The sequence below is a fragment of the Alexandromys fortis genome, unplaced genomic scaffold, assembly GCF_014885135.2.
Source record: "Alexandromys fortis isolate MF-2015 unplaced genomic scaffold, M_Fortis_MF-2015_v1.1 scaffold_129, whole genome shotgun sequence".
NCBI lineage: Eukaryota > Metazoa > Chordata > Mammalia > Rodentia > Cricetidae > Alexandromys > Alexandromys fortis.
Window position 1 is genome coordinate 4389060 of NW_026068022.1, and position 72089 is coordinate 4461148.

At 36.3% G+C, this 72089-nt stretch overlaps 4 protein-coding genes and 2 pseudogenes across 4 annotated transcripts; 2 read left to right on the forward strand and 4 right to left on the reverse strand.

Moving 5' to 3' along the window:
- Positions 1–4774: 4774 nt before the first annotated feature.
- On the reverse strand, positions 4775–5720 carry LOC126514404 (olfactory receptor 497-like). Its single transcript, XM_050163306.1, has one exon. It carries the CDS (start codon positions 5717–5719, stop codon positions 4775–4777), a length of 945 nt encoding a protein of 314 aa, XP_050019263.1. The 5' UTR covers position 5720.
- Positions 5721–18405: 12685 nt separating this feature from the next.
- Positions 18406–19354, reverse strand: LOC126514406 (olfactory receptor 490). Its single transcript, XM_050163309.1, has one exon. The coding sequence runs from the start codon at positions 19348–19350 to the stop codon at positions 18406–18408; it is 945 nt and encodes a 314-aa protein (XP_050019266.1). The 5' UTR covers positions 19351–19354.
- Positions 19355–41979: 22625 nt separating this feature from the next.
- On the forward strand, positions 41980–42921 carry LOC126514401 (olfactory receptor 491). The gene has a single exon (XM_050163303.1). It carries the CDS (start codon positions 41989–41991, stop codon positions 42919–42921), a length of 933 nt encoding a protein of 310 aa, XP_050019260.1. The 5' UTR covers positions 41980–41988.
- Positions 42922–46650: 3729 nt separating this feature from the next.
- Positions 46651–48597, forward strand: LOC126514471 (COP9 signalosome complex subunit 2-like; annotated as a pseudogene).
- Positions 48598–48676: 79 nt separating this feature from the next.
- LOC126514453 (olfactory receptor 483-like) lies at positions 48677–58634 on the reverse strand (annotated as a pseudogene).
- A 1445-nt stretch (positions 58635–60079) lies between these two features.
- On the reverse strand, positions 60080–61018 carry LOC126514402 (olfactory receptor 481). The gene has a single exon (XM_050163304.1). The coding sequence runs from the start codon at positions 61016–61018 to the stop codon at positions 60080–60082; it is 939 nt and encodes a 312-aa protein (XP_050019261.1).
- Between the last annotated feature and the right edge of the window lie 11071 nt (positions 61019–72089).

The window sequence follows — 72089 nt, forward strand, 5'->3', positions numbered from 1 at the left end:
TTTGTTAGACAATACTGTGCATACATTTCTACTCGTGTTCAAGGTATTGTACCCTTACAACTTATTTAACAATGTAATATAAAGTTCTAGTTCTGGAAAGTTATTATTACAAACTATTTAGGATGATAAAATGCAGGTTAGTAGTTAGTCACCTATTACAAGCAAATTTGTAGTCATGTTGTGTATGTTTTCAAAATCAAACAGAAATATATTTTAGATAGTCATGTGATCTTCAAATAGTTCAGAGATCTATATGGCAATTAAGATGTTTTAATAACATAGGATTCTTTTTATGACACTGAGATATGTCTGCTCCTGGCAGCACCAAGCAACTTCAGATAAGATGATGGGCACTGGGAAAAAAAACTACATATGGAGTTTACTCTCTTTGTAGCAAAAGTTAGCTACTGGGCAAGAGATTGCCCTTGCTGCTCACAGTATTCTGTTCAAATTAAACAAGTAGGACACAAAATAAAATGACTGCAAAACTTTCCAAGACAAGGTAGGGCAGTCCTTTAGAATATCCTACTTTATAGAAAAGTCTGTCAGATATTCTATGCCTGTAAGCAAAAGTTGGATGTGCTAAAATTGCAGAGGAGCCTTGAGTGGCTGCCTTGGCAGTCAGCTGTTTCTGTCATTTCTCATATTTTTTTAGAAGTCGCTTGCTTGCACTTCTTGCTTACTCGGTTAATGTGTTTTTCTCAGGTCTCTGATGGAGTTGAAGACTAGACAGTTATAGTTTTCCTTGTTACCTAATTGAGAAAAGCAACTTACAAAAGAGGTATAGAATATAGAAGGTTGAGAGACATAAAAGGATAGTTTGGGTTGGTAGTACAAGTCAGAATATAAAGTGAATTAGTATAACACTTTGTATTCACCAAGATAGGATAGGTAATGGAGTATTTTCTCTGATTTGTCAAATGCAAATGGACTGGACATTGTTAACGTAAATATTGTCTATATATAGTTGTATATAGTTATTGTACTTGTTGTATGCAGTTTTTCTATGTTAACTTAAACCTTCAGTTATAGTTAGACAAGATCTAAAAAATATATGATTTTTTTGTGTTTTGATGAATAAAGTTTTTGTGAATATAAGAGAGTAGAATCAGCCATTAGTTAATCAAGAAGCCAAGCAGTGTTGGCACACTTGTGGCTCATGCCTTTTGGGAGGTGGAAACAGGAAGTGTTAAGGTGAAGTGTAGACGAGATCTCAGCCAATTTTGGATAGAGGAAGGAGACAGGTAATAATCAACTGGCATCTCCTCCCAGATCTCTAATCTTTAAGGTCTTATTCTAATATTTGGCTGCTGATTTTTATTGATTGTGGTTATTAGATTATCACTTCAAATGCTAAAATTAAAGCTATAATATATATTCAGTGGATTTGGTGCAGACCCCATGAGGTTTCTGTGCTTGTTTCTCTCTCTAGGAATTCATACAATCTTTGCTCAGTTGATTTAAAGGAACACAAATATGATTATGGTATCAGACTATTGGAAAGGAGGACACAACGACTATTAGATATGGTTGAAGAGACAGTTTTATTGCATATATGAGGAGGACTATAGTCAAAGGCATCTGGAAGGGTCCAGACTGAAATGAGCCAGTAGACAGTATGGAACCACGAGAAGTGAGAGAGACAGAAAGATGGGGTAAGCATACAAGGGCAAGAGAAAAATGAGGGAAGAGTTGGGTGGAAGGAAACAGAGGAGAAGATCTTTGTGATCCATTGGCTGTCGCATCTGTTCAGAAATTCTGCTACAGGTATTCTGCTACAGAGTTGGAGATGAGATTCAGAGGGTGGTTTCTGGAGAATCAGAAGGAGAGGTGAATATCTGTAGTCAGCCTACATGATTCCCTTGCAGGAGGGGCCTTTGGGTTAGTAGGAAGTACCTGATAGACCTGGGCAATGACATAAAGAAACAAGCTTGGGAACGGAAATCGGGAGAGGAAAATTATGGAATGCATAGTAGATGGGTGCAAGTGCTCAGGAAAGGATGAGGGAGGTGATCTATTGCAGAACTAGGAGTCAGGCTAGTGTTAAAAATTCAAATTCTATGATAAAACCAAATTTAGACAATATTTATCTATGAATCCAATCCTTCAAGATATGATAAAAGGAATATTTCAATCTAAGGAAGTTAACTAAAATCATGAAAACATAGGGAATAAATAGTCTCAAACCAGTAAAACCAAGAAAGGGAAGTACACACACACACACACATCTGCTAGCACAACTACCACCAATACCTACTACAACAATAAATTAAAAGGTATAAAATAGTCACTGGACATTACTATCTCACAGTATTAAGTCCCCAATAAAAATACTCAGACTAATAGAATGGATGCAAAACTGGGAACAATTCTTCTGCAGCATATGAGAAACACGCAGACAACGTCAAGGATATATATTCTTTCTGGATAAAGTGTTGTAAAATTATATTTTACGACAACTTAAAAATCAAGCTGGTATAGGTGTTTCAATAGCTAACAAAACAGACTTTAATCCAAAGCTAATTAGAAGAGATAGGTAAGATACTACATAACTAACCAAAGAAAAAATTCACCAAGATGACATTTCAATTCTTAAAGTCTATGCCTAAAACACAAGGGAGCCCAAATTTGTAAAATAAACACTATCATGGCTGAGACCCACATTGACCCTCACTTATTGATAGTTAGAGTCCCAATATACCACTCTCACAAATTCCTGAACAAAAACATTAGCCTCCCTGTAAACACTGAATCTACATCTCTGAGGTCAGAATGTTTAACTGTTTCCTATATTTTAAATTCAACATTATCTTATATTTGCTAATTGAAAAATAAAAAGTTAATGAACAATAAGAAACATTAGATTACATATCTGTGAAGATTTCTAGATTTGGGGGGACATGTTTGAGAATAATTTAGGAAGAAGTCAGAGAAAAGGCATTAAAAACTAATTATTTATGGCACATATGTCAAAGATTGGCATACTTTACAGATAGATACAGGATAGCCAATGAGCTCATCTAGACATTGAGTACTTATTATATTGTAAAACTAAGTAGATCCTAACATATCCTAAAGATGTGTTACTATTAAAATAATTCTCATGAAATTGATATTTCAGTAGAGATCATGCTATAGATGAATCAACATTTTGAAACTTAGAATATGGTGAAAAAGAATAAATAGAATTTATTATGAGTGGTATTTATTATTATTACTATTATTATTATGAGTGGTAAAAGTATCTTTAGTGAGGGTGGGTGCTTTTAGCTTGGGAGGCTAGCAATGAAATTCCTATGGGGCAAATAAAATATTTTAACAGGAGGCTGAGAATAGCTTGTAAGTATGAAGAGTGGGTTAAAAACTGCCAAATAGAAAATAACAAGTACACTGATCCTGATAATCTACAAATGAAATGCAAGTCAGGGTAGTTCAAGGAGAAAAATATGGAAGATGAATGAGTATTTGAATTCTATTCTTAACTGAGAAGTTGTTTGAGGTATGGAGAACAGTAAGAAAGCTGCCAAACAGAATAGAAAATAGCTAGTATATTCATCATGATTACCTCAAAAAATAAAAAATAAAAAGAAAGAGTAATCCAAAGGAGGGACTCAAGGAAAATAGAAGTTTATCTGAATTCTATCATGAAATGAATAGAAGAAATTAAAATATTTTAATAGAAACAACCTAAGAAGACCATGCCTTTAAATATCATGTGTGTTGTACAGACAACTTGTTTTGTGAGCACTGTATAATACAATAACCACCAGCCTGGCATGAAATAACTGGTTATGCTGTTGTGAAACAAATGTCATGAGAACAACCAACCACTTTCTGAGTGGATATAGAGCTAGCTATAAAAAACAAAACCCACACCTAACATCACCATTTGGCCCAAAACCTATACTAGACAGGCCAAAGTCCCTAGCAAAGAACCTACCACCATTTTACTGCTAAATGGGCACAGTATTAAACCAATTTGCAATGATTTATTACAATGCTCATAATTTAGTTCTTCTCATAGTCCTCATGAGAGAAGCTTCGTTTTTGCAGAAGTTGGTAATCAGCACACCGCTTGTCAACATGCAGAGAATTAGATACTACAGAACTTTCAACTCTATACGGGATGTCTATATTATTCCTCCTTCTCTTCAAGCTTAGGAATTGAGAAAGAGTCGATAGAAAGATTGTAAAAGCCAGAACTAGTAGAAAACAAAGAAACCTTGTTTCAGACACAACACAATGGGGGTAGACATGAACTCATGGTAGCTGTGTCAGTGTGTATAAGATCAAAGCATACAAAATCCCAGCATGGAGATAGGAGGTGAGATGAAGCGCATCCACAACTGAGAAGTTATTGGCAGTTGGTATCTTCCAGGAGAATCGGAGTCAACTTTCTTTAAGGATTTGGTCTTTGATAGGATAACCATCTTTGGTGAATGTCTATACAGCAGAGAATGGGCAAAAGCATCCAGCATTATATGACAGAAAAATGGAGTTGGCTGTGTAGGAGAAGGAAATAAAGAACTGGAAGGAGCTGGCGGGAGAGGGTAAACATAATCTAATTGCATTGTATAAAATTCTCAAAGATACATTTAAAAACACACTCACAAAATTTAAATGTAATAAGATAAAATACAAATATATATTGGGAGGGAAAGGAGATGAGCAGGAAAAAAGAAATAAGAAGGCTAATAACCAAACCTGAAATGGTGGTCACATTCGTCTTGCATAATCACTATTATTATATTGTTTTGCAAAGCAACCAATCAATCTATGAAAATATTTTCTTACCAAGCTTTCTCTTTAGTGCATCCTTAAACTCATTATTCCTGAGACTGTAGATGAGTGGGTTCAACATGGGGATTACCACCATGTAGAACACAGACACCACCTTGTTCTGGTCTGTGGAGTAGCTGGACTTAGGCATCACATAGATGAAGGTGATAGTCCCATAGTAGAGTATGACTGCAGTAAGGTGAGAGGTGCAGGTGGAGAAGGCCTTCTGGCGGCCCTCAGTAGAATGCATCTTCAGGACAGTGATGAGGATACAGGAATAAGAGATGACTATGACAAACACTGTGATCACAGTAACTGACCCAGCTGAAAATGAGGTAACAACTGCAGAGACACTGACATCAGAACAGGAGAGTTCCATCAAAGGAGCATAATCACAGAAAAAGTGATTGATTCTATTTGGTCTGCAGAAGAGAGAAGAGAAAAAGTACACTATAGCAATGGAAGCATTAAGAAAACCCCCTGTATACGATCCCACAACCAGCTGGGTACAGACTTGTGTGGACATTTTGGATGAATAATGCAGTGGGTTGCTGACTGCCATGAAGCGATCATAAGCCATGGCAGCCAGAAGGAAGCATTCAACTGTCCCAAAGAAATCAGCTAAACTGAGCTGGATGCCACATCCAAGGAAGGAGATGGTACTAGGACTGACCAGGAAGTTGACAAGCATATTGGGTGTGACAGAAGATGAGAGGCCTATGTCAGTAGAAGCCAAGTGACTGAGAAAAAAGTACATGGGATGATGGAGCTGGGAAGAGACTCTGATGAGAAGGACGGTGCTGAGGTTCCCAGACACGGTCACCAGGTAGATGCACAGGATGATGGTGAAGAGGACGACTTTAAGGACTGGGTCATCTGTCAGGCCCAGTAAAATGAACTCTGTCACTGTAGTGTGGTTTCGTTCCTCCAGGAAAGCCATGGGACACTGTAGTTGCTGTCAGATCAACACTGTGATGGATTTATCGCAGGAAAAGAAATATATGAATAGGTCATTTTATTTCATTAACACATACATCGAGAGCATTATCAATTACTTCAAAAGTATTTAGGGAAGTGCTAGAAATATGCTACAAATAATATGTAATTATTTCTATTATACATAATAAAATATTCTTATGTCATTAAAGATAAAAATTTAAAATTATGAGACTTTGTTTGGTGAGATGATTTTTTAGACAAAATTTTTTACCACTAAGCCTGACACCTGACAGCCAAAGTTTGATTGCTGGAGCTCAAATGGTGGAAATGTGAATCAACTCCTGAATATTATCATTTGGTATTTATACATATGATATGTTTACTGCCCCACTCTGTTTACACAAATAAAAATAAATATATAATAATCATGAAAACAATATATTTATTATAAACGTACCATTTCTAATAAGGGTTAAATATAAAAGCATAGTATTACTTAATGAAGACTTAAATACTTGCCAGATATTAAAATTTTATGTTTTTCTATTTTCATGTCTATGACCCATTAATCATTTTTATCATTTCCATTTTGCACAAGGAAGTAGTTTTACATTAAAAACAAATATGAGAAATAACAAATCATGGGGTTGAAAACATGGTTCAATGATTAAGAGCATTTGCTGGATTTGCAGGGAATCCAAGTTTAATCTCCAATACTTGCAGTTTCTGATGCAGATTGTGGTTCCAGGTCTAGGGAACCAATGATCACTTCTTGTATTCTAAAGCACGAGTCATGCTCATGGTAGACATATATATGTACATACAGGCAACACTCACACACACAAAGTTAAAATGATAAATATTTAAAAAGATAATTAATTATGAACACAAGACAGGCTGGACTTAGTCTATTTCTTTTAATTACCACAATATAAATAAAGGGTGGCAATGCAGTTGAGGGCACATACAAATTAGCCACAGACTGCAGAATAGTATTTCAGCTCTCCAGTGGTTAATACATAGAGAGGTTATATGTTGGTGACATTGATCACAGTCTATCATTTCTGTAAGTAAGGTAATGTATTGATCAACTCTTTAAAAGATGATAATTTTTGTCAGATCTGAGAAGAAATAAATGAGAGATCACACTAAATTTACAAAGGGAACTTTCTGTTGTAAGCTCATTAAATATTTTAAATGATTCTAAATTGATCATCATATTTAAAGTAACTTGAAATATCAATTTCAATACATAAAATATGAACAATATTTAACAAATTATTACTTTTTCATTAAAACACACCAAATAGTTTTCTAGTGTCACAGTGGTTTTTAATTGGAGTGTGATAGGATGAATTCACATAATTCTCAACAGAGGGCACTGGTTATTAATATCAAACTAATAATATAAGAGGTTTATCAAGATTCATCCAGCATGAAGTAGATTGACTCTCATCCGTCATATTTGATATTTCCATCCTCATTTGTCCACAGAGATAACTGTAATGCTCGGATATTCAGTCCAGATGCAAAGCAGATCTTTGAACATGTCATTCACTGACAGTAAGCCACCAAAGCATTTAAAAGCTAGTGAAATTTTAGTCATTTGGCTGAATGTTATATTTGTACACCTTTGAAGACAATGTTTGTTTCTGGTCTTACTAATGGAGGGATGAAAAGGAATCATTGAAAACTGGGGAATATCTGGGAATAATAGAAGGAGGGGAAATTATGGTTGGGAAATAAAAATCCATTTTCAGTAAAAAAAGAAAGTTAGTATCATGACTAATCATTGCCTATAGTAATTTTCCTATAGAAATATAATATAATTTCATGAGTTCGTTTATGTCCCATCTCTTACATGATTACCTGTCTCCATCTGACTTGTTTCTTCACCATGGTTAATACATACAGTACATTTTCAAATAATAAAGTACCTCCATTTACCAAAATGTCAAAATCTTACCTCTTGAAATAAGAACTAATTTCAAAGTAGTAATTCCAAAGTTGTTATGATTTTATAGCTGGAAAGCTGTCTCGTCTCTTACTGTCGTTGTCTGTCTGAGGATAAGTCCCTCTGAGTCTCTGGATTCCAGTGGGAATTCAAATCATAAGGGATCCTTACCTCATTTCCAGTGAGTACTGAGCAGTTCATTTCACACAAACACAATTATCAAGAGGTTACCTGTAAATTTCAAGTGATCCCTTATTTCCCTCTTTGTTTAAGTATTGTATACTTTCATTTGGTAATCATGGGAGGTAATGATGACAAATTGTCTTAGGTAAATTACTCAAGTTGATATTTGATTCAATTTAGTTCAAGTTAGAAGATATTAAACCATGTATTAAAATGAGTTATTTTGGGTTCTTTCATGTGCACCAATTTTCATTTAGTATTTTAATGATTGATATACTGTATTAGGTACTTTGATGCATATAGGAAGGGATAAGATGCAAAGTTAAACAGTTTTTTGAGATACACATAATTTATATAGATAATAATATAAAATATCATTGTTACCTAGAAAATAGTGAGTAAAAAGATGTATGGATTTTTCCAGGTAAGAATTAACATTTCATAAGTCATACCCCAAACAAGTGACATTGGTTTCAGCCTTTCTGCTATAATGGTGGATAGAAGGCTCAGTGATCTGCCACCCAAAGACTCAACTCAACTGTCTTTTAAATCTTGCATTCACTAAGTCCTACACTGTACTCCTGTTATCAACTCGATAAGAATCTATTAATAATCTTAATTTCATTAAGTCATGCAATGACCTTGATATCACACTGATAATTGTTTTTGACCACTGAGCATTGTTAAATTTTTATTCAAAGTGTCTTCACTCATACAGACACATGAGAGGTAGAGATAGGATCATCACTGGAAGCTCTCTGGTCTGCTAGAGTATGGAGCAGTGAATCACAGAAGAGATGCTGCATCAATCACAGTAGAAGATCAGGACACATAGCTACATTGTCTTTTGACCTTTGTATGCATACTATGGCAAGCAGGCAATTTGGACTCCTAAGAATACACACAAATATTATGCATACACACTTCATACAAGAAGAATATATGTATATATTAGTCAATGCTTCCTTTACTAAACTGTATATTTAATACTTTATGTAATATATATATATATATATATATATATATATATATAATGGTCTCATGTAAACCAGATTGACTTTGAACTTGCTAGGAAGCTAAGGGAGATCTTGAACTTCTGATCCTCCTGTCTCCATCTCTTAAGTTCTTAATTTAGAAGCATTACACATGGTATTAGGGATCTAGCACAAAAGTGTACGCAAGTCAGACAAGGATTATAAAAGTTGGACTACTTCACAGGTAGTTTATTTTAATGATTTGAATACACACATACATACAGACACACACAATCTTCTATTTTAAAGATGAGAGTGAGCAGAGGTTGAGTTTACACTAATTTTATAAATGTACTCGTGAGTTACATCAGAATTAATTTAGGATTATGATTAATTACAGATCAGATGCTATAATTTATAGTCTGGAAAACTGTCACCAATGAGGAGGCTTCACAACTAGATATGGGAAAATAATTGATTGATTGATTGATTGATTCATTCATTCATTCCTTTTAAAAATATGTGTTGAATATTTCTTGTATTCTAGAAACCAAGTAATACTGAAGATACATTAAGGAAAATGGACCTCTTATGAAATTCAGACTTCAAAGGATAAGCAACTAGAGAATGAATATTGAACATGGCAAGTAGTGTGGAAAATATTCAAGAGATGTTTTAAAGAAACATCCTCGAGATGTCCTGTGCTCCAGAATGATCTTTCTTACTTCCATTGTTGAGAAGCTATCCCATTTCTGCATGGTAAAATGGATCAATCACCCCACCTAACACTGTGATTCCTCTCTCAGCCTGTTGGTTTAAGGACACTAAAAGCTCAAAGTGATACAGGAGTAATCTGAGATTCCAGTTTAATGGAATATTTGCTGTGGCTCCTGGCAGGAGTATTTCACCTGCTCTTGGAAGCAAAATTTCTAGGCCAACAGAATATAAGGTCACATGAATAGGAAGAAAAACTTTCCTAATGGGTCAGTATAGGTGACAGTGAGTAGAACTGTGAAACTATTTCTTTTTTTACACCTTGATTCCTAGACTTGTAGATCTCGTCTATGGAAGAAACCATACCATATATTTGATGCTGATTCAAAGAGTGTTTTGCCTTCTGAAGAACCCTGTCCTGACCCTCCAGGAAGCTGCCATATACCTGTCTTCAAAAGATTATTTTATCTTTCTATCAGGTCAGCTGCTTCAGGATAGTGGGGAACATGGTAAGACAGTGGATTTAAAGATCACAGACCTTGTATACTTTTTATCATACTACAAAAGCATTTGTTCAACTATGTTCATAGCAGCATTCTTTGTAATAGCCAGATCCTGGAAACAACCTAGATGCCCTTCAATGGACCAGGCAGTGTTTAAAAAAATACAGTTTCCATGTAATTATTTTGGGGCATAAGCTAGCCATGCGGGCAGCTGGGTGCTGGGAATGCAGCCTGCTGCTCCATTTTACAACAGTAGAAAACAATTATGGTGGATAAGGCATTATGTAAGCCTGTGAATGGTGGATTTGGCAGGAAGCATTAAGTTGCAGGAATGGTAAATCCATAACCCAAATAAAGATCTATGTCACCAAAGAGGAAGTGGTCCAAGGTAGGCTGTCACCAGGTCACTGGCTGGTCACCATGGGGAATGGAGATGGGGGGCACTCACTGTTATTTTCTGCTGCTGGCATATTAGACACTCAACAGCAAGTGTAACATTAGCCTTGTTGAATGGAATGTTGTCAAGCCCATGCATAACATCCATCTCTGCCATTATGTTAATTCTGTGTGTGGGCCCAGGAATGCTGGGGAAAGAGGCTGACTGTTCACAGAATGTGTCGTCCTATCTACTTGATTCTGAATCCTCCTCTGGTAAAGTCACCTTTTAATGAGCTTACACGGGACATAAATATCTTTACATTGTTGCTCATTTAGAGAGAACTACTCACATACTTCTCCACAGATGTCCTTTTTACCAATTTTCTAATCATTCTCTTTCAAGTCTATAACCATCCAGTCAATTCATTGCCTACAACCCATAAATTAGTCAACAATTGCACATCTATTCATTTCTCTTTTAAAATAAAATGTTCTTCCTAAGGTTCTGCCCACTGTAGAAATTTCCCTGTATTGGTGTCTTTCGTGGTTGTCACAGAAAGGGGTTGTAATGTTGCAGTTAGTTGTTTACCTCTGGGTGGTGTAATAATATGAGCGGCGGGGCTGCGTCCCCAGCACCCCAGCTCCTGGCCACTTGGCTAGCTTATGCCCCAAAATAACAACACACAAATTGTATTCTTTTAAACACTGCTTGGCCCATTAGCTTTAGCCCTTACAGGCTAATTCTCATATCCTGATCAACCCATCTCTAATAATCTGTGTAGCATCAGTCTTACCGGGAAAGATTCTAGCCTACGTCCATCCTGGGTCTGAGCTTCATGCGTCTGCCTCAGAGAGCAGAGCTATTGCATCTGCCCAGGAGAAGGGAGCATGGTGTCTCTGAGCTCACTTCCTCTTCCTCCCAGCATTCTTTTCTGTTTACTCCTCCCACCTATGTTTTAACCTATGAGGACCAGCCAAGCAGTTTCTTTATTTTTTTAACCAATGACCTTCCTCCATGAGGGTGGTACATGCATAATATACAGAACCATCAGTAAATAAGTCCCTAGTCTTCTTATTGACCTATCATATTCATCGAGAATATCCCATGAGGCTTTATGTGCATACCTGGCAGCAGATTGCACAACAACAAGAATAGAAACCATAGGGAGTTATGCAAATTTTTCACATAGCTTGCTTGCTTGTGCCTTCAGGGAATGCTTGGACCCAATTTTATACATATGCTACACACACACACACACACACGTGTGTGTGTGTGTAGCATATGTATATGTATGTTCCACATTGCTACTGTGTATACTGCATATATCCTACCTTATAACTTGGTGGGTTCGATTACATCCAGCACAGATTGGGAATCTCATGTTACCTGGTAAACTAATTGCCGCATTGTCAGCTGGTTTACACTAAGACCCAATATCAGGCCAGTAGCTGTGTTTCAACGAAAGAATAATTGTCTACAGATAATGACAAAGTCTTACTCCCAGGTCCCAAAGGTCTCTTCTGTGATTCTGTGATTCACATACATGGGCCTGCCAAATGTTCCAAACAGCATCTCTATCTGCCACTGATACATCAAGTACCATCTAGTCTGCTGAATCCTATGGTTAAAGAGGTAGAGTAGCCTTCACAGACATCTGAACCTGTTGAAAAGTTGTCTTCTGTTTCAGACCCCACACAAAGCTGCTCTCTGAGTCACTTGGTATATGCAGTAAAACATCCAAGTGAGAAATGTCCTCTCTCCAGAATCGAAATAGGCCCACTAAACACACCGATTCTTTTTTTTTGGCTGTGGGAGGTGCCAGGTGCAATAACTTATCCTTTACCTCAGAAGGATTATCTATGCATGCACCATACCACTAGACTCCTAAAAACTTCACTAAGGTAGAAGGCCCCTGAATTTTGGTTAGGTTTACTCCCCATTCTCTGATGATCATAAAGCATTACCAGTGAGTTTAAAGGGGTTGCTACCTCCCACTCTCTTGGTCCAATCAACATAATGTTGTCAATATAGTGCATCAATGTGATATTTTGCAGAAGAGACAGATCATCAATATCCCTTCTAAATTATAATGCAGAACTAGAGAGTTAATATATCCTTGAGATAAAATTGAAAGAGTATTAGCCATCTGAAGCAAATTGCTTTTGGTGGTCCTTATAGAGGTACAAAGAAAAAGGAATTTGCTAGCTCGCTAGCTGTATACCATGTACCAAGAGATGTGCTAATCTTCTCAAGTAGGACAACAGTTTGGTACTATGGCTGCAATTGGAGTCACTACCTGATTGGGTTTCAATATTCAGCTTTCATTCCCAACTATGCATCTGTCTTTTGCACTGGCTGGATAAAAGAGTTGGGAGATGTACTGGGAACCACAACTCCTACATCTTTCAATTCCTTGATACTGGCAGGCACTAATTTCTGCTATTTCTCCATGCATGTGATACTGGTTTTTATTCACTATTTTCATTGGCAGAAGTAACTTTAAATTTGGCCTTCCAACCATAATATCCCTCACTCTACATGTCAGGGAATGAATTTGAGAATTTGGCTAACTTCTAGGTATATTTTTATTTTTACAAATTATACATTCTGAGACTGGGAAAATGACCACAGGATGAGTTCAGGGACCCACCAACCTACCTTGAATAAGTATTCGAACAAAATTCTTTTAACGACCTGACCTCCAAAAACCCCTACTTTACTTGGAGGGCCACAATGTTTTTCTGGTTCAAAGTTCTCAGCTTTAATAAGGTTCTCTAGCACATCCCTATCCCACGTTACAGGATCCCATTATTTGCCAATTAATTCCCTTATTTTAACAGCTGACACTCTCCGAGACTGTGCTTTAAGTTCAACTGTAATTCAGCCAGTCTTATAATAAGTCTTATAATTAGTTTCATTTTACAAAACTGTGGTGTATGGCTGATGGAGAGAAGACTCTCTTCAAGGGCTTAGAAACCTTTAGAAGGTTTATGCACATCTGCAATCTGCAGCCAGTCAATTTTATTACTGAGCTTACTGCTGTCCTTCACTGTATTCTGAGATGCCAAAAGTCAGGTAAGTTTTAATTATGGAACATATTTTTTTGGCCTTTTCAACTTATCCAGAGATACTAGGAACAACAAACCATCATCATCATATTCCTTATTGTTACATGAACTCTCAAAAGTTTCCTACACACAGTCATCATTCTGATGCCACATACAATTGGTGAATCGGGAAAATCAAATGTGTTTCTTTCCTTAAGACTGTAAAATAGTTCGTAACGTGGACTTTTAGAACTCTCTGAACTCCCAGGAGAGGCTTTGATAACAGTAGGTGTTGTCAGGTTGGAAAAGCCTATTTCTAGGTACTTAAATAATTCATTCCTGATGTGTGAGGTCCTTCTGTATTTGTGTTGCTTTCATTGGTTGAATAAAGAAACTGCCTTGGCCTTTTGATAGGGCAGAAACTGAGGTAGGCGGGAAAGACAGTGTCCTTTGCCTTACAAAATCTTTTCAGCTTCTTGAGGTCCCATATATTAATTGTTGATCTTAGTGCTTGCCCTAATGGTCTTCTTTTCAGAAAGTCTCTTGTGTCAACTAGTTTATTGCTACTATCTGTTTTCCTCTTCTATCAAGTTCAATATATCTGGTTTTGTGTTGAGATTTTTGATTAACTTGGAATTTTATTTTATACAGGGTGATAGCTATGGATCTGTTTGCGTTCTTCTACATGCAGACATTTACCCTGACCAGCACCATTTCCTGATAATTCTGTCTTCTTTTCCAGTGTGTATTTCTGAATCTTTATTTTTTTAAATTCATGTGTCTATGGGTATATGAATTTATATATGGGTTTTCAAATAGATTCCATTGACCAATGTATATTTCTATGCCATTATGCTGTTCTTTTTACTTATATAGCTTTGTAGTCCAACTTGAACTAGAAAATAGTGATAGCTTCAGCAGTTCTTCTATTTAGAAATTGTTTTAGTTTTCCCAGTTGTTTTTTTTTTTTAATTTTTGTGGTTTCATATGAAACTGAGATTTGTCTTTTCAAGATCTGTGAAAGATTGTGTTATAAACTTATGGAAATTACATTGAATTTAAAGATTGTTTTTGGTAAGATGGCAAATTTTACTATGTTAAACTTTTAATCTATGAGCATGTGCGATGTTTTCATCTTCTGATATCTTCTATTTTTTCCTCCAAAAACTTGATGATTTATAAAACAAATCTTTAACTTCTTTGCTTAGAGCTATGCCAAGATATTGTATACTATTTGACACAATTTTGAAAAGTGTGGTTTTCCTAATTTTTATTCATACAATTTCACATTTGTATACAAGAATGACTACTGATCATGTTGGGTCATCTTTTTGTTGTGTTTTTAATCCAATTTTCAAGTATTTTATTGAGGATTTTTACAACTATGTTCATAATGGAAGTTTTGATGGGTATAGCAGTCTGGGCTGGTATCTGTAGTGTCTTAGAATCTACAGCACATCTGTCCAGATTTTTTGACTTTTAGAGTCTCTGTTGAGAAGTCGGGTGTAATGCTAATTGATCTACCTTCCTATGTTATTTGGTCTTCTTCACTCACAGCTTTTAATATTCTTTCTTTTTTCTCTATGCTTAGTGTTTTGATGCTGTGCAGCATCTTTTCTGGTCAAGTCTATTTGTTTTTTTCTATGATACCTGTAACTTTATAAGCCTTTGCTACTTTTAGTTAGGAAAGTTTTTGTCTATCATTTTATTTAAAATATTTTCTAGGCCTGTGAACTGGTTTTTTTCTACTTTGATTCCTATTTTTCTTAGATTTGTTGTTTTCACAGTGTTTCAAATTTCCTGATTGTTTAGTATTTGGAATTTTTAGATTTAACATTTTATTTGACCAAGCATAGGGCCTACATGGGTTTGTACCAGATCCTCTGTGTATCTGTTATGGCTATTAGCTTGGTGTTTTTGTGGGACTGCTAACAATGGGAGCAGTGTCTCCTTAACTCTTTTGCCTATTCTTGAACTCATTTCCCCCAGTGTATTGACCTTTTCAGCACTGATATGAGGGTTTTCATTTTGTCTTATTGTATTTTGTTCTGTCCTGTTTGGCTGTCATCTCCTGGAGGCATGCTCTTTTCTGAAAAAGATACAAGGGAATGGATCAGGGTAAAAGGAAAGGTGTTGAGGGAGCTAAGGAGAGTTGTGGGAAGGGAAATATGGTTGGGATTTATTATATAAGAGAAGAATCTATTTTCTAAAAAAATCAAAGAAATAAAGAATAATTGTGCTCTGAAATTCACATACACAGAAGAGTACAAAGAGGTAGAAAAGGAGGTAGAAAGAAGTGTCAGAAAAGACACACACACAGAGAGGAGAGAGACAGACAGAGACAGAGAGAGGGGGAAGGAGGGAAGGAGAGAGAGGAGGAAGAGAGAGAGAGAGAGAGAGAGAGAGAGAGAGAGAGAGAGAGAGAGAATATTAAAGACTAAAGTCAGAATAGAGTCTAGAGTCCTTCCTCTCCTGAAGTCATCAGACATAAAGGCCTTGAGCTGTTTGGACTATGACCAATCAGATTATGAATAATTATTTATTTTAATCAATGACCATTAATGCTAATCAAATCTTACAATAACATCACAGGCTCATGTATAACAATAATGTGGTCACGACATTTTAATCAGGTTCATGCATAATATTAATCCTTCCAACAGTGTGATTTATTGTAAAGTAAATGGGTCAACTTGAATATTAGTATCAGAGAAGATGTAGATAAATGGTAGATTCATGCTAATCAGAATTTGAAAAGCTTTTGTTCTACTGTAAGAGCACAGACAGAAGACAGAGATAAAAGATATAAAATTCTTTCATATTTTTGAATCATTTCACTGATTAGATGATGTGGTTTATTACTGGAAAGGAATGAGTTTGGAATAAAAGAGAATGCAGACAAATATAAATACAAGCTAATTATTAGTATGTAGAGATCAAATAACATTCTGTGTGAAGGTGTAGAAAACTTGTTCCCTACAAGATCCAGGTTCAATATTCACCATTAAAAAATGTTTATATATGCATCAAGGACCCCATGGGAATCTCAATGTGAAACACATACAAAACAAGTAGCTAATATTAGAGTCAGAGGACAGGAAACTAACCCAACTCTTATGGATATACAAATGCCCTTCCAATAGATAATCTTGCCAATAAAAGCTCTCCAAAATTTCTTTTTTCATTTCATAAAAATTTGTATATTTCTATTTCCTTTAGATTCATTGAATTAGTCTACTATAACCAGTATACATGCACAATACTGAATCCCTGCATTTTACTGGAAACAGAGACTTACTGAAAAGAAATGTCAGGAAACCAAGTATCCTTGTGGAGAAAATCTCTCAAAAACTGTCCTTTTATTCATCGTCAAAGAAAGAGCCTTAAGGAGGACAGTTAATAAGGGTATAGCTGTGATCCGACCTTTTCATTATACTGCAGTATCTCTTTACATGTCCTGTAAAATAGTCAGGGCCTCCTGAATGGTAAAATTTATTTTCTGTGGATTTCATAGATGTCTTCCTGAAATGAACAGTGTACAAATTGATAGTCACAGATGACTCAGGGTGTCTCCCATATGGAAAGAATACTGCATTTCATATAGTGGTGCTGTGTGTGTGAGAGGGTCTTGAGATCACAGAGAATGTGGACAAGTTTAAGGTTTTGAAATAATAGATGATTAATTCATAAAAACCATGTGTTTGTATATTAAGAAATATTCATAAGAGATAAGAAGAACATAATAATAAATGTAGATCTTGGACAAAACTGCCAAACACACTCTAAAAAAATACAACATCTTCAACAAATAATGCATGAAAAATGGGATGTTCACATGCATAAGAATGAAATTAGATGCATATCTATGACCAGTGTGAAATCACCTCCAAATGAACCAAAAACCTCAGTATGAACCATAAAATTCTGAAACTACTAAAAGTAAACATGGACAGTCCTCTACAAGACATCTGTACAGGAAAAGACTTTTGAGATAGAACTCCATTTGACATGAATTAATGACAACAATTGACAAATAGCACTCTATAAAACTGATCAGAAAATGCTGATCACATAAGATAATTTGCTTCATTCAACATGTGGTATATGTTAATTACCTGTACAAACAATCCAAGAATTATTTGTACTAATATTGGAACAAAAGTCTGAGAACAACATTGTAATCAAGTTGACACATTGCTAGCCATCTTATTGGCAGTATCTTTTGTGAAAGAGGTCAGCCTAAAGTAGAGATACTGGCAATGAGCAGTAGTATATCAAAGTTGGTCTCAAATCAAAAAGCTTTTTGACAAAGTAGAACCACAAAGGGAAGAAAAAAGATACTCTTATGCTCCTGCAGAAATGAACTGTTTCAATGATGGGGTTTCTAAGTGTAAGGAACTAAGTTGATAAATGATAAATAAATATGGTAGTATTAGCTTATAAGAATTCTCAGGGGTCCTGAGGCTTATAGACAGAACATATTGGTTCTACCAAGCTCTGGATTCCATGCTCATTATTAAAAACAAAATAATTCGCCAGGCAGTGGTGGTTCACGCCTTTAATCCCAGCACTCGGGAGGCAGAGGCAGGCAGATCTCTGTGAGTTCGAGGCCAGCCTGGTCTACAAGAGCTAGTTCCAGGACAGGAACCAAAAAGCTACAAAGAAACCCTGTCTAGAAAATCAAAAAATAACAATTCTATATACAAAAAATTTTTAGTTCTACATGAAATGTATTACATACAATTTATTATGAACATATGATTTAATTTGTGATTATGAATACTCACACTGTACATTTACTACCAAATATGAGTCTGGTAAATTTATATCATAGCATTTATTTCACCAATCAATACCCATTTTCCACTTAACACAATATCTATGGTGTGTCATTACTATAAGCTTATGACAGCATAATGGATTAAAGACATATCTAAGAAAGTATTTTCTTACTAAGCTGTCTCTTCAGAGCACCCTTAATCTCATTATTCTTAAGGCTATAGATGAGGGGATTCAACATGGGAACCACAACCATGTAGAATACAGACACTACTTTGTTCTGGTTCATTGAGTAGTTTGATTTAGGCATCACATAGATGAATGTAACAGTTCCATAGTAGAGAGTGACTGCAGTGAGGTGGGAGGTGCAGGTGGAGAAGGCCTTGTGGCGGCCCTCAGTGGAGCGCATCTTCAGGATGGTGATGAGGATGTAGATGTAGGAGATGGCTATGACAAACACTGTCACCATAGTAACTGAGCCAGCTGAAAATGAGATAACAACTACATAGACACTGACATCAGAACAGGAGAGTTCCACCAATGGAGCAAAATCACAGAAAAAGTCATTGACCCTATTTTGTTCACAAAATAGAAGAGAAAAGAAGGAAAAAATAAAGGAGGAAGAGTTAAGAAACCCCCCTATATACGATCCCAAAACTAACTGGATGCAGACTTTTGAGGACATTTTAGTTGAATAAAGCAGTGGGTTGCAGATTGCCATAAATCGATCATAAGCCATGGCAGCCAGAAGGAAGCATTCAGATGCACCGAAAAAAGCAGCTGAGCTGAGCTGGATGCCACATCCAACGTAGGGGATAGTATTTTGCTTTACCAGGAAGTTGACAAGCATATTAGGTGTGACAGAAGATGAGAGGCCTATGTCAACAGTAGCCAGGTGACTGAGAAAAAAGTACATGGGATGATGGAGCTGGGAGGAAACTATGATGAGAAGGATGGTGCTGAGGTTCCCAGACACGGTCACCAGGTAGATGCACAGGATGATGATGAAGAGGACGACTCTAAGGACTGGGTCATCTGTCAGGCCCAATAAAATGAACTCTGTCACCGCAGTATGGTTCCCATCCTCCGGGAAAGCCATGGGACAGGATAGCTGCTGCCAGAACAAGGCTGTGATGGAGACAGGACAGGAAGGGATTTATAAATATGTGAGTGCATTTTCATTAACACACAGATAAACGTTGTTACAAAAAATATATTGGTGGGAAGAATTTCGCCCATGAACCTATGAACATTTCTAAGCCTGGCAGACTCTGGAAGACAAACATAACTCTGCTCCAGGTCTGCTGCCCTGGGCATGAAAAATTTTACCCACAAACATCTGGGTGTTTCTAAGCCCGGCAGACTCTGGGTGATAAGCACAGTTTTCCCTTCCTTGTATTCTATGGATGTCAAGGGCAAGGGAAACATGCGCTCCCCTACCACTGCCCCCTGGGAAAGGTGGGAGAGCTGATGTCAGGGGTATGCAAATGGAAAAGCTGGCTTTGCACCTCACCTGACAAAAGCAGTGGTGTGATAACAGGAGAAACAGCCTCTCTCCTTGATGTTTGCTACATTAAGTGAGCTAGCCTGGGAAGTACTGGGAGCTCACCTGGATGGTGGTGATGGTAGCAGGCTAAACAATCCAGCTACCACTCAGGCCCAGAACCAGGACTACAAGGTACCCCACCCCAAAACCCATCTCATCTATGAACCTCCCAAGCATGTAAAGGGGCCAAATCTGCAAATCCAAACCTACAGAATCTCCATGAAACAAGGCAATAATAATATATCCAAGAGAAGTTCTAGTGAGAGGCCAGTCACAGGGGTGTCGTAGAAACCAAAGTCCTCAAGCCAGAACAATGACTCATTGTAATGAAAAGATGTATAAACTAAATGGGATAATGTGTGATTCATTGCCACACTACAGCTTCCATGCCAATATTTTTTTATTTGTTTTTTTGTTTGTTTGTTTTGCTTTGTTTGGGTTTTGGGATTTTAGTTTAAAGTTTGTTTTTGGAAGGAGGTTACAAGAGCAGAGGGTGGAAGTGAGGGAACAAGGAGATGTGTGGGATTGGGATGCATGATCTGAAATTCGCGAAGAATCAATAAAAAGTTAAAAAATATATCATTCAAAATATATAATTTGAGATTACATTGGAATCTCAGTGTTTATATATTCATATGTATAGAATCATAAATTTCTAAATGAAATTCTAGAAATGTCATTTAATGTATTTTTCATTTACATTGAATGTATATAATAAAATATACATGTGGATTTTAAAACTAAGGATGTTAGTATGAGGGAGGATTATGAAAATAGCAAATCAGTTATTATATACACAAGAAAAATTAAATTATACAAATGTACAATTTGTCATGAAGTTTTAAATAATTTATCAGGTTCAAATATCCTTTCCACTCTCCTCTGCTGCCCAAGACTGGCCTTATCCTATAGCCACACTGATGAATATCTTGCATATCACTATAGAATCTTCATCCAGCAATGGATGGAGATAGAGACAGAGACCCACACTGAAGCACTGGACTGAGCTCCCAAGGTCCAATTAAGGAGCAGAAGGACGGAGAACATGAGCAAGGATTTCAGGACTGCGAGGGGTGCGTCCACCCACTGAGACAGTGGGACTGATCTAATGGGAGCTCACCAAGGCCAGGTGGACTGGAACTGATGGAGCATGTGATCAAACCGGACTCTCTGAGTGTGGCTGACAATGAGGGCTAACTGAGAAGCCAAGGACAATGACACTGGGTTTTGATTCTACTGCATGGACTGGCTTTGTGGGAGCCTAGTCAGTTTGGATGCTCACCTTCCTAGACCTGGATAGAGGGGGGAGGACCTTGGACTTCCCACAGGGTAGGGAACTCTGACTTCTCTTAGGACTGGAGAGGGAGGGAGAGGGAGAAGGGGGGAGTGGGAGGGAAATGGGAGGAGGTGGAAATTTTTAATAAATAACCCAAATATCCTTTCCAAATTACTTGTATGATATAATACAGTATATCGTGTTCTATTTCCGTTGAATAATATTAGGATTCATTCACTCAGTTTTATAGTTGATATAATGTGTGAATTGATAATGTTATGCAAAAAAAAAGAAAATGTTATGCAGCTTACTGTTACATAAGAAGTACCATAACTAAGGCTTTGAAAACTAATTATTCACCGGAATTACACTTTAACAATTAGTTGATTCAGTTAAAATTTGTGTGATTACGCTTGACTGGTTTTTCAACTACAGCTTATAAGTATAGCACATACATTTGCAAAGAACAAAGCACTCTCTAATGGTAGAGCGAAGTCAGTACACTCACCTTTTGAAATAAGAATTCATCTTAAATTAGAAAGTCAAGATAATTATAACATGGTTTTATAGCCTCATAGCTATCTCCCAAAAACATTGTTTACCATTGAGAGTAAGTCTCTAAAGAATCTAAGAATTCAGATATGAATTACATCCCCAGAGACCATTACCATAGGTGAAAACAAGCCATTCGTTACACATGAACACAAGTTTCCAATATTCAATCTTATTTTTTATTTTTATATGGGAATTGATGCACATTCATTTTATAATAACCAATTGTATCTGGTAAATGTTGTTTCTAAGTTATTTTTATTTAATTTTACAGGATATTGAGATAAATATTTTTAAAAAATGACAACATTGTTGCTGGGGGAAGGCTGTTTGTTCGTTTCTGGCTGCTAGTTCCAAAATAATCACTCAGAAACTATATTATTTTTAATACTGTTTGGCCAATAGCTTAAATGCATTTCTGGCTTACTCTTATATCCTAAACTAACCCATCTCCATTAATCTGTGCATCACTATGAGGTTGTGGCCTACCAGCAAAGTTGCAACGAGCTGCAGCAGGCATCTATCCAATGCTGTGGCAACATGGCATCTCACTGACTCACTTCTAGAGAGAAAGAGAGAGAGAGAGAGAGAGAGAGAGAGAGAGAGAGAGAGAGAGAGAGAGAGAGAATACTTGAAAAGGTCTAGTGACACCATTGTCTTTCCGAGGGCAGGGCCACAGCTTTGACTTCCATCTGCTTCACTTTTGTCAGCTAGGCTGTAATAGCAAAAAGGCTGTAGGCATTGTGTTCCCAAGCACAGTACAAACAAGGCAGGAAGGCACGAAGTTAGTCGAATAAATGAACAAGCTAACTTGTAAGTTAGATCTCTAATACGTACAAGGCTGCTTCATGTCTTCCTCCTCAATCTGTTTTTAATGAACTATTTAACACATTATGCTGAAATAATTGTGTACTGACAGAAAATTTGAAAAACAACATAAGGAAGTCCCTTATACCTATTACCCAGTTACCTGCAATAGTGATATCACCAGCTCTTGCATGTATTTACTTGTTTGTGCCTTTGTACAATCAACACAGATCTATCTGTCCATCACCACAAAAAATCTCTCTGGTGATACCCTGTAGACTCACCCTCATCACTGTTTCTCTCAACCCAACACTTGGCAATTCCCCTTCTCTATACATTGTTGTTTTGTAAGAGGATTCATATAGTTTCCCATTGTTTGAGACTGGCTTTTCCCATTTGTTACAGTACTTTTATAGTCCTTCTAAGTTGTTTTGTCTTCTTATTGCTGGGTGCAGCTATACCATGGTGATAATCTCTACCCACTGAAAGACATCTCAATTGTTTGTAATATTTCCCTGTTATTTTATTTTCATTTTTATTACTTTATAAATAATACCAATCAAAATTCCCACTTCCTCCCCTCTTTCCACAAGACAGACAGACAGACAGATCGATCATTCAGCCTGGCTATGTTCTGTTAAGCCATTGGCTGAGAGCAGCTTCTTTATTCATTTGCCAATAAAAGCAATGCATATACAGAAGGACTTCACACACCATTTCCCCTTTTCTGTTTAAATAAAAAGGAAGCTTTCAACTTTAACATATTAAAATTACATATAACAAAACAGGTATCAAGCAAGAATTGTAGTTACAATATTTATATCTACTTTATCTTTTATCATAACTAAGGAAAACTATAACTATCTGTTCATCAAAGACCCCAGAAAAATATAATGTTACCTAAGTAAACAACAATGCATTGTAAGTAACTTCCAAAACTCTAGAATTGACAGAAACATCTCACTGCCTGGACAGTCACCCAAAGTTCTGTATCACTGGAGCATCTGTGTTCAGCCTACAGGGCCATAATATCCAGCAGACTTGTCCATGAAGCAGGAAATTTCAAAGACAGTTCTACCTATATAGGCAGTTTGTCAGTCACTTTCTTCTATGTCCTGGCAGAATGTCTGGCAGGCTTTCATGAAGCAGGAACCTCAAAGGATCATCTCACTTTTAATCAAGTTCAGCAGTCATTTCTGTGGGTTCTGTATGTCCACTTCTTACAGCATAACATTACTGGCAAGGGCAGTTTCTTGCCCAAATGGCTAATCAATGTCATAAGGATACTCTTAAATGCTCATATTCTTCTTTAAGTAAATTGATATTGTCAGGAGCATATGTGTCTCCCTGTCATGAAAAGTCCTAAGCTCTTAAACATTTTAAATGCCATATTCTGTAATCTTTGAAAGGTTTGAAGAATACCTATCCATCTGAAATATATCTCGGTACATCCAGAAAATCTAACTAACATGACTACAAGCTTGACTATTAGAGATAACTATCTATTGACCTCTATTTCTTAATCATACATTATATTTTTAAATGAACTGCACAAACACAATACCTTCATCAAGAGAAGAAATATACATATAACAAAACTGACCATAAATTTGTATCAATAAATCAAGTTCTGTATCAATGCAAATCTCTATAGCATAACCCCCTTTAAATGTAATCAACAGTTATAAACAACATTTGGGAATTTGGGATAGCTCACTCCAAACTACTTCCTACTGTTTATTGGGATAAGTAATTTTGGGGGGTGGTTGGGCCAACCTTTCAAGAGTCTTGGTCCATCAAACCACATTAGTCTGTAAAAATGCCACATGTTCTCATTTTCATGGACTCTTGATGGCATGATATCTTTAAAACATATGTGTTGGTTTAGCTTATCAGCCTGTACAATGAAATATCTCTCTGTACTCTTAGCTTCTTCACAGTCAAATAATTTAAAGAAAACCAATAATATACATATTCTAGACTTTCTGTGTATAATCCATCTATGTGGCTTATTTTTCTCTCTATTACTTTTTCTACAAGTTTAATATTTATTATCTTTACTTCTTTAATCTATGACTGTCTGTACTCTTTTATATTATATTTACTGTCCCCTTATTTCTTCTCTCTCCCAAGCCTATGTACACTTTTTAAACTCACTGTGTCTCATTTAGAGGTTGTTTATGTCTGAATTGTGTATCTAAAATCCTTTTCTGTTCAGGAACGCTTCTTAAAATACTAAACACTTCTTTAAAAGCTAAGTGTGGCATGACTAGGACTAAGGCTGCTTTGCTGTCTGCAAGCCTCACACACTGCCCCAGTTCCAACATATTGGAACTATGGCTCCAATATGGTCTATGTTCAACAGGTCTATGTTGAGCCATTAAGTGGTTTGTATTATGCTTCTCACAAACCCCATTTAAATGCTTGGCCTCCTGAACAAAGCAGTGTTTGTGCTGGCAGCATGGCCGAGGAAGCTGCTGTTTTGAAACCATGTGGTTTTCTTTTCTGCTACTGCTGAATCAGAAAGACCTCTCTAAAAGGAGCTGCAGCATTCCACAAGCAACATGCTGGCTACCAAGAAGCCATGGTTACCTCTTTTCTTCTGTGTCTAAAATTACTTTTGAGCTTTCTCAGGTTTTATATGGATATAGTCAACCACATTGAGCACCAATTTGTTATTGGAGGAAGGCTTTTCATTTGTTCCTGGCTGCTCAGCCCCGAAATAATCAGTTAGAAACTATATTATTTGTAATACTGTTTGGTCAAGTTTAAACGTATTTATAACTTAGTTTTATATCCTAAACTAACCCATTTCCATTAATCTGTGCGTCACCATGAGGCCATGGCCTACTGGCAAAGTTCGATGGGCTTCACGAGGCATCTACATAGCATCTCACTGACTGACTTCTCTCCAAANTTCAGCCTGGCTATGTTCTGTTAAGCCATTGGCTGGAGCATCTTCTTTATTCATTAACCAATAAAAGCAACACATATACAGAAGGACTTCCCATACCACAACATTTTCTTCTTTTGTTCAAAATCTTTTTATCTGTGTAGTGGTTTCTAGTGAGTAATATAATACACTTCCTTAAGTACCTTGAGGAATAGGGGTGTGAAGAGATGTAAAGGCTATTTTCAAATAACAACTTTATAAACACACATAAACACCACAGTTAAAGTGTGGTGGAAGATAATAGACAGTATTCTTCAGTCTGAAAAGTCAGTCTGACTTTAATTAATCCTAATTTTATGGAGTCATTCACTTTATCTTTAATGCCCTTGATGTAAGTAACTAACCACTGAGCAATGACCAACTTTCAAACCACCTTCACCCAAGCTCTGCTGTATACTGTCTGATTCACTAAGTACAGCAATTTTTAAAAGTCTAAACAATCCTTACAGGGATCATTAGAAAATATCTGACAGCATTTTAACATATCCTATTCCAGAGAGTCATAGGGTTCTTATCTGTGCTGCTCCTCAGCTAGTACTGCCACTGAAAACACAGTCTAAAACCAAAGGAAAGTGCACTTAAAAGAGAAATGTCTTTTGTAAGTGCTGGATGGCACTTTCTGGCTATGACACTATTTAATTTCATTTTTCATTCCCTGTTACTGTATACATTTCAGCTATCCCTTAACTTTTCAGGAAAAGTGATATTACTGTGTATGTTGATTAAATCCTAGTGGTTTTGTTTCTGTTGTACTCTGTCTTTTGCTTCTCTGTTTACTAACCTAGGATTGTTTTAAGCAGGTCAATAATTTTCTCTGTATTTGACAGGGATAATTAAGACTTGTCTATTCATTGACTTAATTGGTCCTAACATACCACTAGTTCTTGACCTTATTCCATCCAAGTTCCAGGACTAAACTTTCCTATCCTACTATTACAGCATCTGTACAAGGCTTGTTTGTCTTGCCTATTCTGAGACTCTATCAGGGTCTATTGATCAGATCTCTCTCAAGGAAACACTTAAATTTCTGATTCTATCCCTAACATACCCCATCTCATATTAAATTTCCTTAAAAAATGTAACTTTTTTCTGAATTTTCAAATTATCTCATTGAAAAAAAATAATATATTTCTTACTATTTGTGGGTTAAGGAGGGTTTCTCTTCTACTTTTATGTGAGTACCAGGGAATAAACTCAAATAATCAGACTTTTGTAATAAGGATTTTAACCTGCTGGTCCATTTCAAATACACACACACACACACAATTTTAGACTTGCTTCCCTAATTTGTCACAATTTTTGGAGATGCTTACAGAAATTTTATTATGTAATCTATAATTTACTAGTGAAGACACAATTAAGAAAAAATGGAAAGGGTGTAATAGAAGACATTAAGAAAATCACTGATGTATGCTTGATGGAGTTCACAAAGATATACAATAATGACAACTGACATTTGGAAGGCAATCCACCAGAGACTGACACTTCTGATGGAGGTTAAATTCACATAGGCTCAGCCCATGAAATGTACAGCCTTTTAAATAGTTGGCTGTCTCTAAATGCAAATTCTCCTGTGTGGTAACATACTTCCTTTCTAACTCAGCTTTGGAGCCCTTAGCAGTGTGTTTCTCATATATCAGGCACAATATTCCTGTATTCTGTTAGTAGGTTGACTTATTCCTGCGCTATATTTTCTGGCATATAAACAAGCTCTCATAGTCCAATCTTTGTCCCATTTTATGTCGAGAAACTTTAAAGTCTGTTCTCTATCTATAACTTGACATACAGGGCAAATTGGCCAGACAGAATGCCCTTGTGGAGCGATCACAGAAGGAACTTCCCCAGAGAAGAATTGCAGGTATCTGGCCTTGTTAGATATAAGTCCTTCAAAGATTTATGACAATTAGGTAGTGTTTCAAATGTGTGTCCTTCTTATATCATAGTCCTTCAAGAGATCAATATCAGCTATGTTTCCTACTGACACCTCCCTGCTCTGATTCAAAAATAGCAATTATCACTTTGTACCAGTTTTTAGACTAACTGTTTTTGTTTAAGTCCTGAGATTTAGGTGATAAAATAATACATAGAAACAGTCACTTATTCACAGAAGCTGACTGGCTGTGAGCATCTGGAGTACATTTCCCATTTGGATGCAGAATTTTTTTCATTCTCAACTGTGAGTGACAGTAGTTATAATCCTGGGCATGAGCACATATGTTTAAAAGACAATTTGACAATTATATCATCTGTACTTAACATAAAAATAGAAGTTGCTTTTCCTGTGGGGTCTATGCTCACAACAGCTGTGGTCTTTCAACTTGGCTTACAGTAACCAGATGCCAGAAAGCAGTTAATTACATACATGTTTCTCATGCCACTATTGAACCAGTTTGCACATATTGCCTAGCATATTGGTAATATAAGATGGTATATTACCATTAGCACATAGGGACCATAACAAACCAGTACTGTAAATGACAATTTTGCCCAGCACTCTTTATGGCATTTTCCGGCAGTATGAAATTCTACCAGAAAGGAGGTTATCATCCAGCTCAGTCGTCACAGCCTAATTTCTCTATGTTATTCTGCCAGGGAAGTGGTGTCTACTTCCATCCAGCTCTCACATGCAACTCAATGCAGTAGCAATATCCTTTAACATTTATAGTAGTTTGTGGGTTCTTCACTGGCCATAATTTTTAGGGAGATCACCCAATTTTTTTACTGAGATTTTCACTAACATTTTGTCTTTTGAGAGTGCCCTTTTCCATTCATATATGGTGTGTTTATATAAACTCTTTAACTCATCTTTACTTTTTTTTTAAATATAATTTTTTTATTGAAAAAAAAAAAGATTTCCGCCTCCNGAACTTTAAAACTGTCAGTATGTCAAGCAAAAAGGTTGTCAGTGATTCAAACACCTCTACATGTTTCTGGCAGAGGGAAATTAGGTAGGATACAGATGCACTGACATCATCACTGCCCTCTCTTTTCCTTAAATTCACTGCAGTTCTTTCATGTGAGAATTGGAGAATTTACACCCAATGTAGAGGGATGAAGGAAAGTTAAGGTGAAAAACATATACACATGAAATTAGCTGTCTAGTTGGGGAACAGGTTGAATAAAGGCTACAGAATTTAGACTATCATCTGGACTGCCTGCTAAGGAATTTTCAGCAAATGAGGCATAAGAGCCTTGGAATTTGGTCCAACTCTCATACATACTTCACTATACAGACCCTAGGAGTAAACTTGAGCATCTTTCAGGTAACCTATCTAGGTAAACATCTGGCTCAGGTCAGAGAGTAAGCAATTCCAGATTAACAATAGCAACAGCAACAACAACAGCAAAGGGGGCATATCAGCCATCACTCTTTGAAGAATTCAGACAGTTGTTATCGCCAGGATGGCCATGGAGAAGCACAGCGGCCCCAAGGCAGCCAGCCCTACCCCTATGAACCTCTTCAGACACACTGAGTAAAGGAAGTTAGACCTTTCCCAAGCCCTCTAATCAGGCTATTAAGACCTTTTCCTGGAGGAGAACTATCTAGGATACACATCAGATTACAGATCCAGATTTTAACCCACAAACCTATGAACACCTCATTTTCGATAAAGGAGCTAAAAGTATACAATGGAAGAAAGAAAGCATCTTCAACAAATGGTGCTGGCACAACTGGATGTCAACCTGTAGAAGAATGAAAATAGACCCATCTTTACTTTTTGTACAGATGAAATTGAATACCTGTTAAGAAACTCAATGCTTAACCTGCAGACATGTGGGCAGGGGGCACCACCAATGTCACCCACTGGACTCAGTTCCCACAAGACCCACTCTTTCACCTACCCCCAACTACCACAGAATTCTCATCGCAGCCTTTTCCCTTAACATCAGCAAACCTGACAGGCACAAGTGCCATCCACACCAGTTATAAGAACAGGTGATTGATTGGTCTCCCAGCTGAACTGTACCAATCTCTAGGCCCTAAACACCAGGGTGTATCCCATGCCCCTCCCCTCTCATTCCAGGCCCAGTAAGGCAGTAGGGTCTTATCCCCAGACCTGGTGGAACTCCAATGCTCTGGTGAAGGCTGTAGCAGTTGGCAAGCAGGTGAGAGACCTGCAGGCAGGCTGCACCACCACCACTGCCACCCACTGGATTCTGCTCCTACAAGACCCACTCTGTCGCCCACCACACCTTACTCCAACATCCTCCCTGTGGACAGCCCTCTTTGGCAACATTATCATATCCTAGAGGCACAAGCACCACCTAGACCAATTAGAAGTAGAGTAGCTCCTATAGGCACAAGCACCACACACACCAGTTAGAACAGAGAAGTAAATGCAGTGTTAGAATACATTCAACATCATAAAGGGCAATATGGTAACACCAGAACCCTGTGGTCTTACAACAGAAATACCCAACCATCCCAACTCAGATGAAGCAGAAGAAAATAACATTAAAAATAGTTTTATGAAGATGATAGCAGCTCTTAAAGATAAAATGAGATTTTCCCTTAAAGAAATCAAGGAAAAGGCAAAAATGGATGAAATCAATAAATCCCATAAAAAGTCAACAAATCCAAGAAAATACAATCAAACAGGTGAAGGGAAAAATTTAAGACTTGAAAATTGAAATAGAGGCAATAATGAAAACACAAACTAAGCGAATTTAGGAAATGAAAGATCTAGGTAAGCAAACAGAAACTATAGATTCAAGCATCTTCATCAGAATACAAAGAGATGGAAAAGAGTATATCCAACATTGCAGATGTGATAGACAAAATAAATCCATCTCTCAAAGAAAATGTTAAATCCAAAAATTCTTGACATAAAACATCCAGGAAATTTGGGACAACATGAAAAGAACGAACTTAAAAATAATAGGGATAGAAGGAGAAAAAATCCAGCTCAAAGGCACAGAATATATTGTCAACAAAATCATAGAAGAAAACTTTCCCAACCTAAAGAACATTCCTATGAAGTACAAGAAACTTATAGATGCCAAATAGACTGGACCAAAAAAAAAGCCACTAAGCATACAGAAGAAACGGCAAAAGGCCAATTAATATACATGTAGAGGCCGAAAAATGCAGGCCCATATTCCACATTGTCTGGCAGTCAAAGAATCTGAGCAACTTACAGGTACAATTTGCACCTTACACACAGGGGATGGTCGCCTGGTACTCTTGAAGTAAAGCACAGACACAGAGATCAATAATTAATAAATGGTACCTCCTAAAACTGAAGAGCTTCTTTACACCAAAGGACATTATAAATAATATAAAACAGCAACCCACAGAATGGGTAAAGATCTTCACCCACCCCAACATCTGACAGTGGGCTGATCATCAACATTTATAAAGAACTTTTAAAAAGTAGATATCAAAATACCAAATAATTGAATTTAAGAAAATTGATTGGGGTATAGATCTAATCAGAGAATTTTCAACAGAAGAATCTCTAATGGCTGAAATATAGTTACAGAATTATTTGCCTTTATGATCTTGACTCCTCCTTTCTCATATGATCCCTTTTCCCTCTCTTAAAATGAACTCCAGGAATACATCCCAGTGCTTGTGTATGGGTCACTGCATCTGTTTCCATTAATTACTGGATGTAGGTTCATAGTTGTCTTTCTGGGTCTGGGTTACCTCATCCAAGATGTTTTATTTTCTATTTCATCCATTTGACTATAAATTTCAAGTGTCATTTTTTACTACTGAGTAATACTCAATTGCGTAAAAGTACTATTATTTCATTATCCGTTCTTTGGTTGAGGAACATCTAGGTTGTTTCCAGGTTCTAACTATTAAAAATAATAATTCTATGAATGTAGTTGAGCAAATATCCTTGTGGTATTATTGTATATCATTTAGGTATATGCTCAAGAGTAGTATAGTTGGGTCTTGAGGTTTATTGATTCCCAATTTTCTGATAATCCACCATACTGATTTCCAAAGTGGTTATACAAGTTTTTACTCTCCGAGGACTCTGGAATGTTAGACAACTTGCATGGGACTGAACTAGGCCCTCTGAATGTGGGTGACAGTTATGTGGCTTGATCTGTTGTGGAGACCTTATTTCCCTTAGGAGTGAATGGGGTGGAAAGGGGGAAAGTTGGTGTATTGGAGAAGGGGATGGAGGAAAACTGAGTTTGATATGTAAAATAAAAGAGTTAGCCAAAAAAAAAGCTAGAACTAATGGACCAAGTAGTGTTTAAATGATACCATTTCTGTGTGATTATTTTAGGTCTGATCTGTCAAGCAGCCACAATGTCCAAGTGGCCTTCTTACAACAATGGCACTCCAACATGGGTAATTACATCTACATAAAAACCTGAGAAAGCTTAAAAAGGAATCTTAGACACAAAAGAAGAGAGTTAAACATGATTTAGTAGCAGCATTTTCTTGGATGGACTCTGTTTGCTAAAGGAAGCAAAGGAATGGCTCCTTTAAGAAATGTTTTCCTAATTCAGTGGTAGCAGAAAAAAAGCTGTGCTATTTTGAAACTGCAGTTTTCTGGGCCTTGCTGCAAACATGAACACTTACTCTTTCAAGAAATCTGGTTATGGAGCATTTAAATGGGGTTTATAAACAGCCTCCTACAACTTTCTTAATGGCAACATAGACTGGTTGTGTGCCTAAAAACAGGGCTGTGAGCATGGCACCCAGAGGCAGAAAACAGCTCTGCCATGCTGTACTGAGTGGGGCAAGCAGGCATTGCCATATTTCCCCTAAAAACGGCACTGCTTAAGTTCATAAGAAGGGCTTAGCATTTTAAGAATCAGTGCTGGTCAGAAAATAATTATAGACACACAATAAATAAAAATTCAGTTGGAAAAGACCTCTAAATGAGTCATATTGTTGGATAAATGTGCATACGTTTTGGAGAAAGAAGAAAAAAGTATATAGAGTTACAAAAAAAGTAAATTTTTTAAAACAAAATTATAAAACTAAGTATTTAAAAAGACAGAGTACAGACAGTCATAGATTAAAGGAGTAAAGAAAATAAATACTAAAAAGTAATAGAGTAAAAACAAGCCAAGATGAAATACACACAGAGAGTCTGGATTATGTATATTATTATGTTTTCTTTGAATTTTTTGACTACAGAGAGATATTTAATTCTGGGGACTGCTAAATTAAACCAACATATATAGTTTAAAGATATCTTGAATTCAAAATATGAGTCTAAAAAGAGGTTGCTTTGGAAAAGAGGTTCTTCTGTGGTTTCCACAGAGGATGAGAAACTGTAGTTTGCTTCCAGATTAATAGGGTTTGATGGACCAAGAGCCCCTGAAAGGTTGCCTTGAACACCACTCGAAAATTATTTCTCCCAGTAATCAGCAGATTATTTCCTTTTAATTTTAATAGAAAAGGGGAGGTGATGTGTGATTCCTCTCTGTATGATATAAATATCATTTGTTAATAACGGAACTGCTTTGGGCCTATAGCAGAGCTATAGGTGAACAGAGCTAGGCAGGAAAAACTAAGCTGAATGCTGGGAGAGAGAAGGCAGAGTCATGGAGAAGCCATGTAGCCACACCAGAGATGAATGCCAGACTTTAACCAGAAAGCCACAGCCATGTAGTAATAAACAGATTAATAGAGATGGGTTAGTTTAGGATATGTGTTAGTCTTAGTCAAAAATATGCTTAGGCTATTGGTTAAACAGTATTGCAAATAATATGGTTTCTGTGTGATTATTTTGGGGTTAAGCATCCGGGACCAACTAAGAAGATCCCCTGCAACACACTTACCATTACTCAAGCAAAATATAATCAAATGTATTGGGCCACTGTACTTGTTGACTCTTGTTAATTTGATATAAACCTAGACAGATCTGGGAAGTAAGAGTCTTAGTTTAAAAAAAATGCCTGTATGGGCCTGGCCTGGTGTTAAGTCTATGATGTATTGTTTTGATTAGTGTTTGATGTGGGAGGGTCCAGCTTAATGTACATCCTGCCATCATTGAGAAGGTTTTCCTTGGTTATTTAAAAAATCAGACTGAGCAAATCACATAAAGAAAGCTACTTGATCCCTAGCTGATGGATCTGTTTAGAAAGGTTGTAATTTGGGGGATGGAGAGATGGCTCAGTGGTTAAGAGCATTGCCTGCTCTTCCAAAGGACCTGAGTTCAATTCCCAGCAACCACATGGTGGCTCACAACCATCTGTAATGAGGTCTGGTGTCCTTTTCTAACCTGCAGGCATATATGCAAACAGAGTATTGTATCCATAATAAATAAACATTTTTTAAAAAAGGAAAGGTTGTAATTCTTTAGGATGTGAAGTCTTGCAGTAAGAAATATGCCATCTAGGGAAGTATTCAAGATACATTTTGTTCCCACTTCATTTTAAGGGTCTTTCTTGGTGTGGATGAAATGAGATCAGTCAGTTTTCTGTCCCTTCCTCATGCCTACCCTGTTTCACATTCCTTCCCTGTCAAAATAGATTGCCTCTTTGGAATTTGAAAATCCCTTTCTGAAGAAGAAGAAGAAGAAGAAGAAGAAGAAGAAGAAGAAGAAGAAGAAGAAGAAGGAGGAGGAGGAGGAGGAGGAGGAGGAGGAGGGGTAATGACAAATAATATATGAAAGAATCAATGGCAAACTTCACCATACAGTGGAAAAAGCAAGCAAGGCTGTGTTTTAACACATTCTTCATGAAAGTTTTGGTAGTGTTGCACTGGCAATAAGGGCAGGATATGCTTACATAAAATCTCTGTGTCCCTCTGATGTAGTGCATCATGAAATATATCATATATATGCATATATATATATTTTAGGGTCCCTTCAGGGGTTGTTTGGAGTCATAGAAATCAGTGTGTTGGTGATTATATGACATTATACAGAATGTTGTGTGATATTTCTACTCCTGATGCAATGTATCATGAAAGAAAATTTTTATTAAATTTATTTTAAATTTATAAAGGTATCAGAATGGATAAATGCACTTGCTATCCAGTTTGATAACATGTTTTTAGTGCCTGAGATCACATGGTAGAGGGAAAGACTAACGCCCCCAAGTTTTCCTTGGAATTCTACCTCTGTGCTGTGATGGATCCTGAAGATAATAAAGAAATGAATGTAATAAAAGAATTAGTTTTATTAAAAAGCAATGTTCAAAATAACAGAGTTTATATATCTATTTATAAATATTAGAGAAAATATGAGTTTTATCCATAGTCAATTTATGTCAGAATATTTAATTAACTCTTAAATTTACCATGTATAATATAGATCATGTGAGACCATTTTTGAACCATCTTTTCTGTTCCATTGATGTACATACATGTCCTTTCACCAATGCCATACTGTCAACATTAATTTAATATTTTGGTATGTCTTAAATTTATAAGAAGCAAATTATTTGATTTTTCTCTTTTATTCATTTTTATCACTAATTCTAATTATTTTGTGCATGATAGCAAAATCACCTTGTTGATTTACACAAAGAGTGAGTGTTTAGTTAGAACCTGAGTGTCCTAAAATAGAGCAATTTTATAAATTGACACAGATAATATTGGCACGTAATGTTCAGAAACATGATATATCTCTTTGTACTTAACAAATGTTATTTAATTTGTCTTCAAAATTTTGGTAAGTAATTTTATACATGTACATACATTTCTCCTTAAATAGGTTTTGCACCTTTTTCTGTGTTAACAATTACAGGTACATAAATTATTTACATATATGTTGTATTTTTATCATAATAATATAACATTTTATAATTTTATTGCTACTTACTACATGTAAAGCAGCACAAAAATAGGGAATTTGACTTATTTTCCACATATATTCATTATTCTTTATTATTTTTCATGAATCCTGGAACATACCTTTACTGTTTTGTGAAAACAGCAAGAGTAAGTCTTGTGATCTTTACCCAAACATTGATAGACATAAGTCACCATTTTGCCACTAGACATGATGCTGCTTCTTTTTATAAGATTTAAATTTTATTACATTTTATCACTTCTTATGGATTACTTGAATTTTTGAATCTACTCTAATTTTTCTATTGATATTTTAGGCATAAATTTTCACATTACTTTTTAAAATGATTGTTCTTGGTATTACAATATTCATTCATAGATTGTCATACTTATCTCCATTAGTAATGTAGTAGATTACCCAAAATATGAAGATTCATAAGTTTACTGTCCAAAGACTACATTAATATTTTATTAATCTGTATCTTATACATAGTAATATACAGGGATCATTAGGAAACTTAATATGTTTTATTTAGTGAGATTTATGGATTCCAAAGTGTAGTGAATATGTATATTTATTTTTATTAAATTTCCTTTATGCATTCTTGCAAGTAAGATATTCCCATCATTCCCTTAAAGTCTAATTTTCTGATTACATAACTCAAGTCACTGATGGAGCAAGATCAAACAAATTATACTAGTACATGTTGGAATCTCAGAAAGTACTTTCTATCTGGTCATTAAGAGACAAATGAGTATGCACAGAATTCTAGCTTCTCTTATTTTAGGCTGCTTCCCTGTGCTTGCATATGAGGTGAGCATATCTGTATTTACTAGGGGACTTTTGTCTTCAGATAATGAGGTCAAAATTAATGTGGAAAGTTCAGTGGACAGCACTGGAAGTGGGAAAATCAGAGTTCTTTCATGTTTAAAAAAATGAAAATAATGAAAGCATTTAGATTGTAAAGTTGTTTTTAAGGTTCAGTATGTATAAAATGCTTTGCATAATTATCATCATAAAGGGAGGTATGATGGGATACCACTTCCAACTACTGTAGTGGTTTTAAACACACTCCTTCAAAAATGACGATGAAAGAGCTTCTTATTCAGGATTAGCAAGAGAAAGTGAATAAAACTTGGCTTTGAGTTGAAGAGTTGAGGATCTGCCAATATTTATCTACACTTAGGTCACTACTTGTAAATGGAAACTACTCATTCATTTATCAACTGCTTAGACCCAAATAATTACACAGAAAATATATTAATATTTTAATATATTACAACACTATTCATCCAATGACTCTGGTATATTTCTAGGTAAATCTTACATCTCAAATTAACCAATTTTTATTGATCTCTGTATCAACATGAGGTTATGGCCTACCGGTAAGGTACGGTTCCTGCAGGCATCTTTTTCTTTCAGCAGCTATATGTTATATGACATTTCTTTGAGTCTGCCTATTCTCTCTCTCTCTCTCTCTCTCTCTCTCTCTCTCTCTCTCTCTCTCTCTCACTATATATATATATATATATNGGAGTCTTGTTTCATCAAATCACATCAGCCTGGAAGGAATCCACAGGTTCCCATCCTCTGTGGAAACAAAACTAGAACCTCTTTTCCAAAGTAACATATCCTTAGACTCAAATTTTAAAGTCAAGAAACCTTTAAAATATATGTGTTGGTTTAGCTTGGCAGCCCTACAAAATCCAATATCTCTCTGCAGTCAAAAAAATCAAAGAAAACACAATAATATACATAATACAAACTCTCTGTGTATATTCTATCTTTATGTTGCTTAATTTTTTACTCCTTTAATCTATGACTGTCTGTAATCTGTCTCTTTAAAGACTTTGTTTTGCTTTTTAAAATCGTTTACTTCTTTTAATAGCTGTCTAAACACTTTTTCCTCTCTTTCCAAAGTCTACAGACATTTATGCAATACTGTGACACATTCAGAGGCCTTTTTCATTTGAATCTGTCTTTATTGCATATATGTAATCATTTTCTAACCAGAAGCAATTATTTTATTTAGAAAATGCTAAGCAGGAATAGCTAAGACCAACCCTGCAGTCTTGGCAGCTTGCTCTGACCAGTCCAAGATGGTAGAGGTATGTTCACTGTCTCCGCTAGCCATTCTCATTGCCTAAGCTCCAGGGACCCAGGGAGTAAATATTCCCATTAAGCAACTTGTAGCACTCTGCTCACAAACCCCATTTAAGTGCAGGGTCCACTGAAAGAATCAGAATTTATTCTGCCAGCATGAACTATGAAGTCATTTCTTAAAGAAGCCATGAAATTTCTTTGCCACTAACACTGAGTCATGAAGACTTCTCTTAAAGGAGCCATGCCTCTGCTTGCTGCCAGGAAACAGAGCCTATCTGAAAAAATGTGGTTACCAAGAAGCTGTGCTTAACTTTGTGCTTTTGTATCTAGAATTCTTTCCCAAGCTTTCTCAGTTTTTATGTGGATGTAGAGTCCCCACGTTGGTATGCCATTTGTAGGCAGAGACTGCTCATTTGTTTTCTAAGTGCTCAGACCCAAATAATCACACAGAAACTATATTAATTATAAAAAATGTTTGGCCAATGACTCAGGTACATTTGTACTAACTCATATCTTGAATTAACCCATTTTTATTAATCTGTGTATCATCATGAGATTGTGGTCTACTGATAAGTTAAGTTTCCAGTGGGCATCTTTCTCCTTTAGCAGCTGCATGGTTTCTCTTTGACTCTGCCTGCTCTCTCTCTATCTCTGTCTCTTCTCAGATTTCCCACCTTTCTTTACTCTTCTAAGTCATTGTCCAAAACAGCTTCTTTATTAACTAATGGTAATAAAACATGTGCACAGCATACAGAGGGGAATCACACATCAACTGCTCAAGAGGTGACACTCTCACACTGTTCCATTCTAGGAGGCATTCAAACCTCTTGTAATCTTAGTTTTTATTTAATTTTCAAGATAGTCATGTTCTTCCTTCTGATATGATAATGGTAATAATCTTTTTTAAAGTTTCATTATTTAAAACTCAACTTTCATGCAATTTGGATACATAATGGCATATGTTAAAGATGGCAATATAAAATCCTTATCATTAAATACATATAGAAGAGTTGGAACTAGAGTCAAGGTAAATGTGGAGCTTATTTTTGTTACAAAATTTGTTATATTTTGCTGTGGTAAATATTAAACAAGTCCTAGAAAGAGGCCTTACCTGGTTCCATAAGTTATTTATGTACAACAAGCCCATGGACTTTTATCTCAAAGGGACAAATAGCAGTAGCCCCAGAGACTTTGCCATGTTGACATTAACCTTCTCTTCTCCCCCACCACCACACAGGCTCCTGCCATCATCCTCACCACACGTGTATAAGTATGTTCCTTCATCAAGTGTTGCAGTCATGGTTCCTAGGGTAACTTTTCAACTATAAGGATAGATGGGATGTGTCTACTTCAAAGACCTTTCTTTGAAATTCAGCATCAACAGTTCTGTTTCTAAAAGGTAAGTATGAGACGCACGAACCTTATTAGTTAAAGAAGAATTTGAAAGTAACAGAACTAATTCACTGGTTTTAGTTCTTGATTCCCCCGGAAAGCTTGTTCATGCAAGAGTCACTGTGCAATGATTGGCCTGGCTCACCTGGATCATTCGTTCAAGGTACCCAAGGTAATGTGAATGGTCTGTGAAAAAACCCTGGCTACATTTGAGCACCAAAGACTATGAAAAGGGAATTGAAGGAAAAGAGTAGACGTTTAGTTGGATTTGGTTCACACTTCTGTACTCTATTTATCTACACAGGTGGCTAATGAGTCCAAGGAAAGAATACAGGGTCACAGTTGCTGACCTGATTCAAACAGCAAGTTTGCCAATGAGAGCTCTATACTTTCAGTTTCAAATGGGAAGAGAAAGAGGTCAAAACCTAGCAGGGGTTCATGCATATGAATGATTTAGTTAGGAACAAAGGAAATATCAGACTTTGTTCTTCCTACTTTTCTTTAGATTTGTAGTAAAAATCTTCTTAAGTATTGAATTAAATAATACATCTCATTAACATAATAAATAGTTAAAAGTCCATCAATATTTTATATCTATTTAAATTTAAAAATTGCTTAATCATGGCATATAATCAAATACCTCTGGAAATTGTATAGATAGTATTTTTTTTAATTTTATAAAACAATTCTTTTAATTTTACAACAAAATTACACTGTGTGGACAAACATTAAAGGGTTTTATATGGAAAAATGAATGATTTGTACCATTAAAATAATGATGCAAAATTGATAATATTTAAAACAGCTTTATAAATGATAACATATCAAGGAATGTAGGGTACTTGTTATTAAAATAATTTGAAGATGTCTGAGGAAGGATTATCAGTTAAGAGATGGATTACATTCTTAAATGGACAGCAGCTTTGACTCACTGCATTTTACAGTTCCCCAGTTCAAGACCTCAGTCCATTTATCAGAGGAACAACATTATTACTAGCTATGAAGAAAACATTTGAAAACATTTAAGGAATTAATACATTCTCATGCTACTTAATAACCATGTTTGATTATTTCTGGTAAATGATTTTAATTTTTTTTTTTTTTTTGTTTTTCAAGACAAGGTTTCTATAGCTTTGGAGCCTATCCTGGAACTAGATCTTGTACACCAGGCTGGCCTCAAACTCACAGAGATCTGCCAGCTTCTGCCTCCTGTGTGTTGGGAGTAAAGGCATCTGACACCACTGCCCAGCTTGTTTTAAAATTCTTAAGATCTGCAACAATTCTATTAGAATGAAGTCATATCTTTATTACTGCTGTAACTAAGAGCCTTGGGTAGAAACTGGGCATCATAGTAACGCAATTGTGTTGGGTTTTTAAATACTTCTCTCATACATTACATCCGCACCAGTTTATCTTCCTACCACTCCTCACTGTCTCCCCCACTTCTCTGAAATCCACTCCTTTTCCATTTCCCTTTAAAAATAACAGGTCTCTCTCACACACACAATTTTTGAAGGAAACAGAACTGTGAGAAAACATATATAGCAACGTGGCAGTAGGTGCATTTCAAGATGTAACTGAGGAAGGATTATGGCATTCTCAGTTTGATGTGTTTGGTGCAGTATTTCTGCTGTGAAGATGATTCAGAAGATGGGAAGCATTTTATTAGTAATATTAACTTGAGTGTAATAATCTAAAGGGAAATACTATTATATATGACCCCAAATTAAAATAACTCAATGAATTGTGATGTGTTTTGAAAATTAAGGATTCAATATTGCATCCAACCTCCTCACCTGACCAAATCCTGCACATCAATCTCTAGGAATTATTGTGGTAATTCTTCCTGACATTCCCCATAGAATAAACTTTTCGTTAGCTGAAAGAAAACACAAGATGATAGAATTTATAATCAATAGATTTACTGAAATGTATAAGTATGTAGTAGGACTAACTACCATGGGGTGTGAATAAATTAAGATTCTTTCACCGAAAACTTCCTAATTAAAATACTTTTATTAAAAGTTTAAAGATTTATATTTTATGTGCAAGAGTATTTTTTTCTGCACATGTGTATGTACATCACATGAGGTCAGACGAAGACCTTGGAGCTCCTGGAAGAGGAGTTACAGATGTGGATTCTGGGAATGGAACCCAGGTCTTCTAAAAGAGCAGTAAAGCACTTTTAACCCATAAGCCACATATTTGACTGAAATTGTTTAGAATTATTTTTTATTCTATGAATTTCCCATTAATATTATAACATTTTAATTTTCATAGTATAGCTGTTTTAGCAGGTTATTTTCTTTTCTGAATAAATTTATTTATTGTTGTCTATGCTGTTTTAGGACTGCTCCAAAACAGTAGAATTTTGTTTTTGTTACAATGAAGTGACTAAACAGAGAAGGCATGTAACTCTAATAAAAATGCATCAAAATACACATACAAAACAATTAATAAGTGATACTTAGGAAATTGGTTTAACATTTTCATTACTTCATGTCAGAAAAATAAACAACTTTGAAAACCCATACTTCTTTTGAATTATTGTCTTAAGAAAAGTAAGAGAAAATAATATTAATATTTAAACTGAGGCTTCTTTTATATAATAGTGTTCCTAGTTCTGAGAGAAAGGGCTGAGAACAAGTGAAGATACAAAAGGAATAGATAACCTTTTATCAAATTGTCACCATTAAATTGAATTGAATAATAATCACAAAATTAATATCCATGTAGTGTTTCATCAGACCATTCTCAAAACTTGTTTGCAATTACTTATGAGGTCACAGAATTTTTATATGAAAATATATTGTTAAAATACTACTATCAAATTGTTTACTCATAATGTGTTAATGTCATTTTGATTTACATCTGGAAGGAACAGACCTTGGAAAGAAATGTGGCAAATTCCTAATTTTTGATACAGGACAGAATGTCTGCAAAATTTCAGATACAGCTGGCTGGGTAGATGCAGTATCATTCCCTAAATACATATTACAGGAGGAATGGTTGTAAAATGGGGTGGATGAGATGAAAGGTAGTGAGGTGTGTCTAGGATTTCAATGTGTCATGGAGCATGATGAGAATTCCAGTATGTCATGGAAAATGGATTTGGACCATGGGAAACAGTTCTGCCTGTAATAGAAGGCTGGCAAAGCCCCTTCGAGAGATATCATATGACATGTCAGAGAGTGAGGCAAATCTTCCTCATTTTATGCAAAGAAATAAAACCCTCAATTATGATTAAAAAAAAAAAACCTTAGTAAGTGAACGTTGGAATACAGAAGACCTGGTTGAGTCTAGGGAATAGTCATATGCAACCTGGACTTCACAGAAAGAGCATATTAAACAAATGAACATTTTATTTTTCTCAGGGACAATTCACAAAGAAAATGAATCCTGGAAACTACACAAAAGTGACAGAATTCATCCTTTTGGGGTTAACAGATGATCCTATACTGTGTGTCGTCTTCTTTGTGCTTTTTCTTGTAATCTACATTGTCACTTTAGTAGGAAATATCAGCATAATTAATTTAGTAAGAAATTGTCCTCAACTCCATACCCCAATGTACCTGTTCCTTAGCCATCTGGCTTTTGTTGACATTGGCTACTCCACATCAGTTACACCTATAATGCTCATAGGATTTATTGTGCATGGAACAGCCCTTCCTGTACACGGCTGTGAAGCCCAACTCTGTTCTGTTGTGACTTTTGGGACAGCTGAGTGTTTCCTGCTGGCTGCCATGGCCTATGATCGATATGTAGCTATCTGCTCACCCCTACTCTACTCTACACATATGTCTCCCCAGATCTGCTTTCTCTTAGTTGGGGCTTCCTATGTGGGTGGCTGTGTGAATGCTTGGACATTTACAGGTTGCTTGCTAAGTATATCTTTCTGTGGAGCAAATCAGATAGATCACTTCTTCTGTGACTTCTCCCCTTTGTTGAAACTGTCCTGTTCAGACGTCTCCATTATTGGAATAATTCCCTCCATCTCTGCTGGATCCATCATTGTAGTGACAGTGTTTGTCATAGCCGTCTCCTACATCTACATTCTCATCACCATCCTGAAGATGCGCTCCACTGAGGGCCGCCACAAGGCCTTCTCCACCTGCACATCCCACCTCACTGCAGTCACTCTCTACTATGGGACCATTACCTTCATTTATGTGATGCCTAAGTCTAGTTACTCAACTAAGCAAAACAGGGTGGTGTCTCTGTTCTACACAGTGGTGATCCCCATGTTGAATCCCCTCATCTACAGTTTGAGGAACAGAGATGTAAAGGAGGCCCTGAGGAAGGCGACTGTAAGAATATATTCATAGAATCTGTTCATTGAAGAGACATAAATATTGCATTTATAGATGTCACTCTCAGCATCCCTCACAGGGTATTTAAATTAACATCTTGTTTTTCTTTTCTAAATCTCACTTTTAATCTTTGTTCGTTTAGAGGCTATCTTAAAGTCTTTAAAATTTTTTTGTATTAAGTATGGAATTCTTGCAGATGTCAATAAATTTTTCTTTTCAAAATTCATGTACCAAACAACAGTTTGCCTTTGTTATGTGACATATTGCTCTAAATTTATTCTACATACAAAAACAATAACCTAGTGAATTGACATCATTAGTTTTATTTTACAAATAACTTATCTAAGGAGGTAGTTAGATTATCACACTCAAGTACACAAGTACCATTGAGAACCTGCTTCTAAAATCTCTACTTCTACAATCAATTTTTGCGATAAGTCTGCTGACCTGGGATTAAAATCTTCCCCTAATTCACAGATGAGATATCAGGGAGAAACTGGTCTGTAAGAGATCAAATAGTTTATCCAAATCAATGTTTATTCAAGGCTGTTCTATCTTTCATCAACTTTCTTTATACGCTCTTTCCACATTCAGTATAGTGACCTGGACACTGAAAATGACGTGAGGGACTGGCATCAGTCTTTTGGAGAAACCATGATCAGAGATATTCTATGATATACCAACACTGGGTATAATGTAAATCTTGGAAAACTCAACTTATTCACATTATATTCATTTTTATGTTTAGATAATTGGATCTTGAAGTTTAATCAAACGTCTTTCCAAAATCATATTTTCTTGGGCCTAGAACTGTAAAGTAGAACTTTTGGGCAAAAGAAGGACATTTGTCCCAGACCATACTGCACACTTTTCCTTGTGGAAAGGACCATATTTTGTAGATGTATGATGTTTATTAGGAAAGAGTGAGACAAATTTAATATAATACGGTACTTCAAATTAAATGCTGTAACAACTGATTATGACACCAGAAAGGATGATTTGGACTCCAATTATTATTCCTCAGTGTGATAAGGTAAAAGATATTAGGGCTTGGAGATACTTTGAAGTATCCAGTCAGATGGAAATTTTTCATACTTCACTACTGAGTGAAACTCTACAGTACATTTCAATGAAAGATTCTAAGCAAGACTGAAAGGAAACAAGGTAAATTAAATGCAGAAAAATATGAGGTACTTCATAGGAATTTCATGTTTCATTTTTCATAGTTTAATGTCTTATTTAAAATTCGGAAACATTGAAAATAAAATTAGGCCATGAAAATGGATCACTGAGCAGAAGTGCTTACCACCACGTTTGATGAGCTGAATTCATACACATAGATAAACACAAAGTTAAAGTGAAAAAAACAAACAAACATAAAGAAAATAGAAAATATAGGGAAAAAATTGACACACATTGATGCTCTAATACCACATTTGCTCCATCAGGCAACGTACAAAAGTCTGTATTTCCCTTTTGGGTAGTTGGCCTGAAATTCCACTTCTTAGCTATGGAGGAGAGTGCTATAGTCAAATAGAGATGTGTGACCTGGGAATGATAGGGCTCTTCGGGCTGATGAGGGAGGGGGACTTGATGGGGGAGGGGAAGAAAATGGGAGGGGTGGCAGGAAGGAGGCAGAAATCTTATAAATAAATAAATAAATAAATAAATAAATAAATAAATAGGGCATTGGAGGTGTAAGAAACCACATCAGAAATAGTAGATTGGCCAGAAGTCATGGGAATGGTCAACCAATGACTGATCCAGCTTGAGACACATACCATGAGATGAAGTCTACCCCTGGCATTGCTTAAAGGCTGCAACCTAGAGATTGGACAGCCCAGAGACCGAGGATAGAACTAAACAAGACTGATAAAAAAGTCAATGACCTTAGTATTTAGACCTTAGAACTTTAGTTATATAAATCCAAAATTCCTGAGCATAAAGGTTAACCTCCCCATTAACACTGAATTATTTTTCTCTGAGGTCAAGATGTTCAACTAAATTTTACAATCAGTTTTCTGAATTTTACATTAGTACTAGCTGCAATTGGATAATTAAGAAATTATGTTAATGACCAAAAATAATAATTAATTTATATATCTGTGGAGTTTTCTTGCTCTCTCTCAACATGGTTGAGGTTAGGTTACAAAGAAGTCAGGAAAAGGGCTCCAAAAACCTGTGGTCTTTACCTTCATGACCCCAAATTCTTTCTGGCATATTGTGTCAGAGATTGGAATTGCTTTACCGGTAGACACAGGATAATCATTGAAGCATCCATTCTATCTAGATGTTGAAAGTTTATTATATTATAAAAGCAAATATACACTAAAAACATGCTACCAAATAAAATAATTGCAATGAAGTCGGCATTTTAGTAGACAGTAAAGTAGAAAAGGCATCAACATTTTAAAATTTAGAATGTGGTAGAGAAGCATAAATAAAATTGTTATCAGTGGCAATGTTAGGTGTGGTGGGATGGATGATATTAGCTTGTGTTAACTAGCAATGAAAGTCCCATTGGGCAAGTGATATTTGAGCAGGAAATAGAGAAGGTATTGTAGGTATAGAAAATGGGGGAAAAAGATTCCAGATGCAAAATAACAAGTTCACAGCTCCTGATAATCTAAAGAAATAAAAAGCATGTCAGGGTAATCCAAGAAGAGACTCATGGAAGATAGAAGAGATTCTGGATTCTATTCTAAAGTGTATGGAATAAATTAAAATTTAAAAATAGGTATAACATAATATGACCATAATTTTAAATATCATATGTGTAGTATAGGATATTTGTCTTGTGAACCTTACAAGCTAACCAAAGTGGCAAGACATGCCAGCTGGTACTATAGCGGCACAGATGTCATGGGAGTCACCAACTACTTACTGACTGTAACTAAGACTAGCTCCATGAGATGAAACCCATACTTATCACTACTATTAAAACAAATCCTGTTGAGGACAGGTAATAGGCCCTGTGGAAGAGCCTACCACTGTTATCCTGCTGACTTCAAATAGTATTAAACTCCATTGGAATGATTTAACATTATACATTAGTACATTATATATTAGTACATCTCCCAATCCTTATCAGCATAGGTTCTTTTTGCAGAAGATGGTGATTAACACACAACTTGTCAATGTGTAGAGAATTGGAGACGGAAATTCTCAGCTCTAAATGGAACACCTAATTCATATCTCCATCTTTCCAATCTCAAGAATCATTGAGAGAGAGTGGGTAAAAAAAAGACTACAAGGGCCAGAGTTGGTAGATGCCTACAAAAAAAGGCATAGTTTTGAGAACACAAGCAGAATGGCTATAGATGTACACTCATGGTAGCTGTGTCAGTGTGTATAAGCTCAAAAGAGACAAAATATCAGCATGGGGAATAGATGTGTCTATAAAGTCCATTCCTAATTGAGGAGTTATTAGGAACTAATATCTTCTAGATAAAGAATAGTCAGTGGCCCCTGGTAGGCCAGCCATGTTCCGTGGATTCCAATACGACTAAGTGTATACAGGCAGCACAAGTATTATTTGACAAAAAATATATGGGGTTGGATGTATAGGAGAGGGAAATATTGAATTGAGAGTAGTTGGGGAGAGGGTAAACAGTATCAAAATATATTGTAGAAGATTCACAAAGATATATTTTAAAATACAAATAAAATAAAAGTTTTTTTTTAATTAGGGGAAAGAGAAGGTGGGGGAGAAAGGAGTAACAAGAAGGTTAACAACCGTCCCCCTCCCCCCTCCAGCCAAGATGTCTGACATGGAGGATGATTTCATGTGTGATGATGAGGAGGACTACGACCTGGAGTACTCCGAAGATAGTAACTCTGAGCCCAATGTGGATTTGGAAAATCAGTACTATAATTCCAAAGCATTGAAAGAAGATGATCCAAAAGCAGCACTGAGCAGCTTTCAAAAGGTTTTGGAGCTCGAAGGTGAGAAGGGAGAATGGGGGTTCAAAGCACTGAAATAGGTGATCAAGATTAACTTCAAGTTGACAAACTTTCCAGAAATGATGAACAGATATAAGCAACTCTTGACCTATATCCGGAGTGCAGTCACCAGGAACTATTCTGAAAAGTCCATTAATTCTATCCTTGATTATATCTCCACTTCTAAACAGATGGATTTACTGCAGGAATTTTATGAAACAACACTGGAAGCTTTGAAAGATGCTAAGAATGATAGACTGTGGTTTAAGACAAACACGAAGCTTGGGAAAATTATATTTAGAGCGAGAAGAATATGGAAAGCTTCAGAAAATTTTATGCCAGTTACATCAGTCTGACAAGATGACCTGATGGAGAAGATGACCTGAAAAAAGGTACCCAGTTATTAGAAATCTAAGCTCTGGAGATTCAAATGTACACGGCGCAGAAGAACAACAAAAAGCTCAAAGCCCTGTATGAGCAATCACTTCACATCAAGTCTGCTATCCCGCACCCACTGATCATGGGTGTCAACAGAGAATGCGGTGGTAAAATGCACTTGAGAGAAGGTGAATTTGAAAAGGCACACACTGATTTTTTTTGAAGCTTTCAAGAATTATGATGAATCAGGAAGCCCCAGACGAACCACTTGTTTAAAATATTTGGTCTTAGCGAATATGCTAATGAAATCAGGAATAAATCCATTTGACTCACAGGAGGCCAAACCGTATAAAAGTGATCCAGAAATTCTAGCAATGACAAATTTAGTAAGTGCCTATCAGAATAATGACATCACTGAATTTGAAAAGATTCTGAAAACAAATCACAGCAACATCATGGATGACCCATTCATAAGAGGACACATTGAAGAGCTTTTACGAACCATCAGAACACAAGTGCTCATAAAGTTAATTAAGCCTTACACAAGAATACATATTCCTTTTATTTCTAAGGAGTTAAACATAGACATCGCTGATGTGGGAAGCCTGCTAGTGCAGTGCATACTGGATAACACTATTCATGGCCGAATTGATCAAGTCAACCAGCTCCTTGAACTGGATCATCAGAAGAGGGGTGGTGCCCGATATACTGCACTAGATAAATGGACCAACCAACTAAATTCTCTCAACCAGGCTGTGGTCAGTAAACTGGCTTAACGGAGAGCAAGCTTTGCAGGAGTGCTTAAGGCATCAGTGCAGAGATGTGATCCTTAAGGACTGGAAAGGCAGAACTCCTGTGGGTTGGTGTGTCCTGAAAGTGGTTGGAGTTATGGCAGAAGTGCTTTTTTGATCAACTGGTTTGTGTTTTGCTGCTGCATTTATCCGAAGAAAAACAGCTTTAATCTCCAGAAGAAAACCAAAACACCATGGGATTTATGCTGTGTTGACATCTTGCCCTAAACATACAACACCGTAGTAATCTGTCATGGGCAACATGACCAGAACGAAGATTTTTGTCATGATTTTAAACACACTGACACGCTACTGTTGGTTAAATTTAAACATGTTGTTCCTGCAGAAATTCTCTCACAAATAACCTGCAATAACTTGAAATTCATACCCTTTTGAACACTTCCTTTTCTCATGTATAAATGAAAACGTTTGCTGCATTTTGCAAAATGTCAGTTCTCCAAAAACGTGTCCGTCTAGTTCTGTCCTTGCAGCTAGTAAAGGTTAGATGACCGTCCTCTCAGTGGCACACTGTCACCTAGGGCTCAAGCAGCAAAATAAACAGTGCAGCTCAGAAATTGGAAAAAAAAAAAAAAAGAAGGTTAACAACCAAAACATTGCTCTTGGGTTACAGCCACTATTACATAGTTTTACAACTACTGTTAAGAAAATCTTTTCTTAACAAGCTGTGTCTTCAGGGTACCCTTAATCTCAGTATTTCTGAGGCTGTAAATTAGGGATTTTGACATGAGGATTCCCACCATGTAAAACACGACATCACCTTTCTGGTCAGTGGAGTAGCTGGACTTGGGCGTCATATAAATGAATGTGTTGGTCCCATACAAGAGAGTGACTGAAGTGAGGTGAGAGGTGCAGGTGGAGAAGGCTTTATGGTAACCTTTTGTGGAGTGCATCTTGAGGATGGTAATGAATATATAGGAATAGGAGACAGCACTGACAAACACTGTGATCATAGTAACTGAGTCAGAGCAAATGAGGTACAGCTTCAGGGACACTGGCATCAGAACAGGAGAGTTCCCCCAAAGAAGCAAAATCACAGAAAAAAAAAGATTGATTCTATTTGGTTCATAAGAAAAGAAAAGGAAAAGGAACAGTGGCAAACTAAGCATCAAGTAAAGCCCCTATATAAGATCCTACAACCAACTGGATATAAATTTGTGTGGATATTTTGGAGAATAAAGCAGTGGGTTCCAGACTGCCATGAAATGACCATAAGCCATGGCAGCCATAAAAAGAATTCAACTGACCCAAAGAAATCAGATATGCCAAGCTTCATGCCACATGCAAGATAGGATATTATACTTCTCCCTACCAGGAAGCTGACAAGCATAGTCTAGTGAGAGATGAGACACCTATGTCAATAGAAGCTAAGTGACTGATAAAAAAAAGTACATAGGATGATGGAGCTGGGAGGAGACTCTTATGAGAAGAATGGTGCTGACGTTTCCAGGCATGGTCAGCAGGTAGGTGCACAGGATGATGGTAAAGAGGATGAGTCATTTGTTAAGCCTGATAAAATAAACTCTGTCACTACATTGTGGTTCTCATTGTTGAATAAAACTATGGGACACTGTGACTGCTTGAAAAACACAGCTGTGGTAGACACATTACAGGAAGGAATTTAAATAAAATTTATTTCATAAATACATGGAGAGCATTAAAATCTAATATATTATTCAAAAATTGTTTCAATAACGGATGTTTACTCACAGTTTCCACTGTTTATACAATTGTGTGAATTTAGGCCTTCAAAATTGTTTAATGAGAAATGCTAGAAATATGTTATAAATAATACGTAATTATCGCATTTATTTATAATAAAATCATTAAAGTTAACATGTAAAATATGATAATTTACTTGGGGAAATGACTTTTTAGGTAGAGGTTCTTACTACCATTCCTAAATGTGACAGCAAGAATGTGATTTCTGGAGCTCACATAGTGGGAGAAGATATCCAACTATTGAATGTTGTCCTTTGGCATACATGTATGTTTGCCAAAGACATATATGGTATGTCTTCTGCACCATTCTCTTCAAACAAATAAATATGGCCTGGAGAGATGGCTCGGGGGTTCAGAGCACTGACTCCTCTTCCAGAGGACCTGGGTTCAATTCCCAGCACTCACATGGTGGCTCACAGCTCTCTGTAACTCCAGTTCCAGAGGATCCAATGCCCTCATCTAGACATACATGAAAGCAAAGATAGTTATAGAATAAAAAATAAATAAAATGATAAGCCACATAAAAATAAAAAATTCACAAAGGGTCTGGCTTATGTATTTTATTGTATTTTCTTTAATATTTTTGACTGTGAAGGAGCTAAGTACAAAGAGACATTTCATTATATGGGCTGCCAAGATAAACCAGAATGGATATCATAAGGGTATATGAATCTAAGGATATGATGCTTTGGAGAGGGTCTTCTTTTGTTTTCAGAGGATGAGACCCTGTGGACTGCTTCTATCCCAATATGGTATGATAGACCACGTCCTCCTGAAGGTTGCTGTGAACACCCTCAAAAAATTACTTCACTGAACTGCTGACTGAGATGACCCTGGTGCACTGGTTACACCATAAAAGAACTGATTAACAGCGCCCCTGTACAGCAGGAAGAAGTTTGGAGAGGAACAACTATGCCCATATTCCCAAATATTGTTTATAAATGTTTTTTTACATTTAAAGGTGGAATAATATAGATATGAATAATTTGCATTGGTATGGATTTTAAGGTCAATTTTGTTATATGTATATGTATTTCTGATCTTGAATAAGGTATTGTGATTATGTAGTTCATTTAAAAATGTAATGTATAAAACCCAGAAAGTAAAAAAAAACTTTGTTAATATATGATAGAGGATTAATAAACAGAATATACAAATATTTTAAAAACAACAATCAAGAAAACAAAGTATTGCCTAATTCAAAAGTTTAGAGGCTTAGAAAAGAATGTCATATATTTAAATTTATCCTGTGAATGATACACATAGGCTGAATTAGGGTTTGAGGAATAAAAAATCAAAATCTAGTGGGCTGTGATATGAGGCTTCCCCAGAAAAGTAAGTCTAAACCCATATATAAATACACATATGTGTATGTATATAGATGTATACACAGACACACAATCATGCAGGCAATCTCTCTTGACAGATTTTTATGACTGCTTCATAAAGTTCCCATACACAAGGAGAAACAGAAAGATGTTGCAGAAATGAGTTGCTTGTTTGTCCTGGCCACCCAGCTAGCTTAGCCCTGAAAAAAACCACATGGAAATTATATTAATTAAATCAGTGCTTGGCCCATTAGCTCTAACTTTTTATTGGCTAACTCTTACATACTAATATAACCCATCTTCATTATTCTGTATATCACCACAAGGTCGTGGCCTTCCAGCCAAGTTTCAGCATGTCTATCTCCAGCAGTGAGGTTATGGCATCTCTCACTCAGCCCTTCTTTCTCCCAGCATACAGTTCTGTCTTTTCTGCCTACCTAAGTTCTACCCTATCAATAGGCCTAAAGCAGTTTCTTCATTAACCAATGAAAGCAACACAAAGACAGAAGGACCTCCTACACCAAAAGGAAAGGGAACTTTTCTTGTGAAATTGCTTAACTTATCAGTTTAAAATCCATGGTACTGGTAATGATTGTGATGCTGCAGCTTTGAATGAGTCCAAGGCCATGCTGGAAGCAGACTTTTTTTCAGTGGTCCTAATACTTAAAGCTTTGAAGTGATCAGAAAAATCTGTTCACATTGTAAGATAATATGTATCATCTGTGAGTGGTAGTTGCTAATTACTTCCTCATCATCCAATGCTTACTTGCATTGGTATTGGATCAAACATCTGCGAACCACACTGACACATAAAATTGCCATCTTATTGCCACTATCTCTTGTGAAAGAGGGGAGCATGGTGTCTCTGAGCTCACTTCCTCTTCCTCCTAGCATTCTGTTCTGTAGTGATGTGGGAGTGTCATATATCAATCTGTTGATTTCATTGGTTAAGCAATAAAGAAACTGGTTGGCCCTGATAGGTTAAAGCATAGGTGGGAGGAGTAAACAGAACAAAATGCTCGGAGGAAGAGGAAGTGAGCTCAGAGACGCCATGCTCCCCTCTCCCAGGCAGACGTGATTCAGCTCCGACCCAGGATGGACGTAGGCTAGAGTCTTCCCGGTAAGTGCACCTTGGGGTGCTACATATATTATTAGAAATGGGCTAGTCCAGGTGCGAGAGTTAGCCCAGAAGAGGCTAGATATAATGGGCCAAGCAGTCTTTAAAAGAATACAGTGTCTGTGTAATTATTTCGGGGCATAAGCTAGCCAGGCAGCCGGGGTGCTGGGGACTCAGCCCCGCCGCTCCTATTACAAGAGAATCCCATAAAAATCACTGAAGTAATAACAATAATATAAGCACAGAGGATAGCACAGACATTGCAGGCCCTGTACAAGCTGCTTCAGGCTCTGCTGATTGAGAGATATTATATTCTTTTCTAACTGAGTTGTGTTCATCTCTCTTTGATCTGCACAGTACCTTGCAGTGCAATAACAATAGTCAGTAAGTGTGAAGGATCTAGTTAGCCACAACCCAACTTCTCCATGGTGCATGACATTCTTAAGTGCTGTCTTCAGTGATGGAGCCTTAACATCAGTTTTTGGAGAGCAATCAATAAATAGTATTGGCAATAGACTGAGTTGTTTGGGGTGTCCATTAGGCCCCTTTTGGCCAGAAAATCAGTTAGACATAACCTGTTCTTGGCACTGAAGGTTTCACTTAGTGATAAGAGATGTCTGATTGGGGCTTTATCTTCCTGTTATTTGGCGAATCCCTTTTATGTATGTATATATTTAAAGAACCAGTAGATTCCTATATGATACCTCAAATGGCCCTTAGGGTTAGTTGCCATTTTTTCATTCCCTCTGTCACCTCTATGTTTTCTCCCGTGCTTATTTAATCCACTTGTACCCATATCCTCCCCACTTGGCTCCAATTGTAGATTCTATTTCAATTTCCTTGAAAAATTCTTCCATCCATATTATTTACTTACTATATCCTTAATCTCTGTGGTTATTCAGATAGTAGCAAGCCCATTGAAGGCTTAAAATCTAACACAAGTAAGAGGATACATAATGTAAATGTCTTTTGGGGTCTGGGTTAACTTACTCAGGGTGTTTTTTTTTTCTAGGTTCATCTCATTGTTTCATTTTTTTAAACAGCTAAATAATATCCCATTGTGTAAATGTACCACATTTTCCTGATTATTATATATCTACTTGCATTGTTCTTCATGCAGTTACCTGTTTGACTAGCACCATTTTTTGGAGAAGCTGTTTGTTTTTCATTTTATTGTATATTTCAGGCTTCTTTGTAAAATATTAGCAGTCCATAGGTGTGTGGACTTATGTCTGGATCTTCAGTTCTATTCAATGCATCAGCATGTATTTTTTATGCCAATAGCATAGTGTTTTCCTTACTAGAACTCTTGTGATTCAACTTGAAATTGAGGATTGTGATACCTGCAATAGTTCTCTTATTACTCAGAATTGTTTTATCTTTCTTTTTTTGTGTGTGTTTCAATAGAAAGCTGAAAATTGTCCCTTCAAGATCAATGAAAATTGTGCTGGTATTTTTCTGGGAATTGCAATGAATCTACATATGTTTTGGTAGGATGACCATTTTCACTGTATGGTTCACTCCAATCCATGAACATGAGAGATCTGTCTATCTGATTTCTTCAATTTTTCTCAGTGTCTTAAATATTTATTACACAAGTCTTTCACTTACTTGGTTGGAGTCACCCTAAGATATATATCTTTTGATATTATTGGGAGCAGTATTATTTCCTTGATTTCCTTATCAGTCCATTTGTCATTTGTATATAGGAAGGCTACTGGTTTTTGTGTATAAATTTTGTATTCTGATACTTATTCTGAAACTGTTTATGAGCTGTAGAAGCTTCCTGGTAGAGATTTTGTCATTTAGCTCATGAGGCTTTTTTTTGGTTTACAAGAATTTATGACTTAGAAAAAAAGGTAAGTTCTGTAATTTCACATGGAGTTATATGCTAAAGATCATAGTGGATCTAAGACTTCTTAAGGCCAGGATTCAGGAGTGCAAGGGATTAGAGAATTAAGTTTAAAATCCTCAGAGTCACTTTTTATTAAGAAATTTGAATATTTTCAAGTTGCACAGCAAATGTCTGAATGGGATAAGCTGAGAATCTGGGTATAAGTTTTAGGTTGTTTTGGATCATTTGTCTAGGTAAATTTGAGGGTAGGGTGAACCTAAAATGTCATAATATTTTATGTGAGATGCCTTTAGTTCAGGAAGACTTTAGGCTAATCTACGAAGACCTGGTGCTCAATTGCTAACAATAGCCAAACCTGCAAGTACCACTGTAGTAGGTTGAAATGAATTTAGCTATTACATTATGTACAGAGATGCCAGCTGTTTCCTGTGTGACTGACCTGTTCTGGCACAGTATTCCCAATTGCTCAAAGTTGACAACCCAATGCTTCAATTTCTTGGACTCCAAAATAAAATGAGTAAGATATGCTTTTCTCATTTCTACAGTGGTCATCTTCCACTGTACGTCATTTATTATTTAAAAGATTACAAGGCATGACAAAGGGAGGGCCATATGAAAATGATTCAGACATTTCAAATATACACACACTGAATATGGAAGAAAGGAAATTCAAAGCAGGGGAGAGCAAAAGAAGAATAAAATGGGGTTGAAAGAAAAAAAAAGAGTGAAACTGAATCTGAGGATTGAAGCATATTTGAGGAATTTGATAGCTGTGTTAATCAAAAAAAAACAGAAATTGGGGTTTTTAGGTGAAAGATATGTCAATAGAAAAATAAATAAATATTACAGGATGAAAACCAAGTAGTCCAAGAGCTTTCTAAGAAATGTGAAGTGATCTAACACATGGATAGTTGAAGTTCAAAATGGGAGGACATGAGGTAGAAGGCATGTTTGAAGATAGTCACCAATAAATCTCCAAATTAGTGAAAGAACTTGACGGGAGAAAAATTTTAAAGTCTGAAAAATCCAAACATGGTAAGTATGAGAACAGTTTACATTTAAGAAAATTATAGAAACTACAGGAAACCAAAACAGGAATGTGGGCAGAGGTTATAGTTCAGTAGTAGAATTCTCACTTAGCAGCTAAATTTGAATGTCAGTGTTATTTAAAAAAGCAGTATGAGAAAGAAACAAAGACAACAAGAAAGACAAAAGCTTGCAGAAGATGAAATATGTATTCCCTATACTAAATAAAAATTTTAAAAAATGATAGGTTGCAATAAAAAGAAATGATAGAAATTACACTTCAGTAAAATTTTGAGTGAAAATATTTTAGCTGCTAACATAGCATTCTATTCCAAACAAAATGCTCAAAAACTCAAAATACTCCAAATTAAGAGTACAAACAGGAATTTTTGATAGAAAGAAACCTGTTAAAAATTCATTATCAATAAACTTACATTATTGAAGAAACAATGTTTTTAAATAAAAATCAATTTTAAAAAGCGATGAATTGTAAACTCTAGAATCTATATATAGTAAACTCACTGAGGTTTAAGAGAGAGTAGGCAGCCATTCTGAGAAATGGTTAGCAGTTTTCTTTGTGTGAATTAGTAGCTGACATCTTTGTAAACAAGCTTGTAGAGTCAAGTTGAAATGAGAAAAAATATAAACCTTTATGCAAGTCTTTAATGAATTGATATGATCACACACATAAACTTGAACATGCAGACTTGGTTTTGAGTACTGCATGTCCTGCTATTACTATTGCCCCAATTATAATATACAAGGATTTTGTTAACCCTAGGAATTTATCTCCATCCCTTAAAATTTAAGCATTAACCCATTGTTGTATTTAAAGAAACCTGAGAAATTTTATGTACCATACGTCCCTATCAATTTTAGGGGAGGGAAATTTTTTTTAAAAAATTTCCACCTTCTTCCCACCTCCCTTTTTCTTCCCCCTCCCCCCACTCCCCACGGCCCACTCCCCTCCCCCTCCCTCTCCAGTCCAAAAAGCAGTCGGGGTTCCCTGCCCTGAGGGCAGTCCAAGGTCCTCCCCCCCCTCCATCCAGGTCTAGGACGGTGTGCATCCAAACAGGCTAGGCTCCCACAAAGCCAGTACATGCAGTAGGATCAAAACTCAGTGCCATTGTCCTTGGCTTCTCAGCAGCCCTCATTGTCCACCATATTCAGCGAGTCCAGTTTTATCCCATGCTTTTTCAGTCCCAGTCCCCTGGCCTTGGTGAGCTTCCAATAGATCAGCCCCACCCTCTCAGTGGGTGGGTACCCCCCTCATGGTCTTGACTTCCTTGCTCATGTTCTCCCTCCTTCTGTTCCTCATTTGGACCTTGGGAGCTCAGTCCATTGCTCCAATGTGGGTCTCTGTCTCTATCTCCATCCATCACCAGATGAAGGTTCTATGGTGATATGTAAGATATTCATCAGTATGGCTATAGGATCGGGCCATTTCCTCTCTCCTCAGCTCTCTCTCCTCAGCTGCCAAAGGACCTAGTTGGGGACATCTCTCTGGACCCCTGGGAACCCCCTCTATAGTCAAGGATCCTTCCAACTCTAAAATGGCTCCCTTAATTAAGATATATACTTCCCTGCTCCCATATCCATCCTTCCATTATCCCAACCATCCCATTCCCCCAAGGTCTCCCCATCCTAGGGGAGGGAAATTTTACTGAAATTTATATAGGCCAGGAAGTTTTGAAAAGAAAAACAGGTTAAAACAAAAACAGATTTCAAATAATTCCCAATTTTGAATCCCAATCTTCTAACTATAAATCTTACACATCATAATAGAGATTTCTCACACAGACAGGCAGGCAGACAGACAGAAAGACAGATACACACACACACACACACAATTCAGGAACATTTTATTGCTCTAAATGGGAGTAGAATTATCATCTTTGATTCTTATTTATTGACTCAGTCTGTTCAGGTAAAATTCTTTTCATTGCTACTGATATTCTTTTTAGTTTTGCCATTTATTTTTTAAAGAAAGCAACTTTTAAGAATGTGTTCCTGGTACTATTCAAGCCTCCATTCCCCTCTCTTCCAGGAGTAAATAGTTGACAGTGAAACTCCAACATAAGCTAAACAAGCAACTGTATTTGTTTGTTAGGTCTGCTACAGCCAAGTGCCATCAGCTAGGTGTCTTATAATATGCATTCTTGTCTTTCCAGATGCTTGGAGTCCAAGAATGAGGCATTGTTAGGGCTGGTTCTTCTCAGGGTACTGACGGAGAATCTGCTCCATGCCTTTCCCCTCGGTTTTTGAATTTTAATCCTTGGCATTGATTGGCATATAGCAGCAACATCCAGATCTGTGACTTCTTTTAACATGGTTTTATCCTTTGGGGTGTTTGCATCCAAGACCAGGACCCTAATCATACTGGATAGTGAGTCTAGATTGCTACAGTAGCTATTGTTCTTTTAAAATATCTGAAATTAATCTGTTCCCAAATAAAGCAACATTCAATGATCCTGAGAATTATGTCTTCCATGCATATTTTAGGAAAAATTCATCCCCAACCTGTACCATAATCAATCACTGTCTTTTTCTTGAAAATATGAACACTTTCAGCACTCTTGGCTGCTTTGGGACAGATGTTAAGGAAAGGAATAAAGACATAATTTCCTTTGGAATGCCCAAATGTCTGCACAGTAGTAGAAGGTGAGGATCAAAGTCTATATCTCAGAGTGTGAAAACAGGGTTGGGGATTTGACTAGGTGGTAGAGTGCTTAGGTAGCATCCACAAGACTTTTGGCTGACTCTCCAGCAACAAACCAAAACTAAAACAAAACACGCATGAAAACAAGTGACCATATACACAAACTGTGTTTTGTAGCATCAGTTCTTCTATTTGCACAGGTAATGTCTTCCTCTTTTACACTTAATCAGAACAAGGAAGAAAAACATGAATCTGCCCACTTCCCTAAAGGTCTATCAATGCCAGCTCTACCCACACCCCTTAGAGCTAGGTTAATTAAAGCTTAAAATCCTTGGAGTTTAAACACATGAGTCATATCTCTGTATAAAATTATAATAATAAGTTGAGACAATTTTAATCTTCCAAACAAAAAACTCAGATACCAATGAGATAAGTATGTCATATATCTTTCTTTTGAATGAAGTAAAAGGATAGAGGTAGATTAGCCATGCAGTAAGATCCATCCATGTCTATAAGAGTACCAGGACTTTTATAGTTTGCATATAAAATGCTATGTTCCATTTCCCCCCCACATCCTGAGCTTATATGTTTGAATACTTATTCCCATCTGGTGGAACTGTGTTGGAGAGAAGACTATGGAATCATTGGACTGTGACCTAGCTTTTGTTGGGGGCACGCCTTCAAGGTGATATTGGCTTCTCCTTGTGCCCTAAAATCTCTGCTTCCTGTCTCACCATGACACAATAAGTCATAAGCTCTTGGAACCACAGACCAGACATTGCAGTGGTCATGTTTTCCCGCTAGCATGGACTTGCGAACAAAAATAACTCTCACTCTCTTCAGTTGTTTCTTTCATGTACTTGGTCACAGCAATGACAAAAACAGATGTCATTTTACAAAGAGGTGGTATATCTTAAGAATAGAAATGAAAAGGAACATTAGTGAGAGATACAGTCAATTCAGTAAAACACATTGGGCTTGTGAATCTTGCAGCAAAGATCAATGAAGAAGTCTGTCTGTTCTCTAAGGAAGATTACATTTGAAAACAGAAATACTATTGCCTCCGAGAGCAAAGTGTGGACAGAAAGATGAGGATAACCAGAAACATACAACAAAAATCTTCATCCAGCAGAGTTCAGATTTCCACCATGATGCTGAAAGTCTTTTTCCAGGCAGAAGTCCAACCCTGGAGTGCCACAGGCCACGTATGTTTGTGCAGGCTTCTGTCCTAGGATTACTGCATTGGTGAGTGTCTAGGTCCATAATGATATAAGAAGAGAGGTATAAATGAACAAACTTCAGAACAATCAGCAGTGAAATTCCAAGGCAGCTTCCAGAAGACAAGGACATCTATCTACTCAATCTGGCCAGTGAAAAGTCCAAGGACAAGAAGTCAGTTTGTGCATACCTTCACAGAATTTATCCAACACTACAACTGTGTTAATAAAATTGCATTCACCAAAGTGTTAACCACAAATCACTGTTAGAAGAGCTAAAGGGAGGAACTGCCACAGACAAATTGATCATGAGTTGGGTAATCGGTGATCATAGATATCTCCTTTAGAGGTTAAAAGAGAATGACACGGACATTCTCTAAGCCATGATTTCCTATCTATTTCTTCGTGTACAAAGACAGTTCCACCATCCTATTGTCATCATCCAGAACAATGTTTACTTCTAAATTGTACTCTAATACCTATGTATGCAGACCTCAGTCAGCAGATCTGGGTGAGACTTATTCAATTTCTTCTATAACTTGGTTTGTGCCTTGTAATGACAAAATAGAGGGATCATGATTCTTTTTCGTTCTGTATCAAATTGAAAGAAAATAAACACAATTTTTCTGAGACACTATGCTTACTGTTTTCAGAAGTTAAAAAAGGCATTCATCATATAAGGGGTAAGGGTCATTCACCTTAGAGGGGGGTGACCTGAAACCCTAACTGGTCAGAATACCATTTGTTACACATCTACTGGAAATTTCACTCATAATAAATAAGTGTTATTTTAAATAGGAAAATTGAAAGTGTTTCACACTTTGAAATATGTCTATACAAAAATACTACAAAATTAGCAAATAGGAAATATTTAAAGTTAAAAACTATCCTCTGAAGTATTCTTACCTTTAAGAAAATCCACATCTCACTTTGATGGCACAGGTGTCTGTGTAAATCACACTTTTTAAATTATTAATGGAAATAAATATAAAATGTCTGTATGTACAGGAGCTTCTAACTATATAAGTGTTCAAGGTATGGATAAAATTATGGAAATATCACTTGCCTATGTTCTTCATGTCATTTATTTTATTATCCATGGAGTTTTTTCTGATTTACTTCAAGGGAACCAATGTGTTCTGGCCATTAATTTTTTCATAGCCTCTTTAACCTCCTTGTTCCTCAGACTGTAGATGAGAGGGTTCAACATGGGGATCACCACTGTGTAGATCACAGAAGCCACTTTGACCTGATCAGCTGAATAGCTTGACTTTGGCATCACATATACAAATAAAACTGTCCCATAAAACAAAGTGACCGCAGTGAGGTGGGAAGTGCAGGTGGAGAATGCCTTGTTCCTTCCCTCAGTAGAACGCATCCTTATGATTGACAGTAGGATATAAACATAGGACACAATGATGGTAGATAGTGTGCTCACTAGCACAGATGCCGAAGATATGGATGGAGATATTTCAGCAATATAAGCATGGCCACAAGAGAGTTTCACAAGTGGGAAGAGGTCACAGAAAAAATGGTTGATTTTATTTGGGCCACAGAAGTTTAGGTTCACAAAACAGCCTGTGAACGATGAGGCATTCATGCATCCACCCAAGTAAGAGGCCCCCAACAGGAAGAAGCAGATTGCTGGGGACATTTGAGTGGAGTAGAGCAGAGGAGAGCAGATGGCCACATAACGGTCATAGGCCATGGTAGCCAGCAGGAAGCATTCTGTGGTTCCAAAAGCTACATCAGAGCCAAGCTGGGCTGCACAACCAGAGAGAGGGATAGTAGTCTTTTCTCTTAAGAAACTGATGAGCATGATGGGTGTGACCGATGTGGAGTAGCCAATGTCCACAAAGGCTAGATGGCTGAGGAACAGATACATAGGAGTGTGAAGCTGTGGGCTGCTTCGAATTAAAAGGATTATACTGATATTTCCCAATAAAGTCACTATATAAACTGGTAGAAAAAACACAAATAAGATGGCACGTAGTGTAGGACTATCTGTTAGTCCCAGAATAATGAATTCTGTCACCATGGTGTCATTTTCAGTTTCCATTCATTCACTCAATTGCTGCCTAATGGAACCAGAATTAGAGGAGAATCATTGGCTGAAATGACCCTGCAATTAACATATGCACTTAAATATAATCTTATAATTAAAATTTAAAATGGCAATTTTTATAGTCATAGACTACTTTGCAAATTTTCTTCTTGAATTCCATAAGATATTTTAGTAGGAGCTTCAATTACATTAGGATTCAACCATATAGTTGCTACTAACACATGATACAACAAATTTATTCCCTATATATACAGGAGATGTATACACGGGAATCCTTATGATATTTATTTTTAGCACAAACTGTGACTAACATATTAATGTCAGTTTTGACTCTAAGTTTTTCCCATGCGCATTGCAAACATGCCTCTACCCCAGTGTTCTCTCCTCTAGTAAATATAGTCTCCAATTGTGTAAGTGACTGGCTAATAACAATAGAGCTAGATTAGACATCTTTTACTTATGTGACCGGCTAGAACAAAATAAGCCAAATTCTTAGTTTAAAAAAAAAAATCAGTACCAAGAGCTGGATGTTTCCTATGCTCAAGATAAAAAGACTCATCAAAATTCTAATTATTTCTGTGGTATAAACATACTACACATTTCGCAAATTGTCTCTAGACTCTCCTCTCCTCCTTTATGGGACTGGAGGAAGTGATAAGAGTCTAGATATTGCTATGTCTTAACAAGTAAATAAACAGAAACATTTGGAGCTTTCGTTAGACAAACTTCTACAACCTAGTTCTGAAAAGCAGTAGTCATTAAAGAAACAGGGGTGCATTTGGCATAAAGTGGGAGACTTGGAGTGGTCAAAATGGAGGTGGGAAACTATAATAGCTAACAAATTATAATAAAGGCCAATTCACATTTCAAAATTATGGCCCCTTTATTCAAGCTATAAAGCATGGACCAGGACAAGGAAAATGTTAGTCCTCTTCATGCATTTTCACAACTCCAAAGCAATTATTCGCTTTTTCTCCAAAAATTTCTGAGGTCTAAGAAACGGCACATTTATAGCGATCAGCAATACATATGTAGCTACCAGAAACTGCATTTTTATTCGAATTTATGAAGCTGTATTAGAATAAAGTATATATAGTCCTGTGAGTCACAATTCCTCATTTACCATGGGTTCTACACAAAGATCCACACCAGAGACAAACTTTGTTAAAGAAAATAAATGCATGAAATACATAAATGTTTTCAAGGTGGGATGTGGCTGCCTGAAAGAACACAAAGCAATATACAGAAATGTAAGGAAGTGAGGAGCCACACAAAGTGAGGACCTCCTCTAGTGCACAGAACCACGGACAAATGACAACGACTTTAAACCTCCTGTTTCCTACCTGTACAAAGGAGAACATACGTACCACATGTGAGCCCTGTGTTTATTTATAAGTGTGAGTAAAGACACTGAGCACTGTTTGAACCATAAAAATAATAGCAAAATTGTCCCAAACTCTCAAACTTTACTCAAGACAAATGGCTACTTCTGAGACACTTAGGAAATTCAAGTATTCCTCCTTCCTTGAAAAGCAAGATGTGTAAGTCAGTGACATATCTATTACAACACCCAGGAGGGCTCAGAGGAATTGTCACTGCACAGCAAGCCCACTTTTAAGTGAGTTTTCGATCATTTGTGACACAGCCCCAAGTAGCTTACTTCCCTTAAAATTACAAGTTAATTACTTCTTTTCTTTTGGAAAATTGTACTGAGAATCCTGTGGGATAGAGAACTTACAATTACTCACCTACTGGGAGAGAAAAACAAAATGTGCATGAGTAAGAATTAGATACAAGTGTATGGATTAAAGATTTTAATTACCCATGGGTTTAATTTGTTTTTATTTGACTGATTTGCAAAAGTAAATGACAACATTCGGCTGTAATTTAATTGAGCCACTTAAGAAATATGGTTGCATTTTGTGGCCCAGGTTTCACATTATCTGTTCAGAGATGAGCTGGACTCCTCAGAAGAAATTAGTTTGCAACTATGTATCCAACAGATCAGAAATATTCCAATAATGAAAACATGTTCATTTCCCATATATTCTAAGTTTGTTATAGAAGACAAGAGATATGAGCTACACCTGTGGGCAGACATTCTCTTCATTCTCTATTGCCTATTAACATTTATGACTTCCAATAGAATAATCAAACTTATACTAACATTTTAATGACTCTGCCATGCACAGCGGCACAGTGACTGTCAGATTGTCCTAGCCATGATGATCTTCAGTGATCTTAAATTGAGGCTTCACTTTCCCTAGGTTAAAAGTCGGGGTCTTTTCATCTTGGGTTAGGTAGTCCATTTAATATGCTTCTTTAGTAAAATGCTCAGCCTGAAAACCCATATTCAGAGGATGCAGAACTTTAAGTGGTCCAAGTCCATGTCCAGCTAACTAAGAAACAGCCTACAAAGCTTCATCTAGTCTATAAACATACAGTTCATTTAGCTTGTAAGGAAGTACAGAGGATGAAAAATGGTTTTAGCAGCTGGCCAACAATCCAGGTAAATTTCCCAAACTGCATGGGAGAATTGAATTAATTTCATATCTGTCTTCTCACTAGTATTTTGTTCACACCAGTTGATCTGTATGTCCAATATCTGTGACTTTTATGTGCATATTTAATTTCTAGAATACAGGAAGAGTTAAATAGATGTTTGTTGAATTCATGCTAACTTGCTCAAAAATCTTTCACATATTAGTGTGCCATGGTTAAATAATGATATAAACTTCTACATCTTTATTGTTACCTAACTGTAAGTCATACAGTAAGTATGGCCTTCCTTGGTACTTATGGACGACTAACTGTAGTCAACTTATATCTCAGATTTAAATAACTTTTTCGTTTATGACTTTCCCGACATCTTGTGCTAAGACATTTTCTACTAATGAGCAGTTTTAGAGAACTTCGAAAAATGTTTTGTACTTACCAAGCTTGAAGTGTTCTACAGCTATGCTAAGGGAAGCCTCTCATCTGCTTAGTTCTTAGAACACAGAGATTGCTATGCACAGAGTATTGTCACTATCAAATGAATTTAGAGTTTTTATTTTATTATGGTGATCTACCCTTCTAATTAATCTTGAGTGTTTAAGGAAGCATAATAACTACAGATGTAAGGTCACGTAGTAGATCTGTAAAATTCATTAATTGTTCTGAACTGAAATTTTTACTCATGGATTAGTAATTTAAATATAAACATTTTTCCTCCCCTCATGCTCATGGTCCATGATTCCACTTTCCGTGTTTGTGAACTTCACTGTTTTAAAGATCATATTATTTGGGATCATACAACTCCTGCTCTTCTGTAATAGGTTTATTTCACTCAGATTGGTGTCCTCAGGAACTATGCATGCTGGGACATATTGCAGTTTTCTTCTCTTTTAAGACTGAATGATAGCCTGTTGTATAAACATACCACATTTTCTTCATCCATTCATCTGCTGATTTGCTTTGTGTTTAAAATTGCATTATTATTATAAGTACTGTAACTGATAGGAAATATTAATAATGCTTTGAAATAAATATTTCATTTCTTTTGAATAAATATTGAGAAGAAAGATTGTTGGCTCACATGGTAGTTTTATTGTTGATTTTTAAAAACGAACTACATACTACTTTCTGCAGAGGTTGTACTGTTTTACACACTTATCTATAACATAGAATTCTATATTTCACATTAATGAAGCAACTCTTTCTCTTTATTGCAAAAGCCATCCTAAAAAGTATAAGAAATATATAATCGTGGCCTTAACTAACATTTCAGCTATGATTAGTCACTCTAAACATCTTTCAATAATATATCCACTGGCCACTTACACATCTGTTCTATTTCTTAGCTCATATTTATTTATTTATTTATTGTATATTAGCTGGATGTACATCTGGAGGTCAGAAAAAAATGTCATATCCTCCGGAACTAGAGTTACTGGGCAGTTGTGAACTGCCATGTGGGTACTATGAATCAAATCCATGGCTCTTAACTGTTGATTTATCTCTCCAGTCCTAATCCATTTGTAAATTGTGTCTGCTTCAGTTTAAAGAGTTCTTTGCTTAATTTTGCAAAGCAACTCTTTTTCTTTTTTTAGCACATAAACATTAATACTTTTATTCTTTCATAGTATATGGTCTATATGGACAATTACTGTGTCAGCAAAATTAAGTTCTTTTTTGGAGATTGCATAATACTTTCTTAAGCTTGAATTTCTATTTTTTTTCTTTTTTCTTTACTTATTTATTTATTAAAGATTTCTGTCTTTCCCCCCAGCCGCCTCCCCTTTCCCACCCCCTCCCCCAATCAAGTCCCCCTCCCTCATCAGCCCAAAGAGCAATCAGTTTTCCCTGCCCTGTGGGAAGTCCGAGGACCACCCACCTCCATCCGGGTCTAGTAAGGTAAGCATCCAAACTGCCTAGGCTCCCATAAAACCAATAGGTGCAGTAGGATCAAAAACCTATTGCCATTGTTCTTGAGGTCTCAGTAGTCCTCATTGTCCGCTATGTTCAGCGAGACCGGTTTTAACCCAGGCTTTTTCAGACCCAGGCCAGCTGGCCTTGGTGAGTTCCCAATAGAACATCCCCCTTGTGGTGCACCCCTCGTGGTCCTGAGTTCCTTGCTCATGCTCTCTCTCCTTCTGCTCCTGATTTGGACCTTGAGATTTCAGTCCGGTGCTCCAATGTGGGTCTCTGTCTCTGTCTCCTTTCATCGCCTGATGAAGGTTAATATTCAGGAGGATGCCTATATGTTTTTCTTTGAGTTCTCCTTCTTATTTAGCTTCTCTAAGAACCCGAATTATAGGCTCAATGTCCTTTATTTATGGCTAGAAACCAAATATGAGTGAGTACATCCCATGTTCCTCTTTTTGGGTCTGGCTTACCTCACTCAGGATAGTGTTTTCTATTTCCATCCATTTGCCTGCAAACTTCAAGAAGTCCTTGTTTTTTACTGCTGAGTAGTACTCTAATATGTATATATTCCATACTTTCTTCATCCATTCTTCAATTGAAGGGCATCTAGGTTGTTTCCAGGTTCTGGCTATTACAAACAATGCTGCTATGAACATAGTAGAGCATATACTTTTGTTGTATGATAAGGTCTCTCTTGGGTATATTCCTAAGAGTGGTATTGCTGGGTCCAGGGGTAGGTTAATCCCGAATTTCCTGAGAAACCTCCACACTGCTTTCCAGAGTGGTTGCACAAGTTTGCATTCCCACCAGCAATGGATGAGTGTACCCCTTTCTCCACAACCTCTCCAGCAAAGGCTATCATTGGTGTTTTTGATTTTCGCCATTCTGACAGGTGTAAGATGGTATCTTAAAGTTGTCTTGATTTGCATTTCCCTGATCGCTAAGGAAGTTGAGCATGACCTTAGGTGTCTTTTGGCCATTTGAACTTCTTCTGTTGAGAGATCTCTGTTCAGCTCAGTGCCCCATTTTATAATTGGGTTGATTAGCCTTTTACGGTCTAGTTTCTTGAGTTCTTTATATATTTTGGAGATCAGACCTTTGTCAGTTGCGGGGTTGGTGAAGATTTTCTCCCAGTCAGTGGGTTGCCTTTCTGTCTTAGCGACAGTGTCCTTTGCTTTACAGAAGCTTCTCAGTCTCAGGAGGTCCCATTTATTCAATGAGGCCCTTACTGTCTGTGCTGCTGGGGTTATACGTATATGAACTCTTTTTCATATACATGATATAAACATATTTTCAAGTTCCAAAAGCTACTTCTTCATCCTTTTGAGTCTTCTCTGTGCTCTGGACAGCCTTTCAGTTTTGATGGAATTTTCTTATTTGCTTTTATTTTTGTTACTTGTATCTTTAAAGTTCAGATTAAGAAATTACTGCCCATATGAATATCATAGAGTAGCTGCATATGTATGATTCTAGGATATTTATAGTTAAAGATCTGACACTAACACATTTTGTCAGTTATTTTTATGGTGCAAGATTGAGATTAAATTTCACCCTTTTGTATTAAGCCACTTAGTTTTTCCAAACATTTGTTAATAAAAAGTTTCATTATCTACTATGTACATCCTCAAAGATCACTCAGAATATAGATGAGGGCTTCTATCTAAGATTATTAACTTATTTTTACTGTTTCTCTGTGTTTTTCTTTAATACAGTACCACAAATGTCTTAATTAATATGTTACTGAAATATATTCTGGAGTGCTAGAAAGATGGCTCAGGCATTAAAGACTAGAATTACACCAAAACAAAGCATGTTTTAGAAATAACAACTGTGATAAACTTGATGATTTTGAGGGTTCTGTGAGTGAATATAAAAGTTTGAGTTGATATTTCTTCTTATATAGAGAAAGATTTTGCCAGAGCTCAGGTGGCTTTATAATCACATTATGTATTATGGACATTTTAGCAATATTAAGTTTATTTTATGCATGAAACGAAGAGGCCATACCATATGTTACCTCTTTTTCAGTTTGTTCATTACCCTCTTGAGGCTTTCAACTTATGAGTGAGTACATACAATATTTGTCTTACTGGGTCTGGGTTACCTCACTCAATATGATGTTGTCTAGATTCATCCATTTGCTTGCAAATTTCAGGATGTCAGTTTTTTGCTGTGTAATATTCCATTGTATAAATGTACTACATTTTCTTTATCCATTCTTCAGTCAAGGGGCATTTAAGTTGTTTTCAGGTTCTGGCTATGACAAACAATGCTTCTATGAACATAGTTGAGCACATGTCCTTGTGGTACAATTAAGCATCCTTTGGGTATATACCGAAAAATGGTATTTCTGAGTCTTGAAGTAGGTTGTTTCCTAATTTTCTGAGAAGCCACCATACTGATATCCAAAGGCGCTGAGCCATTTGCACTTCCATCAGCAATGGAGGACTGTTCCCTTTACCCCACATCCTCTCCGGCATAAGTTGTCAACAGGATTTTTGATCTTGGACATTTTTACAGGTGTAAGAGGGAATCTCAGAATTGTTTTTGAGCCAATGATGTTGAGTATTTCCTTAAGTGTCCATTAGCCATTTTAGATTCCTCTGTTGAGAGTTCTCTCTTTAGCTCTGTACTACATTTTTATTGTATTATTTGTTCTTTTGATGACCAGTTTCTTAAGTTCTTTGTATATTCTGGAGATCAGTCCTCTGTCTGATGTGGGGTTGGTGAAGATCTTTTCCCATCTTGTAGACTATTGTTTTGTCATGTTGACTGTGTTCTTTGCTTTACAGAAGCTTTTCAGTTTCACAAGGACTCGTTATTAATTTTTTTCTCTCAGTGTCTTTGCTGCTAGGATTATATTTAGGAGGTGGTCTTCTGTGCCAAAGCCTTCAAGTGTACTTCCCACTTTCTCTTCTATGATGTTCAGTATGGCTAGCTTTATGTTGGGGTCTTTGATCCATTCAGACTTGAGTTTTGTGCATGGTGATAGATACGAATCTATATTTATTCTTCTACATATTGAAATCCAGTTATGACAGCACCATTTGTTAAATATGCTTTCTTTTTTCCATTTTATATTTTTGCTTCTTTCACAAATATCAGGTGTTTGTAGGTATGTTGATTAATATCTGGGTCTTCAACCAGTTCTCCTGTCTGTTTTTATGCCAATACCAGGCTGTTTTCAGTTCTGTAGCTTTGTAGTAGTATTTGAAGTCAGGGTTTGAGATGCCTCCAGAAGTTCCTTTATTGTACAAAATTGTTTTAGGTATCCTGGGTTTTTGCTTTTCATAAGAATTTGAGTAACACTCTTTCAAGGTCTGTAAAAAATTTTTCAGGAATTTTGATGGCCATTATATTGAATCTGTAGATTGCTTTGTGTAAGATTGCCATTTTTTACTATATATATATTTTATATATAATTCTACCTATCCAAGAACATGGGAGATCTTTTCACTTTCTAGTGTCTTCTTTAATTTCTTTCTTCAAAGATTTAAAGTTCTTGTCATACAGGACTTCCACTTGTTTGGTTAGAGTTACTCCAAGATATTTTATCTTATTTGTGGCTATTTTGAAGAGTGATTTGGGGGGGGTAATCTTGAATCCTGCTACAAAATATAATACTTTCAGTAGAAAGTGTTTATAAGTTTTAGAAGTTACTTGTTATAATTTTTGAGATCACTTATATAAACTATCATATCATCAGCAAATAATGAGAGTTTGAACTCTTCCAATTTGTATCCCCTTGATCTTTGTTGTTGTTGTTGTTGTCTTATTGCTCTAGCTAGAACCTCAAGAACTATACTGAATAGATATAGAGAAAGTGGACAACCTTGTCTTATTCCTGATTTCGGTGGGATCACTATGAGTTTATCTCCGTTTAGTTTGATATTGGCTGTTGACTTGCTGTATATTGCCTTTATTATAATTAGGTATGTTCTTTATATTCTTGCTCTCTCCAAGAACTTTATCATCAAGGGATATTGTATTTTGTTGAGAGCTTTTTCATCATCTAATGAGATGATCATGTGGTTTTTATTTTTCAGTTATTTATATGGTGAATTACTTTGACATATTTTCATATGTTGAATCATCCTGGGATGAAGCCAACTTGAGCATGATGAATGATGGTTCTGATGGTTTCTTGGATTCAATTTGTTAGTATTTTATTTAGTATTTTTGCATCAATATTCATGAGTGAGATTGGTCTGTAATTCTCTTTCTTAAAAATGTCTTTATGTGGTTATGATATCAGGGTAATTTAAGCTTCATAAAAATGGTTTGGCAATGTTTCTTCTCTTTCTGTTGTGTGGAACAATTTGAAGAGTATTAGTTCTTTGAAATTTTTGTAGAATTCTGAGATGAAACTATCTGGTCCTGGGCTTTTGTTTGGTTGGGAAATTTTTGATGATGTTTTTATTTCTTTAGCAGTAAAAGGTCTATTTAATTTGTTTATATGGTCTTCATTTAATTTTAGTAAGTGATATTTATCCAGAAAGTTCTCCATTTCCTTTAAGTTTTCCAATTTTGTGTAGCACAGGTTTTTGAAATATGACCTTATGATTCTCTATATTTCCTCCATGTCTGTTGTTATGTCCCCCTTTTCATTTCTAATTTTGTTAATTTGGATATTCTCTCCCTTTTGGCTAGTGTGGATAAAGGTTTGTCTATTTTGTTAATTTTCTCGAAGAACCAACTCTTTGTCTCATTGATTCTTTGTATTATTTTCTTTGTTTCTATTTTGTTGATTTCAGCTCTCAATTTGATTATTTCTTGCCATCTAGTTCTCTTGAGAGAGTTTGTTTCTGTTAGTTCTAAAGTTTTCAAATGTTCTGTAAATTCTCTAGTGTGAGATTTTTTCCAACTTCTTTATGTAGGCATTTAGTACTGTGATCTTTTCTCTTAATAGTGCTTTTTTTGTGTCCCATTAATTTGGGTATGTTGTTGTGGTAATTTTCATTGAATTTTAGGATGTCTTTAATTTTTTCCTTTATTTTTTCCTTGACCTATTGATGATTAGGGTGAGCATTGTTTAATTTGTGGGCTTTTTAAAATTAGTGTTGCTGTTGAATGCTAGTTTTTAGCCATGGTGATTCAACAAGATACATGGGTTATTCCAATTTTTTTGCATATGTTGAGGTTTGCTTTGTTACCTCATATGTGGATCATTTTTTGAAAAGGTTCGATGAGGTGCTCAGAAGAAGATATATTCTTTTATGTTTGGATGGAGTATTCTATAGATGTCTGTTAATTCCATTTGAATCAAAACAGATGTTATTTCCCCTATTTCTCTGTTCAATTTTTGTTTGACCTACATGTCTAGTCATGAGAGTGGAGTGTTAAAGTCTCCCACTATTAGTGTGTGGGGTTTAATGTATGATTTAACCTTCAGAAGTGTTTTTTTTACATATGAGGGTGCCCTTTTATTGGTGGCATAAATGTTCATTATTGAGATTTTCCTCTTGTTGGATTTTTCCATGACTAATATGATGCCCTTCTTTGTCTCTTTTGATTGATTTTAGTTTGAAGTCTATTTTGCTAGATATTCGGATAGCTACACCCGCTTGTTTATTAGGTCCATTTGATTGGAAAAATTATTCCCAACCCTTTGCTCTAAGGCAATGTCTCTCTTTGAGGTTTAGGGGCATTACTTGTATGTAGCAGAAGGATGGGTTCTGTTTTCATATCCAATCTGTTAGCCTGTGACTTTTTATAGGTGAGTTGAGTCCATTTATATTAAGGGATATTAGTGACCAATAATTGCTATCTCCTGTTAGTTTAGTTTTCATTGTTGGTGATGTTATTTTTTGTGTTTTTCCTTCTTTGGGATTTGTTGCTATAAGATCATCAATTGTCTGTGTTTTTGTTGATGTGGACAATTTCCTTGGGTTGGAGTTTTCCTTCTAGTATTTTGTATATATCTGGGTTTGTGGATAGGTATTGGTTAAATCTGGTTTTGTCATGGAATATTTTGTTTTGTTCTTCTATGGTGATTGAAAGGTTTGCTGGGTATAGTAGTTTGTGATAGCATCATTGGTCTCTTAATGTCTGTATAACACTTGACCAGTACCTTCTGGCTTTCATTGTTTCCATTGAGAAATCAGGTGTAAGTCTGATGGGTCTGTCTTTGCTTTTTTTTTTTTTTTTCGAGGGTCTGTCTTTATAAGTTACCTGGCCTTTATTTTTGCAGCTCTTAATATTCTTTCTTTATTCTGCATGTTTAGTGTTTTGATTATTATGTGACAAGGGAACTTTATTTTTTTAATCTAGTCTATTTGGTGTTCTGTTCTTCTTGTATCACCATATAGCTTTCTTTAGGTTGCAAAATTTTTAGTTTTCTTCTGATTTTATTAAATATATTTTCTGTGCTTCTGAGTTGAACTTCTCTTTTTCTATCCTTGTTTTGCTTAGGTTTGGTCTTCTTGTGATGTATATTTCCTGTACATTTTGTGTTAAGCTTTTGTTAGATTTAATATTTTCTTTAACTGATTAGTCTATTTCCTCTACTATATTGTCTAGCTCTTGTTTCCTACTGTTTATGCTTGCATTTTTGGTTCCTGATCGTTTTCTTATCATTTCCATTGCTATAATTCCCTTGGTTTCTGTTTTCTTTATTTTCCCTATTTTGGTTCTCAAGTCTCGAATCATTTCTTTCATC

Excerpts from the sequence above, each read along its gene's own strand:
- LOC126514401 (XM_050163303.1), top strand. The coding sequence starts at position 41,989 with ATGAATCCTGGAAACTACACAAAAGTGACAGAATTCATCCTTTTGGGG.
- LOC126514406 (XM_050163309.1), bottom strand. The coding sequence starts at position 19,350 with ATGGCTTTCCCGGAGGATGGGAACCATACTGCGGTGACAGAGTTCATT.
- LOC126514402 (XM_050163304.1), bottom strand. The coding sequence starts at position 61,018 with ATGGAAACTGAAAATGACACCATGGTGACAGAATTCATTATTCTGGGA.
- LOC126514404 (XM_050163306.1), bottom strand. The coding sequence starts at position 5,719 with ATGGCTTTCCTGGAGGAACGAAACCACACTACAGTGACAGAGTTCATT.